The sequence below is a fragment of the Gorilla gorilla genome, chromosome 22 (assembly GCF_029281585.2).
Source record: "Gorilla gorilla gorilla isolate KB3781 chromosome 22, NHGRI_mGorGor1-v2.1_pri, whole genome shotgun sequence".
Taxonomy (NCBI): domain Eukaryota; kingdom Metazoa; phylum Chordata; class Mammalia; order Primates; family Hominidae; genus Gorilla; species Gorilla gorilla.
Window position 1 is genome coordinate 6896700 of NC_073246.2, and position 71436 is coordinate 6968135.

The window sequence follows — 71436 nt, forward strand, 5'->3', positions numbered from 1 at the left end:
CCATGGAGCCAGGACTGATCCAGCAGTCTGCTGCATGCTGGAGGGCAGGATCCCTCTGGGGTTGCCTTTCCCTGCTCTGTGCACTCCTCCGCTGCGGGCAAATTGAGGACAGGAAGTGGACCGCACCCACTTCTCTCCCAGGACTCGGGCAATGTTCAACACAGGGGGTCTTCAAAAGGTTCATAGAAAATGCACATGCTGAAGAAACTATGCATGGATTTCCACTGGTTTGCACTCAAATAAACTTGTCTTAACTTCTTATCACCTTTCTGAACTAGATCTAGTTTGAGGCACTGAGAAGGATGAGACATCCACTGAAAAGGACTCCTATCAGAGCAACATGAATTCCACGAAAATTGCAGCAAGAGCAAACATCAAATTTCTGGTGAAGCTTGTGTGGAAGAATGAAGAAATCATTGATGTTTTCAGAAAAGCTTATAAGGACACTACCCCAAAGAAATGAACTCTCTACGAATGTATAGCTTGTTTCAAGAAGAGGTGAGAAGATGTGGAAGATGAATCCTGCAGTGGCTGTGAAAACCACTGTGCCCAGATCAGCTGCAGTTACGACGAGAGCTATCAGTGGAAATTTTAAACAGGAGGGATCACGATCCTGACGCATCCCTCTGACAGATTATAACCGGAAGTTGGAACATGGCTTTACCAATATGATCTCGAGGGCAAGGCATCATCAAAGCGGTGGCTACCAAGAGGTGGCAGTGGTCCAGTCAAAGGAAAAGGAGGCCAGTCAGGAGCCAACATCATGGCATCAGTGTTTTGGGACACTCAAGGCATTTTGCTTGCTGACTTTCTGAAGGGCCAAACATCTGCTTTTTAGGAGAGTGTTCTGAGAAGCTTAGAAAAAGCTTTGGTAGAAACATGCTGGGAAAGTCTCACCAGATCCTTGTTCACCACCTAAGTGCTCTGCTCATTCCTCTCATCAAACAAGGGCAGTTATGTCAGTTTCAATGGGCAGTCCTCAGGAATTCACCTTACGGGCTGCTTTCATTCCTTCTAGACTCTTTTTCTTTCCTAATGATAAAAAGTCTCCTTGCCTTGCTTGGAAAGATGAGAGAAAGTCTCCTTGCCTTGCTTGGACAGATGAGAGATGAGGTCCTCCTCTTCTCTCCCGGGACAGAATGGTCAGACTTGAGTTTCCTTTCTCCTCACTCTTCTCCTCCTTGAGGGAGGTGCTGTGCCGGACAGACCTACTCCCGTGTCTAGACACGGGTAGACTCGTTTAAGATCCTCACAGGCAATCCTCCATGGGGTCAAAGGGGAAGGACTTATTTCTTCAGGGCTCAGTAGTCCACATCCTTACGCGCACCTTCACCAGCCGAGGGCGGGGTAGCGGTGGGTGAAAGGGCGTGGCTCAGAGCCCGCTTCTTCCGCTCGGGCGTATCCTGGGAGGAACCCTTGTCCAGTGAGCAGGTCTTCGTCTCCACCAAATTCCCTAGGGGGACATTTCTGGCAGCCCTTCTTGTTCAGCAGCTTACGGGGGTCAGGTGGACCTCTGCTGGTCACCAGCCTGAAGCCCTTTCTCCATTTCAGCTACTTTTGCAGTTGCCTAGGTGACTTTTGAACCTCATTACCCAGAACAGCAAACGGACGAGGGGTGAGAAGAGTGCCGTCTGGGTTTGCAGCATAGTGCTGCCTTATAGGAGTTGTGCAGTCTTCGGTTGTGTGAGACCTCACCTGGCTGATTTGTGGGAATGCCTCCACAAATTCGCTAAATTCAGTAGCTTTTGCCTTCCAAGATTCATTTACACAATGTTGAATGCTTTAAATGAATGAGCATGAAGAGTGCTGGGCTGGAAAGTGATGATATGGGTGGTAGGGACTCCTCGGAGTAGAGGAGTAGAGTTTTACTATTATAACTAGGAGGCAAACAAAAAGGCGCTGAACGTGATCCATAATAAAAGAAGCACACACTCACAAAGCTCCGTACCAACTACATTAAAATGGAAATCATGATATTTGGAAATACAACTTAATTGGAAATCATTAAGTAATCTCATCAAACATTTCTCAGTGGGTGGCAGGGCTATGGCGGGAAAACGGCAATGGTTCTGGCACCTACTTAACTTGATTCCATGAAATTCACCCAACAGGCCTCCAGAGAAGATATTACTGCTTTGATATTACAAAGGGAAAAGCAGCTATGGCGTCTCTAAAAAGCACAACGTTCTAGGACTGGAATGACTTTAAATCCACACATAAATTTCTGAGTGTTTTTTGCCATAAGGTACTTTCCACCTTACTGTAAAGCACATCCTAAAATTGTCTGCAATGCAAATGGATTATGTGCATCCAACAGGAAACAGCACAGGTTGAGAAGCTGTTACTTCATAGCTCATTGCGACCCCTAGTGAAAAGTGTGGGGTCTCATCACTTTTGCCCCCACCTTTTGCCTGTTGGTTTCTCCACACCGTCAGGAGGATTTGACCAACTCCCTGTGGCTCAGGTTCGCTTATGCAGCCTGGTGGGGAAACCAGTGGGTATTGAAGACCTGCCTCTGGTGTGCCAGGAAGTTGTGCCTGCCGGCCACTCTGACTTGCGATCTTCCGCCTCAGTGTATGGCATCCTACAGCTGGGTAATTAACATTGCCAGCATGATAAGAAGGTCCCTTCATCACTATTGCCACTAGTCCTTCCGACTCCTGTGCCCGGTTTCTTCTTTATTGGAACCCAAGAACGAGCAAACATAGTATTTTCAAACATCTCTCCCCCTTCGCTGGTAACACCAATACTCCACCATCCTAATTCCCTCAGAAGCATTCAGTCTCTCCATCCTGAGGTGGTGAAATCCCTCTAGGCATTTATAAGTATACCTGGACATAAGAAATACAAGATACCATTGTATTAACTAAATATAGTGTTGCTAAGTTCGTACTTTTCCTTGGTTGATTTTATTTTATAAATAGGTATCAGTGGCATTTTTCAAAATGCGGTAGGCACAGAGAGTATATATGATGGAATTACATCCTCCTTCCCTGCACTCAGCAACCGAGATCTTCCCCCTACGGGCACTCAAAGGTTTCATTGTCTGAAATATCAGCCTAAACGTAGTTTATGTTTAGTAAGCAACAACTGTAAATAGTCCCACATCCAAACGGAGTGGATTTAGGTTTCACTTTTCCAAGGAAAATCCATCAAAGAATTTTTCCACATACTTTAAAACCATCCCACGTATAGAATCCATTATTATTGATGGGGACAGGCCCGAGGGGCAGAGGCGGGGATTCCGGGGGACTGGGAGTGGGGGGTTGGGGTTACTCTTGGCTTTTTGCCCTCTCCTGCCGCCGGCTGCTCCAGTTTCTTTCGCTCTGCGGCGCGGTGGACAGGGTGAGCTCTCGGGACTGATGGCGGTTTTGGAAGAGGCCTGGGGCTAAGGACAGGCCAGGGCGGCGGGAGAGGCGGACCGCTGGCGTGGCTGGATCTGGGCGCGCTGTCGGACCTTCCACATCACCAGCTGCAGGCAGGCGTTTGCGTCCTCGCTGGAGTTGTGGCCGTCCTGGCTGTCCTGGATGATCTGTCCCAGGTAGTCGGCCGCGAGATTCCTGAGGGAGCGCTTGTAGGGGAAACCCAGGTAGTGCGGGAAGAGCACGGCCGTGTCCACCACGGTGCTGTGGATGAGCTTCAGGGCCAGCAGATCGCTCTCCAGGCTGTGCCCGATGAGGATGGTTTGGGCGCTGAAAAAGCTCAGCAGGATGGCTTGGACTTGGGGCAAGGTGATGCTCGTCTTGGCGACGTCGGCCTCGGTGACTCCGGAAAACCTGGTGTTGTAGTCCACGATCTCGTTGTCGGGCTTGACGAAGGTGTCGTACACCACTCGCATGTCAGCGTCCACCACGGTGACGCGGGTCAGCTCTAGGCCATGCGTGGTGTAGCACATCTCACAGTCCAAGGCGTAGATTCCTGGATAAGCGTCTCTGGACAACTCTTTCTTGAAGGTCTCCACGAAGCCATCGAGGCTCTCCTTGCGGCCGTCCCGCACGTGCTGCTTTGCCACCTGGCAGCCCACAGAGCCAGGAGCAGCTGCACAGCAGGTGTACTGGCTAACCCGGCCTCCAGCCACCTGGCTCGAGCGGACCCGCCCCCAGTGATAATAACACAACTGGTCGCGTACACAGCGGCCCGAGGAGGACACCAGGTACTCGGTGCCACAACGGCAGCAGACCCTGCAGGAGGAGTCGCCGGGCCCCTTCCCCTGGCCAGTGAAGAGGACGGCGCCTCCGGGCCGCTCGGGGTGCGGGAAGGGGTAGCCGTTCTCCTTGAGCTGGTCCTGGGTGAGCAGGAACTCCTGGAGGCGGCCGTACAGGGCGGCCCTGCTGAGGCCGGGCATGGAGCTGGGGGTCAGGCCCTTGAGTCTCTTGAGGGTGTTCAGGACCACGTTCAGGTACCTGTTCTTGTTGGGGCTGCAGTCGTAGGCCACCTTCTCCTCGTTCAGCGCCTTCTCCTCGGCCTCCTGCTTGGAGGCGCAGAACTTGAGACACTCTTCGGTGAACAGTTGGAGATAGCCTCGGCGGATGACGGTGGGGACTTGGCACCCAGACCTTCGGAGGATAATGGGTTTCTTCAAACTCGGTAAGGATGGACCACGGACGATTCGCTTAGAGCTGATGGTGGTGGTGGTCTTGCATGCCATCCCTGACCTGTTGCGCGTCTTCCCTGGCTGTCTGCCGACCTTGGAGCCACTGGAGCGTTGGCTGCTGCTGGCCACCCGGGTTCTCTTGGCATCTGCGTAACCTGTGACCAAGCAAGGGCTGGAAGAGTGGGCGATCGTCTTCCTCTTCCTGGGGGCTGCGATGCGGACTCCCGAGGGCCTCTCTGTCAGCCTCGGGGCGCCTGGCAAGCAGCAGGCCGATCCCCTCTGTGCAGGGAAGTAGCACGACTCCGTCACCATCTTGGGCCACGCTGGGGGCACCGCCGGACCCCTGTTCTGGAGCTCGGCCTGGATGTCCACAAATGCTGAGGCCTGGTTGTGCATCTGGGGCACCCGGAGCCCGAAGCTCTGGGCAGGCTGATGAGAGGGCAGTGGGAATTCTGGAGCCTCCAGGGCCGCCTCCTCGGCCACCTTCTTAGCTTCTGGGTACCCAGGTGGGAACCAGCAGGGAGCTGTGGCTCGCAACATCTTGCTGCCTTCGGGAGCACCGGCCTGGCTCTGCTCCGCTCCCAGCTGGCGGCTTGCCTCCAGGGCCGCCTCCTCGGCCACCTTCTTAGCTTCTGGGTATCCAGGTGGGAACCAGCAGGGAGCTGTGGCTCGCAACATCTTGCTGCCTTCGGGAGCACCGGCCTGGCTCTGCTCCTCTCCCAACTGGCGGCTTCAATGAGTGCCGCGGCCGCCACGCGTCGCCTTTATAGACGCACAGGGCAGAGTGGGTGGGACTTCTCCTTGATAGGTTGCTGCTTCAATCCAATCACACTGAGCCTCATCTTCCACCAGACTCCAGCTTGGGAATGCCCCAGGGGGTGCGCTAGCGGAATCAACTGGAACTCCTGGTTGCTAACCTTGGAGCTAGGTTGCTTTTCCTGAGTTAATTAACTGTCCCTGCAGGGCCGTCCTATAATGGCTACTGGAATTGGGCTACCTAGAATTAAATGAGGGTTCAGGGAGGTTGGTCAACTTGCTTGGGCCCACACAGCACCCCATGGAGCCAGGACTGATCCAGCAGTCTGCTGCATGCTGGAGGGCAGGATCCCTCTGGGGTTGCCTTTCCCTGCTCTGTGCACTCCTCCGCTGCGGGCAAATTGAGGACAGGAAGTGGACCGCACCCACTTCTCTCCCAGGACTCGGGCAATGTTCAACACAGGGGGTCTTCAAAAGGTTCATAGAAAATGCACATGCTGAAGAAACTATGCATGGATTTCCACTGGTTTGCACTCAAATAAACTTGTCTTAACTTCTTATCACCTTTCTGAACTAGATCTAGTTTGAGGCACTGAGAAGGATGAGACATCCACTGAAAAGGACTCCTATCAGAGCAACATGAATTCCACGAAAATTGCAGCAAGAGCAAACATCAAATTTCTGGTGAAGCTTGTGTGGAAGAATGAAGAAATCATTGATGTTTTCAGAAAAGCTTATAAGGACACTACCCCAAAGAAATGAACTCTCTACGAATGTATAGCTTGTTTCAAGAAGAGGTGAGAAGATGTGGAAGATGAATCCTGCAGTGGCTGTGAAAACCACTGTGCCCAGATCAGCTGCAGTTACGACGAGAGCTATCAGTGGAAATTTTAAACAGGAGGGATCACGATCCTGACGCATCCCTCTGACAGATTATAACCGGAAGTTGGAACATGGCTTTACCAATATGATCTCGAGGGCAAGGCATCATCAAAGCGGTGGCTACCAAGAGGTGGCAGTGGTCCAGTCAAAGGAAAAGGAGGCCAGTCAGGAGCCAACATCATGGCATCAGTGTTTTGGGACACTCAAGGCATTTTGCTTGCTGACTTTCTGAAGGGCCAAACATCTGCTTTTTAGGAGAGTGTTCTGAGAAGCTTAGAAAAAGCTTTGGTAGAAACATGCTGGGAAAGTCTCACCAGATCCTTGTTCACCACCTAAGTGCTCTGCTCATTCCTCTCATCAAACAAGGGCAGTTATGTCAGTTTCAATGGGCAGTCCTCAGGAATTCACCTTACGGGCTGCTTTCATTCCTTCTAGACTCTTTTTCTTTCCTAATGATAAAAAGTCTCCTTGCCTTGCTTGGAAAGATGAGAGAAAGTCTCCTTGCCTTGCTTGGACAGATGAGAGATGAGGTCCTCCTCTTCTCTCCCGGGACAGAATGGTCAGACTTGAGTTTCCTTTCTCCTCACTCTTCTCCTCCTTGAGGGAGGTGCTGTGCCGGACAGACCTACTCCCGTGTCTAGACACGGGTAGACTCGTTTAAGATCCTCACAGGCAATCCTCCATGGGGTCAAAGGGGAAGGACTTATTTCTTCAGGGCTCAGTAGTCCACATCCTTACGCGCACCTTCACCAGCCGAGGGCGGGGTAGCGGTGGGTGAAAGGGCGTGGCTCAGAGCCCGCTTCTTCCGCTCGGGCGTATCCTGGGAGGAACCCTTGTCCAGTGAGCAGGTCTTCGTCTCCACCAAATTCCCTAGGGGGACATTTCTGGCAGCCCTTCTTGTTCAGCAGCTTACGGGGGTCAGGTGGACCTCTGCTGGTCACCAGCCTGAAGCCCTTTCTCCATTTCAGCTACTTTTGCAGTTGCCTAGGTGACTTTTGAACCTCATTACCCAGAACAGCAAACGGACGAGGGGTGAGAAGAGTGCCGTCTGGGTTTGCAGCATAGTGCTGCCTTATAGGAGTTGTGCAGTCTTCGGTTGTGTGAGACCTCACCTGGCTGATTTGTGGGAATGCCTCCACAAATTCGCTAAATTCAGTAGCTTTTGCCTTCCAAGATTCATTTACACAATGTTGAATGCTTTAAATGAATGAGCATGAAGAGTGCTGGGCTGGAAAGTGATGATATGGGTGGTAGGGACTCCTCGGAGTAGAGGAGTAGAGTTTTACTATTATAACTAGGAGGCAAACAAAAAGGCGCTGAACGTGATCCATAATAAAAGAAGCACACACTCACAAAGCTCCGTACCAACTACATTAAAATGGAAATCATGATATTTGGAAATACAACTTAATTGGAAATCATTAAGTAATCTCATCAAACATTTCTCAGTGGGTGGCAGGGCTATGGCGGGAAAACGGCAATGGTTCTGGCACCTACTTAACTTGATTCCATGAAATTCACCCAACAGGCCTCCAGAGAAGATATTACTGCTTTGATATTACAAAGGGAAAAGCAGCTATGGCGTCTCTAAAAAGCACAACGTTCTAGGACTGGAATGACTTTAAATCCACACATAAATTTCTGAGTGTTTTTTGCCATAAGGTACTTTCCACCTTACTGTAAAGCACATCCTAAAATTGTCTGCAATGCAAATGGATTATGTGCATCCAACAGGAAACAGCACAGGTTGAGAAGCTGTTACTTCATAGCTCATTGCGACCCCTAGTGAAAAGTGTGGGGTCTCATCACTTTTGCCCCCACCTTTTGCCTGTTGGTTTCTCCACACCGTCAGGAGGATTTGACCAACTCCCTGTGGCTCAGGTTCGCTTATGCAGCCTGGTGGGGAAACCAGTGGGTATTGAAGACCTGCCTCTGGTGTGCCAGGAAGTTGTGCCTGCCGGCCACTCTGACTTGCGATCTTCCGCCTCAGTGTATGGCATCCTACAGCTGGGTAATTAACATTGCCAGCATGATAAGAAGGTCCCTTCATCACTATTGCCACTAGTCCTTCCGACTCCTGTGCCCGGTTTCTTCTTTATTGGAACCCAAGAACGAGCAAACATAGTATTTTCAAACATCTCTCCCCCTTCACTGGTAACACCAATACTCCACCATCCTAATTCCCTCAGAAGCATTCAGTCTCTCCATCCTGAGGTGGTGAAATCCCTCTAGGCATTTATAAGTATACCTGGACATAAGAAATACAAGATACCATTGTATTAACTAAATATAGTGTTGCTAAGTTCGTACTTTTCCTTGGTTGATTTTATTTTATAAATAGGTATCAGTGGCATTTTTCAAAATGCGGTAGGCACAGAGAGTATATATGATGGAATTACATCCTCCTTCCCTGCACTCAGCAACCGAGATCTTCCCCCTACGGGCACTCAAAGGTTTCATTGTCTGAAATATCAGCCTAAACGTAGTTTATGTTTAGTAAGCAACAACTGTAAATAGTCCCACATCCAAACGGAGTGGATTTAGGTTTCACTTTTCCAAGGAAAATCCATCAAAGAATTTTTCCACATACTTTAAAACCATCCCACGTATAGAATCCATTATTATTGATGGGGACAGGCCCGAGGGGCAGAGGCGGGGATTCCGGGGGACTGGGAGTGGGGGGTTGGGGTTACTCTTGGCTTTTTGCCCTCTCCTGCCGCCGGCTGCTCCAGTTTCTTTCGCTCTGCGGCGCGGTGGACAGGGTGAGCTCTCGGGACTGATGGCGGTTTTGGAAGAGGCCTGGGGCTAAGGACAGGCCAGGGCGGCGGGAGAGGCGGACCGCTGGCGTGGCTGGATCTGGGCGCGCTGTCGGACCTTCCACATCACCAGCTGCAGGCAGGCGTTTGCGTCCTCGCTGGAGTTGTGGCCGTCCTGGCTGTCCTGGATGATCTGTCCCAGGTAGTCGGCCGCGAGATTCCTGAGGGAGCGCTTGTAGGGGAAACCCAGGTAGTGCGGGAAGAGCACGGCCGTGTCCACCACGGTGCTGTGGATGAGCTTCAGGGCCAGCAGATCGCTCTCCAGGCTGTGCCCGATGAGGATGGTTTGGGCGCTGAAAAAGCTCAGCAGGATGGCTTGGACTTGGGGCAAGGTGATGCTCGTCTTGGCGACGTCGGCCTCGGTGACTCCGGAAAACCTGGTGTTGTAGTCCACGATCTCGTTGTCGGGCTTGACGAAGGTGTCGTACACCACTCGCATGTCAGCGTCCACCACGGTGACGCGGGTCAGCTCTAGGCCATGCGTGGTGTAGCACATCTCACAGTCCAAGGCGTAGATTCCTGGATAAGCGTCTCTGGACAACTCTTTCTTGAAGGTCTCCACGAAGCCATCGAGGCTCTCCTTGCGGCCGTCCCGCACGTGCTGCTTTGCCACCTGGCAGCCCACAGAGCCAGGAGCAGCTGCACAGCAGGTGTACTGGCTAACCCGGCCTCCAGCCACCTGGCTCGAGCGGACCCGCCCCCAGTGATAATAACACAACTGGTCGCGTACACAGCGGCCCGAGGAGGACACCAGGTACTCGGTGCCACAACGGCAGCAGACCCTGCAGGAGGAGTCGCCGGGCCCCTTCCCCTGGCCAGTGAAGAGGACGGCGCCTCCGGGCCGCTCGGGGTGCGGGAAGGGGTAGCCGTTCTCCTTGAGCTGGTCCTGGGTGAGCAGGAACTCCTGGAGGCGGCCGTACAGGGCGGCCCTGCTGAGGCCGGGCATGGAGCTGGGGGTCAGGCCCTTGAGTCTCTTGAGGGTGTTCAGGACCACGTTCAGGTACCTGTTCTTGTTGGGGCTGCAGTCGTAGGCCACCTTCTCCTCGTTCAGCGCCTTCTCCTCGGCCTCCTGCTTGGAGGCGCAGAACTTGAGACACTCTTCGGTGAACAGTTGGAGATAGCCTCGGCGGATGACGGTGGGGACTTGGCACCCAGACCTTCGGAGGATAATGGGTTTCTTCAAACTCGGTAAGGATGGACCACGGACGATTCGCTTAGAGCTGATGGTGGTGGTGGTCTTGCATGCCATCCCTGACCTGTTGCGCGTCTTCCCTGGCTGTCTGCCGACCTTGGAGCCACTGGAGCGTTGGCTGCTGCTGGCCACCCGGGTTCTCTTGGCATCTGCGTAACCTGTGACCAAGCAAGGGCTGGAAGAGTGGGCGATCGTCTTCCTCTTCCTGGGGGCTGCGATGCGGACTCCCGAGGGCCTCTCTGTCAGCCTCGGGGCGCCTGGCAAGCAGCAGGCCGATCCCCTCTGTGCAGGGAAGTAGCACGACTCCGTCACCATCTTGGGCCACGCTGGGGGCACCGCCGGACCCCTGTTCTGGAGCTCGGCCTGGATGTCCACAAATGCTGAGGCCTGGTTGTGCATCTGGGGCACCCGGAGCCCGAAGCTCTGGGCAGGCTGATGAGAGGGCAGTGGGAATTCTGGAGCCTCCAGGGCCGCCTCCTCAGCCACCTTCTTAGCTTCTGGGTACCCAGGTGGGAACCAGCAGGGAGCTGTGGCTCGCAACATCTTGCTGCCTTCGGGAGCACCGGCCTGGCTCTGCTCCGCTCCCAGCTGGCGGCTTGCCTCCAGGGCCGCCTCCTCGGCCACCTTCTTAGCTTCTGGGTATCCAGGTGGGAACCAGCAGGGAGCTGTGGCTCGCAACATCTTGCTGCCTTCGGGAGCACCGGCCTGGCTCTGCTCCTCTCCCAACTGGCGGCTTCAATGAGTGCCGCCGCCGCCACGCGTCGCCTTTATAGACGCACAGGGCAGAGTGGGTGGGACTTCTCCTTGATAGGTTGCTGCTTCAATCCAATCACACTGAGCCTCATCTTCCACCAGACTCCAGCTTGGGAATGCCCCAGGGGGTGCGCTAGCGGAATCAACTGGAACTCCTGGTTGCTAACCTTGGAGCTAGGTTGCTTTTCCTGAGTTAATTAACTGTCCCTGCAGGGCCGTCCTATAATGGCTACTGGAATTGGGCTACCTAGGATTAAATGAGGGTTCAGGGAGGTTGGTCAACTTGCTTGGGCCCACACAGCACCCCATGGAGCCAGGACTGATCCAGCAGTCTGCTGCATGCTGGAGGGCAGGATCCCTCTGGGGTTGCCTTTCCCTGCTCTGTGCACTCCTCCGCTGCGGGCAAATTGAGGACAGGAAGTGGACCGCACCCACTTCTCTCCCAGGACTCGGGCAATGTTCAACACAGGGGGTCTTCAAAAGGTTCATAGAAAATGCACATGCTGAAGAAACTATGCATGGATTTCCACTGGTTTGCACTCAAATAAACTTGTCTTAACTTCTTATCACCTTTCTGAACTAGATCTAGTTTGAGGCACTGAGAAGGATGAGACATCCACTGAAAAGGACTCCTATCAGAGCAACATGAATTCCACGAAAATTGCAGCAAGAGCAAACATCAAATTTCTGGTGAAGCTTGTGTGGAAGAATGAAGAAATCATTGATGTTTTCAGAAAAGCTTATAAGGACACTACCCCAAAGAAATGAACTCTCTACGAATGTATAGCTTGTTTCAAGAAGAGGTGAGAAGATGTGGAAGATGAATCCTGCAGTGGCTGTGAAAACCACTGTGCCCAGATCAGCTGCAGTTACGACGAGAGCTATCAGTGGAAATTTTAAACAGGAGGGATCACGATCCTGACGCATCCCTCTGACAGATTATAACCGGAAGTTGGAACATGGCTTTACCAATATGATCTCGAGGGCAAGGCATCATCAAAGCGGTGGCTACCAAGAGGTGGCAGTGGTCCAGTCAAAGGAAAAGGAGGCCAGTCAGGAGCCAACATCATGGCATCAGTGTTTTGGGACACTCAAGGCATTTTCTTGCTGACTTTCTGAAGGGCCAAACATCTGCTTTTTAGGAGAGTGTTCTGAGAAGCTTAGAAAAAGCTTTGGTAGAAACATGCTGGGAAAGTCTCACCAGATCCTTGTTCACCACCTAAGTGCTCTGCTCATTCCTCTCATCAAACAAGGGCAGTTATGTCAGTTTCAATGGGCAGTCCTCAGGAATTCACCTTACGGGCTGCTTTCATTCCTTCTAGACTCTTTTTCTTTCCTAATGATAAAAAGTCTCCTTGCCTTGCTTGGAAAGATGAGAGAAAGTCTCCTTGCCTTGCTTGGACAGATGAGAGATGAGGTCCTCCTCTTCTCTCCCGGGACAGAATGGTCAGACTTGAGTTTCCTTTCTCCTCACTCTTCTCCTCCTTGAGGGAGGTGCTGTGCCGGACAGACCTACTCCCGTGTCTAGACACGGGTAGACTCGTTTAAGATCCTCACAGGCAATCCTCCATGGGGTCAAAGGGGAAGGACTTATTTCTTCAGGGCTCAGTAGTCCACATCCTTACGCGCACCTTCACCAGCCGAGGGCGGGGTAGCGGTGGGTGAAAGGGCGTGGCTCAGAGCCCGCTTCTTCCGCTCGGGCGTATCCTGGGAGGAACCCTTGTCCAGTGAGCAGGTCTTCGTCTCCACCAAATTCCCTAGGGGGACATTTCTGGCAGCCCTTCTTGTTCAGCAGCTTACGGGGGTCAGGTGGACCTCTGCTGGTCACCAGCCTGAAGCCCTTTCTCCATTTCAGCTACTTTTGCAGTTGCCTAGGTGACTTTTGAACCTCATTACCCAGAACAGCAAACGGACGAGGGGTGAGAAGAGTGCCGTCTGGGTTTGCAGCATAGTGCTGCCTTATAGGAGTTGTGCAGTCTTCGGTTGTGTGAGACCTCACCTGGCTGATTTGTGGGAATGCCTCCACAAATTCGCTAAATTCAGTAGCTTTTGCCTTCCAAGATTCATTTACACAATGTTGAATGCTTTAAATGAATGAGCATGAAGAGTGCTGGGCTGGAAAGTGATGATATGGGTGGTAGGGACTCCTCGGAGTAGAGGAGTAGAGTTTTACTATTATAACTAGGAGGCAAACAAAAAGGCGCTGAACGTGATCCATAATAAAAGAAGCACACACTCACAAAGCTCCGTACCAACTACATTAAAATGGAAATCATGATATTTGGAAATACAACTTAATTGGAAATCATTAAGTAATCTCATCAAACATTTCTCAGTGGGTGGCAGGGCTATGGCGGGAAAACGGCAATGGTTCTGGCACCTACTTAACTTGATTCCATGAAATTCACCCAACAGGCCTCCAGAGAAGATATTACTGCTTTGATATTACAAAGGGAAAAGCAGCTATGGCGTCTCTAAAAAGCACAACGTTCTAGGACTGGAATGACTTTAAATCCACACATAAATTTCTGAGTGTTTTTTGCCATAAGGTACTTTCCACCTTACTGTAAAGCACATCCTAAAATTGTCTGCAATGCAAATGGATTATGTGCATCCAACAGGAAACAGCACAGGTTGAGAAGCTGTTACTTCATAGCTCATTGCGACCCCTAGTGAAAAGTGTGGGGTCTCATCACTTTTGCCCCCACCTTTTGCCTGTTGGTTTCTCCACACCGTCAGGAGGATTTGACCAACTCCCTGTGGCTCAGGTTCGCTTATGCAGCCTGGTGGGGAAACCAGTGGGTATTGAAGACCTGCCTCTGGTGTGCCAGGAAGTTGTGCCTGCCGGCCACTCTGACTTGCGATCTTCCGCCTCAGTGTATGGCATCCTACAGCTGGGTAATTAACATTGCCAGCATGATAAGAAGGTCCCTTCATCACTATTGCCACTAGTCCTTCCGACTCCTGTGCCCGGTTTCTTCTTTATTGGAACCCAAGAACGAGCAAACATAGTATTTTCAAACATCTCTCCCCCTTCACTGGTAACACCAATACTCCACCATCCTAATTCCCTCAGAAGCATTCAGTCTCTCCATCCTGAGGTGGTGAAATCCCTCTAGGCATTTATAAGTATACCTGGACATAAGAAATACAAGATACCATTGTATTAACTAAATATAGTGTTGCTAAGTTCGTACTTTTCCTTGGTTGATTTTATTTTATAAATAGGTATCAGTGGCATTTTTCAAAATGCGGTAGGCACAGAGAGTATATATGATGGAATTACATCCTCCTTCCCTGCACTCAGCAACCGAGATCTTCCCCCTACGGGCACTCAAAGGTTTCATTGTCTGAAATATCAGCCTAAACGTAGTTTATGTTTAGTAAGCAACAACTGTAAATAGTCCCACATCCAAACGGAGTGGATTTAGGTTTCACTTTTCCAAGGAAAATCCATCAAAGAATTTTTCCACATACTTTAAAACCATCCCACGTATAGAATCCATTATTATTGATGGGGACAGGCCCGAGGGGCAGAGGCGGGGATTCCGGGGGACTGGGAGTGGGGGGTTGGGGTTACTCTTGGCTTTTTGCCCTCTCCTGCCGCCGGCTGCTCCAGTTTCTTTCGCTCTGCGGCGCGGTGGACAGGGTGAGCTCTCGGGACTGATGGCGGTTTTGGAAGAGGCCTGGGGCTAAGGACAGGCCAGGGCGGCGGGAGAGGCGGACCGCTGGCGTGGCTGGATCTGGGCGCGCTGTCGGACCTTCCACATCACCAGCTGCAGGCAGGCGTTTGCGTCCTCGCTGGAGTTGTGGCCGTCCTGGCTGTCCTGGATGATCTGTCCCAGGTAGTCGGCCGCGAGATTCCTGAGGGAGCGCTTGTAGGGGAAACCCAGGTAGTGCGGGAAGAGCACGGCCGTGTCCACCACGGTGCTGTGGATGAGCTTCAGGGCCAGCAGATCGCTCTCCAGGCTGTGCCCGATGAGGATGGTTTGGGCGCTGAAAAAGCTCAGCAGGATGGCTTGGACTTGGGGCAAGGTGATGCTCGTCTTGGCGACGTCGGCCTCGGTGACTCCGGAAAACCTGGTGTTGTAGTCCACGATCTCGTTGTCGGGCTTGACGAAGGTGTCGTACACCACTCGCATGTCAGCGTCCACCACGGTGACGCGGGTCAGCTCTAGGCCATGCGTGGTGTAGCACATCTCACAGTCCAAGGCGTAGATTCCTGGATAAGCGTCTCTGGACAACTCTTTCTTGAAGGTCTCCACGAAGCCATCGAGGCTCTCCTTGCGGCCGTCCCGCACGTGCTGCTTTGCCACCTGGCAGCCCACAGAGCCAGGAGCAGCTGCACAGCAGGTGTACTGGCTAACCCGGCCTCCAGCCACCTGGCTCGAGCGGACCCGCCCCCAGTGATAATAACACAACTGGTCACGTACACAGCGGCCCGAGGAGGACACCAGGTACTCGGTGCCACAACGGCAGCAGACCCTGCAGGAGGAGTCGCCGGGCCCCTTCCCCTGGCCAGTGAAGAGGACGGCGCCTCCGGGCCGCTCGGGGTGCGGGAAGGGGTAGCCGTTCTCCTTGAGCTGGTCCTGGGTGAGCAGGAACTCCTGGAGGCGGCCGTACAGGGCGGCCCTGCTGAGGCCGGGCATGGAGCTGGGGGTCAGGCCCTTGAGTCTCTTGAGGGTGTTCAGGACCACGTTCAGGTACCTGTTCTTGTTGGGGCTGCAGTCGTAGGCCACCTTCTCCTCGTTCAGCGCCTTCTCCTCGGCCTCCTGCTTGGAGGCGCAGAACTTGAGACACTCTTCGGTGAACAGTTGGAGATAGCCTCGGCGGATGACGGTGGGGACTTGGCACCCAGACCTTCGGAGGATAATGGGTTTCTTCAAACTCGGTAAGGATGGACCACGGACGATTCGCTTAGAGCTGATGGTGGTGGTGGTCTTGCATGCCATCCCTGACCTGTTGCGCGTCTTCCCTGGCTGTCTGCCGACCTTGGAGCCACTGGAGCGTTGGCTGCTGCTGGCCACCCGGGTTCTCTTGGCATCTGCGTAACCTGTGACCAAGCAAGGGCTGGAAGAGTGGGCGATCATCTTCCTCTTCCTGGGGGCTGCGATGCGGACTCCCGAGGGCCTCTCTGTCAGCCTCGGGGCGCCTGGCAAGCAGCAGGCCGATCCCCTCTGTGCAGGGAAGTAGCACGACTCCGTCACCATCTTGGGCCACGCTGGGGGCACCGCCGGACCCCTGTTCTGGAGCTCGGCCTGGATGTCCACAAATGCTGAGGCCTGGTTGTGCATCTGGGGCACCCGGAGCCCGAAGCTCTGGGCAGGCTGATGAGAGGGCAGTGGGAATTCTGGAGCCTCCAGGGCCGCCTCCTCGGCCACCTTCTTAGCTTCTGGGTACCCAGGTGGGAACCAGCAGGGAGCTGTGGCTCGCAACATCTTGCTGCCTTCGGGAGCACCGGCCTGGCTCTGCTCCGCTCCCAGCTGGCGGCTTGCCTCCAGGGCCGCCTCCTCGGCCACCTTCTTAGCTTCTGGGTATCCAGGTGGGAACCAGCAGGGAGCTGTGGCTCGCAACATCTTGCTGCCTTCGGGAGCACCGGCCTGGCTCTGCTCCTCTCCCAACTGGCGGCTTCAATGAGTGCCGCGGCCGCCACGCGTCGCCTTTATAGACGCACAGGGCAGAGTGGGTGGGACTTCTCCTTGATAGGTTGCTGCTTCAATCCAATCACACTGAGCCTCATCTTCCACCAGACTCCAGCTTGGGAATGCCCCAGGGGGTGCGCTAGCGGAATCAACTGGAACTCCTGGTTGCTAACCTTGGAGCTAGGTTGCTTTTCCTGAGTTAATTAACTGTCCCTGCAGGGCCGTCCTATAATGGCTACTGGAATTGGGCTACCTAGAATTAAATGAGGGTTCAGGGAGGTTGGTCAACTTGCTTGGGCCCACACAGCACCCCATGGAGCCAGGACTGATCCAGCAGTCTGCTGCATGCTGGAGGGCAGGATCCCTCTGGGGTTGCCTTTCCCTGCTCTGTGCACTCCTCCGCTGCGGGCAAATTGAGGACAGGAAGTGGACCGCACCCACTTCTCTCCCAGGACTCGGGCAATGTTCAACACAGGGGGTCTTCAAAAGGTTCATAGAAAATGCACATGCTGAAGAAACTATGCATGGATTTCCACTGGTTTGCACTCAAATAAACTTGTCTTAACTTCTTATCACCTTTCTGAACTAGATCTAGTTTGAGGCACTGAGAAGGATGAGACATCCACTGAAAAGGACTCCTATCAGAGCAACATGAATTCCACGAAAATTGCAGCAAGAGCAAACATCAAATTTCTGGTGAAGCTTGTGTGGAAGAATGAAGAAATCATTGATGTTTTCAGAAAAGCTTATAAGGACACTACCCCAAAGAAATGAACTCTCTACGAATGTATAGCTTGTTTCAAGAAGAGGTGAGAAGATGTGGAAGATGAATCCTGCAGTGGCTGTGAAAACCACTGTGCCCAGATCAGCTGCAGTTACGACGAGAGCTATCAGTGGAAATTTTAAACAGGAGGGATCACGATCCTGACGCATCCCTCTGACAGATTATAACCGGAAGTTGGAACATGGCTTTACCAATATGATCTCGAGGGCAAGGCATCATCAAAGCGGTGGCTACCAAGAGGTGGCAGTGGTCCAGTCAAAGGAAAAGGAGGCCAGTCAGGAGCCAACATCATGGCATCAGTGTTTTGGGACACTCAAGGCATTTTGCTTGCTGACTTTCTGAAGGGCCAAACATCTGCTTTTTAGGAGAGTGTTCTGAGAAGCTTAGAAAAAGCTTTGGTAGAAACATGCTGGGAAAGTCTCACCAGATCCTTGTTCACCACCTAAGTGCTCTGCTCATTCCTCTCATCAAACAAGGGCAGTTATGTCAGTTTCAATGGGCAGTCCTCAGGAATTCACCTTACGGGCTGCTTTCATTCCTTCTAGACTCTTTTTCTTTCCTAATGATAAAAAGTCTCCTTGCCTTGCTTGGAAAGATGAGAGAAAGTCTCCTTGCCTTGCTTGGACAGATGAGAGATGAGGTCCTCCTCTTCTCTCCCGGGACAGAATGGTCAGACTTGAGTTTCCTTTCTCCTCACTCTTCTCCTCCTTGAGGGAGGTGCTGTGCCGGACAGACCTACTCCCGTGTCTAGACACGGGTAGACTCGTTTAAGATCCTCACAGGCAATCCTCCATGGGGTCAAAGGGGAAGGACTTATTTCTTCAGGGCTCAGTAGTCCACATCCTTACGCGCACCTTCACCAGCCGAGGGCGGGGTAGCGGTGGGTGAAAGGGCGTGGCTCAGAGCCCGCTTCTTCCGCTCGGGCGTATCCTGGGAGGAACCCTTGTCCAGTGAGCAGGTCTTCGTCTCCACCAAATTCCCTAGGGGGACATTTCTGGCAGCCCTTCTTGTTCAGCAGCTTACGGGGGTCAGGTGGACCTCTGCTGGTCACCAGCCTGAAGCCCTTTCTCCATTTCAGCTACTTTTGCAGTTGCCTAGGTGACTTTTGAACCTCATTACCCAGAACAGCAAACGGACGAGGGGTGAGAAGAGTGCCGTCTGGGTTTGCAGCATAGTGCTGCCTTATAGGAGTTGTGCAGTCTTCGGTTGTGTGAGACCTCACCTGGCTGATTTGTGGGAATGCCTCCACAAATTCGCTAAATTCAGTAGCTTTTGCCTTCCAAGATTCATTTACACAATGTTGAATGCTTTAAATGAATGAGCATGAAGAGTGCTGGGCTGGAAAGTGATGATATGGGTGGTAGGGACTCCTCGGAGTAGAGGAGTAGAGTTTTACTATTATAACTAGGAGGCAAACAAAAAGGCGCTGAACGTGATCCATAATAAAAGAAGCACACACTCACAAAGCTCCGTACCAACTACATTAAAATGGAAATCATGATATTTGGAAATACAACTTAATTGGAAATCATTAAGTAATCTCATCAAACATTTCTCAGTGGGTGGCAGGGCTATGGCGGGAAAACGGCAATGGTTCTGGCACCTACTTAACTTGATTCCATGAAATTCACCCAACAGGCCTCCAGAGAAGATATTACTGCTTTGATATTACAAAGGGAAAAGCAGCTATGGCGTCTCTAAAAAGCACAACGTTCTAGGACTGGAATGACTTTAAATCCACACATAAATTTCTGAGTGTTTTTTGCCATAAGGTACTTTCCACCTTACTGTAAAGCACATCCTAAAATTGTCTGCAATGCAAATGGATTATGTGCATCCAACAGGAAACAGCACAGGTTGAGAAGCTGTTACTTCATAGCTCATTGCGACCCCTAGTGAAAAGTGTGGGGTCTCATCACTTTTGCCCCCACCTTTTGCCTGTTGGTTTCTCCACACCGTCAGGAGGATTTGACCAACTCCCTGTGGCTCAGGTTCGCTTATGCAGCCTGGTGGGGAAACCAGTGGGTATTGAAGACCTGCCTCTGGTGTGCCAGGAAGTTGTGCCTGCCGGCCACTCTGACTTGCGATCTTCCGCCTCAGTGTATGGCATCCTACAGCTGGGTAATTAACATTGCCAGCATGATAAGAAGGTCCCTTCATCACTATTGCCACTAGTCCTTCCGACTCCTGTGCCCGGTTTCTTCTTTATTGGAACCCAAGAACGAGCAAACATAGTATTTTCAAACATCTCTCCCCCTTCACTGGTAACACCAATACTCCACCATCCTAATTCCCTCAGAAGCATTCAGTCTCTCCATCCTGAGGTGGTGAAATCCCTCTAGGCATTTATAAGTATACCTGGACATAAGAAATACAAGATACCATTGTATTAACTAAATATAGTGTTGCTAAGTTCGTACTTTTCCTTGGTTGATTTTATTTTATAAATAGGTATCAGTGGCATTTTTCAAAATGCGGTAGGCACAGAGAGTATATATGATGGAATTACATCCTCCTTCCCTGCACTCAGCAACCGAGATCTTCCCCCTACGGGCACTCAAAGGTTTCATTGTCTGAAATATCAGCCTAAACGTAGTTTATGTTTAGTAAGCAACAACTGTAAATAGTCCCACATCCAAACGGAGTGGATTTAGGTTTCACTTTTCCAAGGAAAATCCATCAAAGAATTTTTCCACATACTTTAAAACCATCCCACGTATAGAATCCATTATTATTGATGGGGACAGGCCCGAGGGGCAGAGGCGGGGATTCCGGGGGACTGGGAGTGGGGGGTTGGGGTTACTCTTGGCTTTTTGCCCTCTCCTGCCGCCGGCTGCTCCAGTTTCTTTCGCTCTGCGGCGCGGTGGACAGGGTGAGCTCTCGGGACTGATGGCGGTTTTGGAAGAGGCCTGGGGCTAAGGACAGGCCAGGGCGGCGGGAGAGGCGGACCGCTGGCGTGGCTGGATCTGGGCGCGCTGTCGGACCTTCCACATCACCAGCTGCAGGCAGGCGTTTGCGTCCTCGCTGGAGTTGTGGCCGTCCTGGCTGTCCTGGATGATCTGTCCCAGGTAGTCGGCCGCGAGATTCCTGAGGGAGCGCTTGTAGGGGAAACCCAGGTAGTGCGGGAAGAGCACGGCCGTGTCCACCACGGTGCTGTGGATGAGCTTCAGGGCCAGCAGATCGCTCTCCAGGCTGTGCCCGATGAGGATGGTTTGGGCGCTGAAAAAGCTCAGCAGGATGGCTTGGACTTGGGGCAAGGTGATGCTCGTCTTGGCGACGTCGGCCTCGGTGACTCCGGAAAACCTGGTGTTGTAGTCCACGATCTCGTTGTCGGGCTTGACGAAGGTGTCGTACACCACTCGCATGTCAGCGTCCACCACGGTGACGCGGGTCAGCTCTAGGCCATGCGTGGTGTAGCACATCTCACAGTCCAAGGCGTAGATTCCTGGATAAGCGTCTCTGGACAACTCTTTCTTGAAGGTCTCCACGAAGCCATCGAGGCTCTCCTTGCGGCCGTCCCGCACGTGCTGCTTTGCCACCTGGCAGCCCACAGAGCCAGGAGCAGCTGCACAGCAGGTGTACTGGCTAACCCGGCCTCCAGCCACCTGGCTCGAGCGGACCCGCCCCCAGTGATAATAACACAACTGGTCGCGTACACAGCGGCCCGAGGAGGACACCAGGTACTCGGTGCCACAACGGCAGCAGACCCTGCAGGAGGAGTCGCCGGGCCCCTTCCCCTGGCCAGTGAAGAGGACGGCGCCTCCGGGCCGCTCGGGGTGCGGGAAGGGGTAGCCGTTCTCCTTGAGCTGGTCCTGGGTGAGCAGGAACTCCTGGAGGCGGCCGTACAGGGCGGCCCTGCTGAGGCCGGGCATGGAGCTGGGGGTCAGGCCCTTGAGTCTCTTGAGGGTGTTCAGGACCACGTTCAGGTACCTGTTCTTGTTGGGGCTGCAGTCGTAGGCCACCTTCTCCTCGTTCAGCGCCTTCTCCTCGGCCTCCTGCTTGGAGGCGCAGAACTTGAGACACTCTTCGGTGAACAGTTGGAGATAGCCTCGGCGGATGACGGTGGGGACTTGGCACCCAGACCTTCGGAGGATAATGGGTTTCTTCAAACTCGGTAAGGATGGACCACGGACGATTCGCTTAGAGCTGATGGTGGTGGTGGTCTTGCATGCCATCCCTGACCTGTTGCGCGTCTTCCCTGGCTGTCTGCCGACCTTGGAGCCACTGGAGCGTTGGCTGCTGCTGGCCACCCGGGTTCTCTTGGCATCTGCGTAACCTGTGACCAAGCAAGGGCTGGAAGAGTGGGCGATCGTCTTCCTCTTCCTGGGGGCTGCGATGCGGACTCCCGAGGGCCTCTCTGTCAGCCTCGGGGCGCCTGGCAAGCAGCAGGCCGATCCCCTCTGTGCAGGGAAGTAGCACGACTCCGTCACCATCTTGGGCCACGCTGGGGGCACCGCCGGACCCCTGTTCTGGAGCTCGGCCTGGATGTCCACAAATGCTGAGGCCTGGTTGTGCATCTGGGGCACCCGGAGCCCGAAGCTCTGGGCAGGCTGATGAGAGGGCAGTGGGAATTCTGGAGCCTCCAGGGCCGCCTCCTCGGCCACCTTCTTAGCTTCTGGGTACCCAGGTGGGAACCAGCAGGGAGCTGTGGCTCGCAACATCTTGCTGCCTTCGGGAGCACCGGCCTGGCTCTGCTCCGCTCCCAGCTGGCGGCTTGCCTCCAGGGCCGCCTCCTCGGCCACCTTCTTAGCTTCTGGGTATCCAGGTGGGAACCAGCAGGGAGCTGTGGCTCGCAACATCTTGCTGCCTTCGGGAGCACCGGCCTGGCTCTGCTCCTCTCCCAACTGGCGGCTTCAATGAGTGCCGCGGCCGCCACGCGTCGCCTTTATAGACGCACAGGGCAGAGTGGGTGGGACTTCTCCTTGATAGGTTGCTGCTTCAATCCAATCACACTGAGCCTCATCTTCCACCAGACTCCAGCTTGGGAATGCCCCAGGGGGTGCGCTAGCGGAATCAACTGGAACTCCTGGTTGCTAACCTTGGAGCTAGGTTGCTTTTCCTGAGTTAATTAGCTGTCCCTGCAGGGCCGTCCTATAATGGCTACTGGAATTGGGCTACCTAGGATTAAATGAGGGTTCAGGGAGGTTGGTCAACTTGCTTGGGCCCACACAGCACCCCATGGAGCCAGGACTGATCCAGCAGTCTGCTGCATGCTGGAGGGCAGGATCCCTCTGGGGTTGCCTTTCCCTGCTCTGTGCACTCCTCCGCTGCGGGCAAATTGAGGACAGGAAGTGGACCGCACCCACTTCTCTCCCAGGACTCGGGCAATGTTCAACACAGGGGGTCTTCAAAAGGTTCATAGAAAATGCACATGCTGAAGAAACTATGCATGGATTTCCACTGGTTTGCACTCAAATAAACTTGTCTTAACTTCTTATCACCTTTCTGAACTAGATCTAGTTTGAGGCACTGAGAAGGATGAGACATCCACTGAAAAGGACTCCTATCAGAGCAACATGAATTCCACGAAAATTGCAGCAAGAGCAAACATCAAATTTCTGGTGAAGCTTGTGTGGAAGAATGAAGAAATCATTGATGTTTTCAGAAAAGCTTATAAGGACACTACCCCAAAGAAATGAACTCTCTACGAATGTATAGCTTGTTTCAAGAAGAGGTGAGAAGATGTGGAAGATGAATCCTGCAGTGGCTGTGAAAACCACTGTGCCCAGATCAGCTGCAGTTACGACGAGAGCTATCAGTGGAAATTTTAAACAGGAGGGATCACGATCCTGACGCATCCCTCTGACAGACTATAACCGGAAGTTGGAACATGGCTTTACCAATATGATCTCGAGGGCAAGGCATCATCAAAGCGGTGGCTACCAAGAGGTGGCAGTGGTCCAGTCAAAGGAAAAGGAGGCCAGTCAGGAGCCAACATCATGGCATCAGTGTTTTGGGACACTCAAGGCATTTTGCTTGCTGACTTTCTGAAGGGCCAAACATCTGCTTTTTAGGAGAGTGTTCTGAGAAGCTTAGAAAAAGCTTTGGTAGAAACATGCTGGGAAAGTCTCACCAGATCCTTGTTCACCACCTAAGTGCTCTGCTCATTCCTCTCATCAAACAAGGGCAGTTATGTCAGTTTCAATGGGCAGTCCTCAGGAATTCACCTTACGGGCTGCTTTCATTCCTTCTAGACTCTTTTTCTTTCCTAATGATAAAAAGTCTCCTTGCCTTGCTTGGAAAGATGAGAGAAAGTCTCCTTGCCTTGCTTGGACAGATGAGAGATGAGGTCCTCCTCTTCTCTCCCGGGACAGAATGGTCAGACTTGAGTTTCCTTTCTCCTCACTCTTCTCCTCCTTGAGGGAGGTGCTGTGCCGGACAGACCTACTCCCGTGTCTAGACACGGGTAGACTCGTTTAAGATCCTCACAGGCAATCCTCCATGGGGTCAAAGGGGAAGGACTTATTTCTTCAGGGCTCAGTAGTCCACATCCTTACGCGCACCTTCACCAGCCGAGGGCGGGGTAGCGGTGGGTGAAAGGGCGTGGCTCAGAGCCCGCTTCTTCCGCTCGGGCGTATCCTGGGAGGAACCCTTGTCCAGTGAGCAGGTCTTCGTCTCCACCAAATTCCCTAGGGGGACATTTCTGGCAGCCCTTCTTGTTCAGCAGCTTACGGGGGTCAGGTGGACCTCTGCTGGTCACCAGCCTGAAGCCCTTTCTCCATTTCAGCTACTTTTGCAGTTGCCTAGGTGACTTTTGAACCTCATTACCCAGAACAGCAAACGGACGAGGGGTGAGAAGAGTGCCGTCTGGGTTTGCAGCATAGTGCTGCCTTATAGGAGTTGTGCAGTCTTCGGTTGTGTGAGACCTCACCTGGCTGATTTGTGGGAATGCCTCCACAAATTCGCTAAATTCAGTAGCTTTTGCCTTCCAAGATTCATTTACACAATGTTGAATGCTTTAAATGAATGAGCATGAAGAGTGCTGGGCTGGAAAGTGATGATATGGGTGGTAGGGACTCCTCGGAGTAGAGGAGTAGAGTTTTACTATTATAACTAGGAGGCAAACAAAAAGGCGCTGAACGTGATCCATAATAAAAGAAGCACACACTCACAAAGCTCCGTACCAACTACATTAAAATGGAAATCATGATATTTGGAAATACAACTTAATTGGAAATCATTAAGTAATCTCATCAAACATTTCTCAGTGGGTGGCAGGGCTATGGCGGGAAAACGGCAATGGTTCTGGCACCTACTTAACTTGATTCCATGAAATTCACCCAACAGGCCTCCAGAGAAGATATTACTGCTTTGATATTACAAAGGGAAAAGCAGCTATGGCGTCTCTAAAAAGCACAACGTTCTAGGACTGGAATGACTTTAAATCCACACATAAATTTCTGAGTGTTTTTTGCCATAAGGTACTTTCCACCTTACTGTAAAGCACATCCTAAAATTGTCTGCAATGCAAATGGATTATGTGCATCCAACAGGAAACAGCACAGGTTGAGAAGCTGTTACTTCATAGCTCATTGCGACCCCTAGTGAAAAGTGTGGGGTCTCATCACTTTTGCCCCCACCTTTTGCCTGTTGGTTTCTCCACACCGTCAGGAGGATTTGACCAACTCCCTGTGGCTCAGGTTCGCTTATGCAGCCTGGTGGGGAAACCAGTGGGTATTGAAGACCTGCCTCTGGTGTGCCAGGAAGTTGTGCCTGCCGGCCACTCTGACTTGCGATCTTCCGCCTCAGTGTATGGCATCCTACAGCTGGGTAATTAACATTGCCAGCATGATAAGAAGGTCCCTTCATCACTATTGCCACTAGTCCTTCCGACTCCTGTGCCCGGTTTCTTCTTTATTGGAACCCAAGAACGAGCAAACATAGTATTTTCAAACATCTCTCCCCCTTCACTGGTAACACCAATACTCCACCATCCTAATTCCCTCAGAAGCATTCAGTCTCTCCATCCTGAGGTGGTGAAATCCCTCTAGGCATTTATAAGTATACCTGGACATAAGAAATACAAGATACCATTGTATTAACTAAATATAGTGTTGCTAAGTTCGTACTTTTCCTTGGTTGATTTTATTTTATAAATAGGTATCAGTGGCATTTTTCAAAATGCGGTAGGCACAGAGAGTATATATGATGGAATTACATCCTCCTTCCCTGCACTCAGCAACCGAGATCTTCCCCCTACGGGCACTCAAAGGTTTCATTGTCTGAAATATCAGCCTAAACGTAGTTTATGTTTAGTAAGCAACAACTGTAAATAGTCCCACATCCAAACGGAGTGGATTTAGGTTTCACTTTTCCAAGGAAAATCCATCAAAGAATTTTTCCACATACTTTAAAACCATCCCACGTATAGAATCCATTATTATTGATGGGGACAGGCCCGAGGGGCAGAGGCGGGGATTCCGGGGGACTGGGAGTGGGGGGTTGGGGTTACTCTTGGCTTTTTGCCCTCTCCTGCCGCCGGCTGCTCCAGTTTCTTTCGCTCTGCGGCGCGGTGGACAGGGTGAGCTCTCGGGACTGATGGCGGTTTTGGAAGAGGCCTGGGGCTAAGGACAGGCCAGGGCGGCGGGAGAGGCGGACCGCTGGCGTGGCTGGATCTGGGCGCGCTGTCGGACCTTCCACATCACCAGCTGCAGGCAGGCGTTTGCGTCCTCGCTGGAGTTGTGGCCGTCCTGGCTGTCCTGGATGATCTGTCCCAGGTAGTCGGCCGCGAGATTCCTGAGGGAGCGCTTGTAGGGGAAACCCAGGTAGTGCGGGAAGAGCACGGCCGTGTCCACCACGGTGCTGTGGATGAGCTTCAGGGCCAGCAGATCGCTCTCCAGGCTGTGCCCGATGAGGATGGTTTGGGCGCTGAAAAAGCTCAGCAGGATGGCTTGGACTTGGGGCAAGGTGATGCTCGTCTTGGCGACGTCGGCCTCGGTGACTCCGGAAAACCTGGTGTTGTAGTCCACGATCTCGTTGTCGGGCTTGACGAAGGTGTCGTACACCACTCGCATGTCAGCGTCCACCACGGTGACGCGGGTCAGCTCTAGGCCATGCGTGGTGTAGCACATCTCACAGTCCAAGGCGTAGATTCCTGGATAAGCGTCTCTGGACAACTCTTTCTTGAAGGTCTCCACGAAGCCATCGAGGCTCTCCTTGCGGCCGTCCCGCACGTGCTGCTTTGCCACCTGGCAGCCCACAGAGCCAGGAGCAGCTGCACAGCAGGTGTACTGGCTAACCCGGCCTCCAGCCACCTGGCTCGAGCGGACCCGCCCCCAGTGATAATAACACAACTGGTCGCGTACACAGCGGCCCGAGGAGGACACCAGGTACTCGGTGCCACAACGGCAGCAGACCCTGCAGGAGGAGTCGCCGGGCCCCTTCCCCTGGCCAGTGAAGAGGACGGCGCCTCCGGGCCGCTCGGGGTGCGGGAAGGGGTAGCCGTTCTCCTTGAGCTGGTCCTGGGTGAGCAGGAACTCCTGGAGGCGGCCGTACAGGGCGGCCCTGCTGAGGCCGGGCATGGAGCTGGGGGTCAGGCCCTTGAGTCTCTTGAGGGTGTTCAGGACCACGTTCAGGTACCTGTTCTTGTTGGGGCTGCAGTCGTAGGCCACCTTCTCCTCGTTCAGCGCCTTCTCCTCGGCCTCCTGCTTGGAGGCGCAGAACTTGAGACACTCTTCGGTGAACAGTTGGAGATAGCCTCGGCGGATGACGGTGGGGACTTGGCACCCAGACCTTCGGAGGATAATGGGTTTCTTCAAACTCGGTAAGGATGGACCACGGACGATTCGCTTAGAGCTGATGGTGGTGGTGGTCTTGCATGCCATCCCTGACCTGTTGCGCGTCTTCCCTGGCTGTCTGCCGACCTTGGAGCCACTGGAGCGTTGGCTGCTGCTGGCCACCCGGGTTCTCTTGGCATCTGCGTAACCTGTGACCAAGCAAGGGCTGGAAGAGTGGGCGATCGTCTTCCTCTTCCTGGGGGCTGCGATGCGGACCCCCGAGGGCCTCTCTGTCAGCCTCGGGGCGCCTGGCAAGCAGCAGGCCGATCCCCTCTGTGCAGGGAAGTAGCACGACTCCGTCACCATCTTGGGCCACGCTGGGGGCACCGCCGGACCCCTGTTCTGGAGCTCGGCCTGGATGTCCACAAATGCTGAGGCCTGGTTGTGCATCTGGGGCACCCGGAGCCCGAAGCTCTGGGCAGGCTGATGAGAGGGCAGTGGGAATTCTGGAGCCTCCAGGGCCGCCTCCTCGGCCACCTTCTTAGCTTCTGGGTACCCAGGTGGGAACCAGCAGGGAGCTGTGGCTCGCAACATCTTGCTGCCTTCGGGAGCACCGGCCTGGCTCTGCTCCGCTCCCAGCTGGCGGCTTGCCTCCAGGGCCGCCTCCTCGGCCACCTTCTTAGCTTCTGGGTATCCAGGTGGGAACCAGCAGGGAGCTGTGGCTCGCAACATCTTGCTGCCTTCGGGAGCACCGGCCTGGCTCTGCTCCTCTCCCAACTGGCGGCTTCAATGAGTGCCGCCGCCGCCACGCGTCGCCTTTATAGACGCACAGGGCAGAGTGGGTGGGACTTCTCCTTGATAGGTTGCTGCTTCAATCCAATCACACTGAGCCTCATCTTCCACCAGACTCCAGCTTGGGAATGCCCCAGGGGGTGCGCTAGCGGAATCAACTGGAACTCCTGGTTGCTAACCTTGGAGCTAGGTTGCTTTTCCTGAGTTAATTAGCTGTCCCTGCAGGGCCGTCCTATAATGGCTACTGGAATTGGGCTACCTAGGATTAAATGAGGGTTCAGGGAGGTTGGTCAACTTGCTTGGGCCCACACAGCACCCCATGGAGCCAGGACTGATCCAGCAGTCTGCTGCATGCTGGAGGGCAGGATCCCTCTGGGGTTGCCTTTCCCTGCTCTGTGCACTCCTCCGCTGCGGGCAAATTGAGGACAGGAAGTGGACCGCACCCACTTCTCTCCCAGGACTCGGGCAATGTTCAACACAGGGGGTCTTCAAAAGGTTCATAGAAAATGCACATGCTGAAGAAACTATGCATGGATTTCCACTGGTTTGCACTCAAATAAACTTGTCTTAACTTCTTATCACCTTTCTGAACTAGATCTAGTTTGAGGCACTGAGAAGGATGAGACATCCACTGAAAAGGACTCCTATCAGAGCAACATGAATTCCACGAAAATTGCAGCAAGAGCAAACATCAAATTTCTGGTGAAGCTTGTGTGGAAGAATGAAGAAATCATTGATGTTTTCAGAAAAGCTTATAAGGACACTACCCCAAAGAAATGAACTCTCTACGAATGTATAGCTTGTTTCAAGAAGAGGTGAGAAGATGTGGAAGATGAATCCTGCAGTGGCTGTGAAAACCACTGTGCCCAGATCAGCTGCAGTTACGACGAGAGCTATCAGTGGAAATTTTAAACAGGAGGGATCACGATCCTGACGCATCCCTCTGACAGATTATAACCGGAAGTTGGAACATGGCTTTACCAATATGATCTCGAGGGCAAGGCATCATCAAAGCGGTGGCTACCAAGAGGTGGCAGTGGTCCAGTCAAAGGAAAAGGAGGCCAGTCAGGAGCCAACATCATGGCATCAGTGTTTTGGGACACTCAAGGCATTTTGCTTGCTGACTTTCTGAAGGGCCAAACATCTGCTTTTTAGGAGAGTGTTCTGAGAAGCTTAGAAAAAGCTTTGGTAGAAACATGCTGGGAAAGTCTCACCAGATCCTTGTTCACCACCTAAGTGCTCTGCTCATTCCTCTCATCAAACAAGGGCAGTTATGTCAGTTTCAATGGGCAGTCCTCAGGAATTCACCTTACGGGCTGCTTTCATTCCTTCTAGACTCTTTTTCTTTCCTAATGATAAAAAGTCTCCTTGCCTTGCTTGGAAAGATGAGAGAAAGTCTCCTTGCCTTGCTTGGACAGATGAGAGATGAGGTCCTCCTCTTCTCTCCCGGGACAGAATGGTCAGACTTGAGTTTCCTTTCTCCTCACTCTTCTCCTCCTTGAGGGAGGTGCTGTGCCGGACAGACCTACTCCCGTGTCTAGACACAGGTAGACTCGTTTAAGATCCTCACAGGCAATCCTCCATGGGGTCAAAGGGGAAGGACTTATTTCTTCAGGGCTCAGTAGTCCACATCCTTACGCGCACCTTCACCAGCCGAGGGCGGGGTAGCGGTGGGTGAAAGGGCGTGGCTCAGAGCCCGCTTCTTCCGCTCGGGCGTATCCTGGGAGGAACCCTTGTCCAGTGAGCAGGTCTTCGTCTCCACCAAATTCCCTAGGGGGACATTTCTGGCAGCCCTTCTTGTTCAGCAGCTTACGGGGGTCAGGTGGACCTCTGCTGGTCACCAGCCTGAAGCCCTTTCTCCATTTCAGCTACTTTTGCAGTTGCCTAGGTGACTTTTGAACCTCATTACCCAGAACAGCAAACGGACGAGGGGTGAGAAGAGTGCCGTCTGGGTTTGCAGCATAGTGCTGCCTTATAGGAGTTGTGCAGTCTTCGGTTGTGTGAGACCTCACCTGGCTGATTTGTGGGAATGCCTCCACAAATTCGCTAAATTCAGTAGCTTTTGCCTTCCAAGATTCATTTACACAATGTTGAATGCTTTAAATGAATGAGCATGAAGAGTGCTGGGCTGGAAAGTGATGATATGGGTGGTAGGGACTCCTCGGAGTAGAGGAGTAGAGTTTTACTATTATAACTAGGAGGCAAACAAAAAGGCGCTGAACGTGATCCATAATAAAAGAAGCACACACTCACAAAGCTCCGTACCAACTACATTAAAATGGAAATCATGATATTTGGAAATACAACTTAATTGGAAATCATTAAGTAATCTCATCAAACATTTCTCAGTGGGTGGCAGGGCTATGGCGGGAAAACGGCAATGGTTCTGGCACCTACTTAACTTGATTCCATGAAATTCACCCAACAGGCCTCCAGAGAAGATATTACTGCTTTGATATTACAAAGGGAAAAGCAGCTATGGCGTCTCTAAAAAGCACAACGTTCTAGGACTGGAATGACTTTAAATCCACACATAAATTTCTGAGTGTTTTTTGCCATAAGGTACTTTCCACCTTACTGTAAAGCACATCCTAAAATTGTCTGCAATGCAAATGGATTATGTGCATCCAACAGGAAACAGCACAGGTTGAGAAGCTGTTACTTCATAGCTCATTGCGACCCCTAGTGAAAAGTGTGGGGTCTCATCACTTTTGCCCCCACCTTTTGCCTGTTGGTTTCTCCACACCGTCAGGAGGATTTGACCAACTCCCTGTGGCTCAGGTTCGCTTATGCAGCCTGGTGGGGAAACCAGTGGGTATTGAAGACCTGCCTCTGGTGTGCCAGGAAGTTGTGCCTGCCGGCCACTCTGACTTGCGATCTTCCGCCTCAGTGTATGGCATCCTACAGCTGGGTAATTAACATTGCCAGCATGATAAGAAGGTCCCTTCATCACTATTGCCACTAGTCCTTCCGACTCCTGTGCCCGGTTTCTTCTTTATTGGAACCCAAGAACGAGCAAACATAGTATTTTCAAACATCTCTCCCCCTTCACTGGTAACACCAATACTCCACCATCCTAATTCCCTCAGAAGCATTCAGTCTCTCCATCCTGAGGTGGTGAAATCCCTCTAGGCATTTATAAGTATACCTGGACATAAGAAATACAAGATACCATTGTATTAACTAAATATAGTGTTGCTAAGTTCGTACTTTTCCTTGGTTGATTTTATTTTATAAATAGGTATCAGTGGCATTTTTCAAAATGCGGTAGGCACAGAGAGTATATATGATGGAATTACATCCTCCTTCCCTGCACTCAGCAACCGAGATCTTCCCCCTACGGGCACTCAAAGGTTTCATTGTCTGAAATATCAGCCTAAACGTAGTTTATGTTTAGTAAGCAACAACTGTAAATAGTCCCACATCCAAACGGAGTGGATTTAGGTTTCACTTTTCCAAGGAAAATCCATCAAAGAATTTTTCCACATACTTTAAAACCATCCCACGTATAGAATCCATTATTATTGATGGGGACAGGCCCGAGGGGCAGAGGCGGGGATTCCGGGGGACTGGGAGTGGGGGGTTGGGGTTACTCTTGGCTTTTTGCCCTCTCCTGCCGCCGGCTGCTCCAGTTTCTTTCGCTCTGCGGCGCGGTGGACAGGGTGAGCTCTCGGGACTGATGGCGGTTTTGGAAGAGGCCTGGGGCTAAGGACAGGCCAGGGCGGCGGGAGAGGCGGACCGCTGGCGTGGCTGGATCTGGGCGCGCTGTCGGACCTTCCACATCACCAGCTGCAGGCAGGCGTTTGCGTCCTCGCTGGAGTTGTGGCCGTCCTGGCTGTCCTGGATGATCTGTCCCAGGTAGTCGGCCGCGAGATTCCTGAGGGAGCGCTTGTAGGGGAAACCCAGGTAGTGCGGGAAGAGCACGGCCGTGTCCACCACGGTGCTGTGGATGAGCTTCAGGGCCAGCAGATCGCTCTCCAGGCTGTGCCCGATGAGGATGGTTTGGGCGCTGAAAAAGCTCAGCAGGATGGCTTGGACTTGGGGCAAGGTGATGCTCGTCTTGGCGACGTCGGCCTCGGTGACTCCGGAAAACCTGGTGTTGTAGTCCACGATCTCGTTGTCGGGCTTGACGAAGGTGTCGTACACCACTCGCATGTCAGCGTCCACCACGGTGACGCGGGTCAGCTCTAGGCCATGCGTGGTGTAGCACATCTCACAGTCCAAGGCGTAGATTCCTGGATAAGCGTCTCTGGACAACTCTTTCTTGAAGGTCTCCACGAAGCCATCGAGGCTCTCCTTGCGGCCGTCCCGCACGTGCTGCTTTGCCACCTGGCAGCCCACAGAGCCAGGAGCAGCTGCACAGCAGGTGTACTGGCTAACCCGGCCTCCAGCCACCTGGCTCGAGCGGACCCGCCCCCAGTGATAATAACACAACTGGTCGCGTACACAGCGGCCCGAGGAGGACACCAGGTACTCGGTGCCACAACGGCAGCAGACCCTGCAGGAGGAGTCGCCGGGCCCCTTCCCCTGGCCAGTGAAGAGGACGGCGCCTCCGGGCCGCTCGGGGTGCGGGAAGGGGTAGCCGTTCTCCTTGAGCTGGTCCTGGGTGAGCAGGAACTCCTGGAGGCGGCCGTACAGGGCGGCCCTGCTGAGGCCGGGCATGGAGCTGGGGGTCAGGCCCTTGAGTCTCTTGAGGGTGTTCAGGACCACGTTCAGGTACCTGTTCTTGTTGGGGCTGCAGTCGTAGGCCACCTTCTCCTCGTTCAGCGCCTTCTCCTCGGCCTCCTGCTTGGAGGCGCAGAACTTGAGACACTCTTCGGTGAACAGTTGGAGATAGCCTCGGCGGATGACGGTGGGGACTTGGCACCCAGACCTTCGGAGGATAATGGGTTTCTTCAAACTCGGTAAGGATGGACCACGGACGATTCGCTTAGAGCTGATGGTGGTGGTGGTCTTGCATGCCATCCCTGACCTGTTGCGCGTCTTCCCTGGCTGTCTGCCGACCTTGGAGCCACTGGAGCGTTGGCTGCTGCTGGCCACCCGGGTTCTCTTGGCATCTGCGTAACCTGTGACCAAGCAAGGGCTGGAAGAGTGGGCGATCGTCTTCCTCTTCCTGGGGGCTGCGATGCGGACCCCCGAGGGCCTCTCTGTCAGCCTCGGGGCGCCTGGCAAGCAGCAGGCCGATCCCCTCTGTGCAGGGAAGTAGCACGACTCCGTCACCATCTTGGGCCACGCTGGGGGCACCGCCGGACCCCTGTTCTGGAGCTCGGCCTGGATGTCCACAAATGCTGAGGCCTGGTTGTGCATCTGGGGCACCCGGAGCCCGAAGCTCTGGGCAGGCTGATGAGAGGGCAGTGGGAATTCTGGAGCCTCCAGGGCCGCCTCCTCAGCCACCTTCTTAGCTTCTGGGTACCCAGGTGGGAACCAGCAGGGAGCTGTGGCTCGCAACATCTTGCTGCCTTCGGGAGCACCGGCCTGGCTCTGCTCCGCTCCCAGCTGGCGGCTTGCCTCCAGGGCCGCCTCCTCGGCCACCTTCTTAGCTTCTGGGTATCCAGGTGGGAACCAGCAGGGAGCTGTGGCTCGCAACATCTTGCTGCCTTCGGGAGCACCGGCCTGGCTCTGCTCCTCTCCCAACTGGCGGCTTCAATGAGTGCCGCCGCCGCCACGCGTCGCCTTTATAGACGCACAGGGCAGAGTGGGTGGGACTTCTCCTTGATAGGTTGCTGCTTCAATCCAATCACACTGAGCCTCATCTTCCACCAGACTCCAGCTTGGGAATGCCCCAGGGGGTGCGCTAGCGGAATCAACTGGAACTCCTGGTTGCTAACCTTGGAGCTAGGTTGCTTTTCCTGAGTTAATTAGCTGTCCCTGCAGGGCCGTCCTATAATGGCTACTGGAATTGGGCTACCTAGGATTAAATGAGGGTTCAGGGAGGTTGGTCAACTTGCTTGGGCCCACACAGCACCCCATGGAGCCAGGACTGATCCAGCAGTCTGCTGCATGCTGGAGGGCAGGATCCCTCTGGGGTTGCCTTTCCCTGCTCTGTGCACTCCTCCGCTGCGGGCAAATTGAGGACAGGAAGTGGACCGCACCCACTTCTCTCCCAGGACTCGGGCAATGTTCAACACAGGGGGTCTTCAAAAGGTTCATAGAAAATGCACATGCTGAAGAAACTATGCATGGATTTCCACTGGTTTGCACTCAAATAAACTTGTCTTAACTTCTTATCACCTTTCTGAACTAGATCTAGTTTGAGGCACTGAGAAGGATGAGACATCCACTGAAAAGGACTCCTATCAGAGCAACATGAATTCCACGAAAATTGCAGCAAGAGCAAACATCAAATTTCTGGTGAAGCTTGTGTGGAAGAATGAAGAAATCATTGATGTTTTCAGAAAAGCTTATAAGGACACTACCCCAAAGAAATGAACTCTCTACGAATGTATAGCTTGTTTCAAGAAGAGGTGAGAAGATGTGGAAGATGAATCCTGCAGTGGCTGTGAAAACCACTGTGCCCAGATCAGCTGCAGTTACGACGAGAGCTATCAGTGGAAATTTTAAACAGGAGGGATCACGATCCTGACGCATCCCTCTGACAGATTATAACCGGAAGTTGGAACATGGCTTTACCAATATGATCTCGAGGGCAAGGCATCATCAAAGCGGTGGCTACCAAGAGGTGGCAGTGGTCCAGTCAAAGGAAAAGGAGGCCAGTCAGGAGCCAACATCATGGCATCAGTGTTTTGGGACACTCAAGGCATTTTGCTTGCTGACTTTCTGAAGGGCCAAACATCTGCTTTTTAGGAGAGTGTTCTGAGAAGCTTAGAAAAAGCTTTGGTAGAAACATGCTGGGAAAGTCTCACCAGATCCTTGTTCACCACCTAAGTGCTCTGCTCATTCCTCTCATCAAACAAGGGCAGTTATGTCAGTTTCAATGGGCAGTCCTCAGGAATTCACCTTACGGGCTGCTTTCATTCCTTCTAGACTCTTTTTCTTTCCTAATGATAAAAAGTCTCCTTGCCTTGCTTGGAAAGATGAGAGAAAGTCTCCTTGCCTTGCTTGGACAGATGAGAGATGAGGTCCTCCTCTTCTCTCCCGGGACAGAATGGTCAGACTTGAGTTTCCTTTCTCCTCACTCTTCTCCTCCTTGAGGGAGGTGCTGTGCCGGACAGACCTACTCCCGTGTCTAGACACGGGTAGACTCGTTTAAGATCCTCACAGGCAATCCTCCATGGGGTCAAAGGGGAAGGACTTATTTCTTCAGGGCTCAGTAGTCCACATCCTTACGCGCACCTTCACCAGCCGAGGGCGGGGTAGCGGTGGGTGAAAGGGCGTGGCTCAGAGCCCGCTTCTTCCGCTCGGGCGTATCCTGGGAGGAACCCTTGTCCAGTGAGCAGGTCTTCGTCTCCACCAAATTCCCTAGGGGGACATTTCTGGCAGCCCTTCTTGTTCAGCAGCTTACGGGGGTCAGGTGGACCTCTGCTGGTCACCAGCCTGAAGCCCTTTCTCCATTTCAGCTACTTTTGCAGTTGCCTAGGTGACTTTTGAACCTCATTACCCAGAACAGCAAACGGACGAGGGGTGAGAAGAGTGCCGTCTGGGTTTGCAGCATAGTGCTGCCTTATAGGAGTTGTGCAGTCTTCGGTTGTGTGAGACCTCACCTGGCTGATTTGTGGGAATGCCTCCACAAATTCGCTAAATTCAGTAGCTTTTGCCTTCCAAGATTCATTTACACAATGTTGAATGCTTTAAATGAATGAGCATGAAGAGTGCTGGGCTGGAAAGTGATGATATGGGTGGTAGGGACTCCTCGGAGTAGAGGAGTAGAGTTTTACTATTATAACTAGGAGGCAAACAAAAAGGCGCTGAACGTGATCCATAATAAAAGAAGCACACACTCACAAAGCTCCGTACCAACTACATTAAAATGGAAATCATGATATTTGGAAATACAACTTAATTGGAAATCATTAAGTAATCTCATCAAACATTTCTCAGTGGGTGGCAGGGCTATGGCGGGAAAACGGCAATGGTTCTGGCACCTACTTAACTTGATTCCATGAAATTCACCCAACAGGCCTCCAGAGAAGATATTACTGCTTTGATATTACAAAGGGAAAAGCAGCTATGGCGTCTCTAAAAAGCACAACGTTCTAGGACTGGAATGACTTTAAATCCACACATAAATTTCTGAGTGTTTTTTGCCATAAGGTACTTTCCACCTTACTGTAAAGCACATCCTAAAATTGTCTGCAATGCAAATGGATTATGTGCATCCAACAGGAAACAGCACAGGTTGAGAAGCTGTTACTTCATAGCTCATTGCGACCCCTAGTGAAAAGTGTGGGGTCTCATCACTTTTGCCCCCACCTTTTGCCTGTTGGTTTCTCCACACCGTCAGGAGGATTTGACCAACTCCCTGTGGCTCAGGTTCGCTTATGCAGCCTGGTGGGGAAACCAGTGGGTATTGAAGACCTGCCTCTGGTGTGCCAGGAAGTTGTGCCTGCCGGCCACTCTGACTTGCGATCTTCCGCCTCAGTGTATGGCATCCTACAGCTGGGTAATTAACATTGCCAGCATGATAAGAAGGTCCCTTCATCACTATTGCCACTAGTCCTTCCGACTCCTGTGCCCGGTTTCTTCTTTATTGGAACCCAAGAACGAGCAAACATAGTATTTTCAAACATCTCTCCCCCTTCACTGGTAACACCAATACTCCACCATCCTAATTCCCTCAGAAGCATTCAGTCTCTCCATCCTGAGGTGGTGAAATCCCTCTAGGCATTTATAAGTATACCTGGACATAAGAAATACAAGATACCATTGTATTAACTAAATATAGTGTTGCTAAGTTCGTACTTTTCCTTGGTTGATTTTATTTTATAAATAGGTATCAGTGGCATTTTTCAAAATGCGGTAGGCACAGAGAGTATATATGATGGAATTACATCCTCCTTCCCTGCACTCAGCAACCGAGATCTTCCCCCTACGGGCACTCAAAGGTTTCATTGTCTGAAATATCAGCCTAAACGTAGTTTATGTTTAGTAAGCAACAACTGTAAATAGTCCCACATCCAAACGGAGTGGATTTAGGTTTCACTTTTCCAAGGAAAATCCATCAAAGAATTTTTCCACATACTTTAAAACCATCCCACGTATAGAATCCATTATTATTGATGGGGACAGGCCCGAGGGGCAGAGGCGGGGATTCCGGGGGACTGGGAGTGGGGGGTTGGGGTTACTCTTGGCTTTTTGCCCTCTCCTGCCGCCGGCTGCTCCAGTTTCTTTCGCTCTGCGGCGCGGTGGACAGGGTGAGCTCTCGGGACTGATGGCGGTTTTGGAAGAGGCCTGGGGCTAAGGACAGGCCAGGGCGGCGGGAGAGGCGGACCGCTGGCGTGGCTGGATCTGGGCGCGCTGTCGGACCTTCCACATCACCAGCTGCAGGCAGGCGTTTGCGTCCTCGCTGGAGTTGTGGCCGTCCTGGCTGTCCTGGATGATCTGTCCCAGGTAGTCGGCCGCGAGATTCCTGAGGGAGCGCTTGTAGGGGAAACCCAGGTAGTGCGGGAAGAGCACGGCCGTGTCCACCACGGTGCTGTGGATGAGCTTCAGGGCCAGCAGATCGCTCTCCAGGCTGTGCCCGATGAGGATGGTTTGGGCGCTGAAAAAGCTCAGCAGGATGGCTTGGACTTGGGGCAAGGTGATGCTCGTCTTGGCGACGTCGGCCTCGGTGACTCCGGAAAACCTGGTGTTGTAGTCCACGATCTCGTTGTCGGGCTTGACGAAGGTGTCGTACACCACTCGCATGTCAGCGTCCACCACGGTGACGCGGGTCAGCTCTAGGCCATGCGTGGTGTAGCACATCTCACAGTCCAAGGCGTAGATTCCTGGATAAGCGTCTCTGGACAACTCTTTCTTGAAGGTCTCCACGAAGCCATCGAGGCTCTCCTTGCGGCCGTCCCGCACGTGCTGCTTTGCCACCTGGCAGCCCACAGAGCCAGGAGCAGCTGCACAGCAGGTGTACTGGCTAACCCGGCCTCCAGCCACCTGGCTCGAGCGGACCCGCCCCCAGTGATAATAACACAACTGGTCGCGTACACAGCGGCCCGAGGAGGACACCAGGTACTCGGTGCCACAACGGCAGCAGACCCTGCAGGAGGAGTCGCCGGGCCCCTTCCCCTGGCCAGTGAAGAGGACGGCGCCTCCGGGCCGCTCGGGGTGCGGGAAGGGGTAGCCGTTCTCCTTGAGCTGGTCCTGGGTGAGCAGGAACTCCTGGAGGCGGCCGTACAGGGCGGCCCTGCTGAGGCCGGGCATGGAGCTGGGGGTCAGGCCCTTGAGTCTCTTGAGGGTGTTCAGGACCACGTTCAGGTACCTGTTCTTGTTGGGGCTGCAGTCGTAGGCCACCTTCTCCTCGTTCAGCGCCTTCTCCTCGGCCTCCTGCTTGGAGGCGCAGAACTTGAGACACTCTTCGGTGAACAGTTGGAGATAGCCTCGGCGGATGACGGTGGGGACTTGGCACCCAGACCTTCGGAGGATAATGGGTTTCTTCAAACTCGGTAAGGATGGACCACGGACGATTCGCTTAGAGCTGATGGTGGTGGTGGTCTTGCATGCCATCCCTGACCTGTTGCGCGTCTTCCCTGGCTGTCTGCCGACCTTGGAGCCACTGGAGCGTTGGCTGCTGCTGGCCACCCGGGTTCTCTTGGCATCTGCGTAACCTGTGACCAAGCAAGGGCTGGAAGAGTGGGCGATCGTCTTCCTCTTCCTGGGGGCTGCGATGCGGACTCCCGAGGGCCTCTCTGTCAGCCTCGGGGCGCCTGGCAAGCAGCAGGCCGATCCCCTCTGTGCAGGGAAGTAGCACGACTCCGTCACCATCTTGGGCCACGCTGGGGGCACCGCCGGACCCCTGTTCTGGAGCTCGGCCTGGATGTCCACAAATGCTGAGGCCTGGTTGTGCATCTGGGGCACCCGGAGCCCGAAGCTCTGGGCAGGCTGATGAGAGGGCAGTGGGAATTCTGGAGCCTCCAGGGCCGCCTCCTCGGCCACCTTCTTAGCTTCTGGGTACCCAGGTGGGAACCAGCAGGGAGCTGTGGCTCGCAACATCTTGCTGCCTTCGGGAGCACCGGCCTGGCTCTGCTCCGCTCCCAGCTGGCGGCTTGCCTCCAGGGCCGCCTCCTCGGCCACCTTCTTAGCTTCTGGGTATCCAGGTGGGAACCAGCAGGGAGCTGTGGCTCGCAACATCTTGCTGCCTTCGGGAGCACCGGCCTGGCTCTGCTCCTCTCCCAACTGGCGGCTTCAATGAGTGCCGCCGCCGCCACGCGTCGCCTTTATAGACGCACAGGGCAGAGTGGGTGGGACTTCTCCTTGATAGGTTGCTGCTTCAATCCAATCACACTGAGCCTCATCTTCCACCAGACTCCAGCTTGGGAATGCCCCAGGGGGTGCGCTAGCGGAATCAACTGGAACTCCTGGTTGCTAACCTTGGAGCTAGGTTGCTTTTCCTGAGTTAATTAGCTGTCCCTGCAGGGCCGTCCTATAATGGCTACTGGAATTGGGCTACCTAGGATTAAATGAGGGTTCAGGGAGGTTGGTCAACTTGCTTGGGCCCACACAGCACCCCATGGAGCCAGGACTGATCCAGCAGTCTGCTGCATGCTGGAGGGCAGGATCCCTCTGGGGTTGCCTTTCCCTGCTCTGTGCACTCCTCCGCTGCGGGCAAATTGAGGACAGGAAGTGGACCGCACCCACTTCTCTCCCAGGACTCGGGCAATGTTCAACACAGGGGGTCTTCAAAAGGTTCATAGAAAATGCACATGCTGAAGAAACTATGCATGGATTTCCACTGGTTTGCACTCAAATAAACTTGTCTTAACTTCTTATCACCTTTCTGAACTAGATCTAGTTTGAGGCACTGAGAAGGATGAGACATCCACTGAAAAGGACTCCTATCAGAGCAACATGAATTCCACGAAAATTGCAGCAAGAGCAAACATCAAATTTCTGGTGAAGCTTGTGTGGAAGAATGAAGAAATCATTGATGTTTTCAGAAAAGCTTATAAGGACACTACCCCAAAGAAATGAACTCTCTACGAATGTATAGCTTGTTTCAAGAAGAGGTGAGAAGATGTGGAAGATGAATCCTGCAGTGGCTGTGAAAACCACTGTGCCCAGATCAGCTGCAGTTACGACGAGAGCTATCAGTGGAAATTTTAAACAGGAGGGATCACGATCCTGACGCATCCCTCCGACAGACTATAACCGGAAGTTGGAACATGGCTTTACCAATATGATCTCGAGGGCAAGGCATCATCAAAGCGGTGGCTACCAAGAGGTGGCAGTGGTCCAGTCAAAGGAAAAGGAGGCCAGTCAGGAGCCAACATCATGGCATCAGTGTTTTGGGACACTCAAGGCATTTTGCTTGCTGACTTTCTGAAGGGCCAAACATCTGCTTTTTAGGAGAGTGTTCTGAGAAGCTTAGAAAAAGCTTTGGTAGAAACATGCTGGGAAAGTCTCACCAGATCCTTGTTCACCACCTAAGTGCTCTGCTCATTCCTCTCATCAAACAAGGGCAGTTATGTCAGTTTCAATGGGCAGTCCTCAGGAATTCACCTTACGGGCTGCTTTCATTCCTTCTAGACTCTTTTTCTTTCCTAATGATAAAAAGTCTCCTTGCCTTGCTTGGAAAGATGAGAGAAAGTCTCCTTGCCTTGCTTGGACAGATGAGAGATGAGGTCCTCCTCTTCTCTCCCGGGACAGAATGGTCAGACTTGAGTTTCCTTTCTCCTCACTCTTCTCCTCCTTGAGGGAGGTGCTGTGCCGGACAGACCTACTCCCGTGTCTAGACACGGGTAGACTCGTTTAAGATCCTCACAGGCAATCCTCCATGGGGTCAAAGGGGAAGGACTTATTTCTTCAGGGCTCAGTAGTCCACATCCTTACGCGCACCTTCACCAGCCGAGGGCGGGGTAGCGGTGGGTGAAAGGGCGTGGCTCAGAGCCCGCTTCTTCCGCTCGGGCGTATCCTGGGAGGAACCCTTGTCCAGTGAGCAGGTCTTCGTCTCCACCAAATTCCCTAGGGGGACATTTCTGGCAGCCCTTCTTGTTCAGCAGCTTACGGGGGTCAGGTGGACCTCTGCTGGTCACCAGCCTGAAGCCCTTTCTCCATTTCAGCTACTTTTGCAGTTGCCTAGGTGACTTTTGAACCTCATTACCCAGAACAGCAAACGGACGAGGGGTGAGAAGAGTGCCGTCTGGGTTTGCAGCATAGTGCTGCCTTATAGGAGTTGTGCAGTCTTCGGTTGTGTGAGACCTCACCTGGCTGATTTGTGGGAATGCCTCCACAAATTCGCTAAATTCAGTAGCTTTTGCCTTCCAAGATTCATTTACACAATGTTGAATGCTTTAAATGAATGAGCATGAAGAGTGCTGGGCTGGAAAGTGATGATATGGGTGGTAGGGACTCCTCGGAGTAGAGGAGTAGAGTTTTACTATTATAACTAGGAGGCAAACAAAAAGGCGCTGAACGTGATCCATAATAAAAGAAGCACACACTCACAAAGCTCCGTACCAACTACATTAAAATGGAAATCATGATATTTGGAAATACAACTTAATTGGAAATCATTAAGTAATCTCATCAAACATTTCTCAGTGGGTGGCAGGGCTATGGCGGGAAAACGGCAATGGTTCTGGCACCTACTTAACTTGATTCCATGAAATTCACCCAACAGGCCTCCAGAGAAGATATTACTGCTTTGATATTACAAAGGGAAAAGCAGCTATGGCGTCTCTAAAAAGCACAACGTTCTAGGACTGGAATGACTTTAAATCCACACATAAATTTCTGAGTGTTTTTTGCCATAAGGTACTTTCCACCTTACTGTAAAGCACATCCTAAAATTGTCTGCAATGCAAATGGATTATGTGCATCCAACAGGAAACAGCACAGGTTGAGAAGCTGTTACTTCATAGCTCATTGCGACCCCTAGTGAAAAGTGTGGGGTCTCATCACTTTTGCCCCCACCTTTTGCCTGTTGGTTTCTCCACACCGTCAGGAGGATTTGACCAACTCCCTGTGGCTCAGGTTCGCTTATGCAGCCTGGTGGGGAAACCAGTGGGTATTGAAGACCTGCCTCTGGTGTGCCAGGAAGTTGTGCCTGCCGGCCACTCTGACTTGCGATCTTCCGCCTCAGTGTATGGCATCCTACAGCTGGGTAATTAACATTGCCAGCATGATAAGAAGGTCCCTTCATCACTATTGCCACTAGTCCTTCCGACTCCTGTGCCCGGTTTCTTCTTTATTGGAACCCAAGAACGAGCAAACATAGTATTTTCAAACATCTCTCCCCCTTCACTGGTAACACCAATACTCCACCATCCTAATTCCCTCAGAAGCATTCAGTCTCTCCATCCTGAGGTGGTGAAATCCCTCTAGGCATTTATAAGTATACCTGGACATAAGAAATACAAGATACCATTGTATTAACTAAATATAGTGTTGCTAAGTTCGTACTTTTCCTTGGTTGATTTTATTTTATAAATAGGTATCAGTGGCATTTTTCAAAATGCGGTAGGCACAGAGAGTATATATGATGGAATTACATCCTCCTTCCCTGCACTCAGCAACCGAGATCTTCCCCCTACGGGCACTCAAAGGTTTCATTGTCTGAAATATCAGCCTAAACGTAGTTTATGTTTAGTAAGCAACAACTGTAAATAGTCCCACATCCAAACGGAGTGGATTTAGGTTTCACTTTTCCAAGGAAAATCCATCAAAGAATTTTTCCACATACTTTAAAACCATCCCACGTATAGAATCCATTATTATTGATGGGGACAGGCCCGAGGGGCAGAGGCGGGGATTCCGGGGGACTGGGAGTGGGGGGTTGGGGTTACTCTTGGCTTTTTGCCCTCTCCTGCCGCCGGCTGCTCCAGTTTCTTTCGCTCTGCGGCGCGGTGGACAGGGTGAGCTCTCGGGACTGATGGCGGTTTTGGAAGAGGCCTGGGGCTAAGGACAGGCCAGGGCGGCGGGAGAGGCGGACCGCTGGCGTGGCTGGATCTGGGCGCGCTGTCGGACCTTCCACATCACCAGCTGCAGGCAGGCGTTTGCGTCCTCGCTGGAGTTGTGGCCGTCCTGGCTGTCCTGGATGATCTGTCCCAGGTAGTCGGCCGCGAGATTCCTGAGGGAGCGCTTGTAGGGGAAACCCAGGTAGTGCGGGAAGAGCACGGCCGTGTCCACCACGGTGCTGTGGATGAGCTTCAGGGCCAGCAGATCGCTCTCCAGGCTGTGCCCGATGAGGATGGTTTGGGCGCTGAAAAAGCTCAGCAGGATGGCTTGGACTTGGGGCAAGGTGATGCTCGTCTTGGCGACGTCGGCCTCGGTGACTCCGGAAAACCTGGTGTTGTAGTCCACGATCTCGTTGTCGGGCTTGACGAAGGTGTCGTACACCACTCGCATGTCAGCGTCCACCACGGTGACGCGGGTCAGCTCTAGGCCATGCGTGGTGTAGCACATCTCACAGTCCAAGGCGTAGATTCCTGGATAAGCGTCTCTGGACAACTCTTTCTTGAAGGTCTCCACGAAGCCATCGAGGCTCTCCTTGCGGCCGTCCCGCACGTGCTGCTTTGCCACCTGGCAGCCCACAGAGCCAGGAGCAGCTGCACAGCAGGTGTACTGGCTAACCCGGCCTCCAGCCACCTGGCTCGAGCGGACCCGCCCCCAGTGATAATAACACAACTGGTCGCGTACACAGCGGCCCGAGGAGGACACCAGGTACTCGGTGCCACAACAGCAGCAGACCCTGCAGGAGGAGTCGCCGGGCCCCTTCCCCTGGCCAGTGAAGAGGACAGCGCCTCCGGGCCGCTCGGGGTGCGGGAAGGGGTAGCCGTTCTCCTTGAGCTGGTCCTGGGTGAGCAGGAACTCCTGGAGGCGGCCGTACAGGGCGGCCCTGCTGAGGCCGGGCATGGAGCTGGGGGTCAGGCCCTTGAGTCTCTTGAGGGTGTTCAGGACCACGTTCAGGTACCTGTTCTTGTTGGGGCTGCAGTCGTAGGCCACCTTCTCCTCGTTCAGCGCCTTCTCCTCGGCCTCCTGCTTGGAGGCGCAGAACTTGAGACACTCTTCGGTGAACAGTTGGAGATAGCCTCGGCGGATGACGGTGGGGACTTGGCACCCAGACCTTCGGAGGATAATGGGTTTCTTCAAACTCGGTAAGGATGGACCACGGACGATTCGCTTAGAGCTGATGGTGGTGGTGGTCTTGCATGCCATCCCTGACCTGTTGCACGTCTTCCCTGGCTGTCTGCCGACCTTGGAGCCACTGGAGCGTTGGCTGCTGCTGGCCACCCGGGTTCTCTTGGCATCTGCGTAACCTGTGACCAAGCAAGGGCTGGAAGAGTGGGCGATCGTCTTCCTCTTCCTGGGGGCTGCGATGCGGACTCCCGAGGGCCTCTCTGTCAGCCTCGGGGCGCCTGGCAAGCAGCAGGCCGATCCCCTCTGTGCAGGGAAGTAGCACGACTCCGTCACCATCTTGGGCCACGCTGGGGGCACCGCCGGACCCCTGTTCTGGAGCTCGGCCTGGATGTCCACAAATGCTGAGGCCTGGTTGTGCATCTGGGGCACCCGGAGCCCGAAGCTCTGGGCAGGCTGATGAGAGGGCAGTGGGAATTCTGGAGCCTCCAGGGCCGCCTCCTCGGCCACCTTCTTAGCTTCTGGGTACCCAGGTGGGAACCAGCAGGGAGCTGTGGCTCGCAACATCTTGCTGCCTTCGGGAGCACCGGCCTGGCTCTGCTCCGCTCCCAGCTGGCGGCTTGCCTCCAGGGCCGCCTCCTCGGCCACCTTCTTAGCTTCTGGGTATCCAGGTGGGAACCAGCAGGGAGCTGTGGCTCGCAACATCTTGCTGCCTTCGGGAGCACCGGCCTGGCTCTGCTCCTCTCCCAACTGGCGGCTTCAATGAGTGCCGCCGCCGCCACGCGTCGCCTTTATAGACGCACAGGGCAGAGTGGGTGGGACTTCTCCTTGATAGGTTGCTGCTTCAATCCAATCACACTGAGCCTCATCTTCCACCAGACTCCAGCTTGGGAATGCCCCAGGGGGTGCGCTAGCGGAATCAACTGGAACTCCTGGTTGCTAACCTTGGAGCTAGGTTGCTTTTCCTGAGTTAATTAACTGTCCCTGCAGGGCCGTCCTATAATGGCTACTGGAATTGGGCTACCTAGGATTAAATGAGGGTTCAGGGAGGTTGGTCAACTTGCTTGGGCCCACACAGCACCCCATGGAGCCAGGACTGATCCAGCAGTCTGCTGCATGCTGGAGGGCAGGATCCCTCTGGGGTTGCCTTTCCCTGCTCTGTGCACTCCTCCGCTGCGGGCAAATTGAGGACAGGAAGTGGACCGCACCCACTTCTCTCCCAGGACTCGGGCAATGTTCAACACAGGGGGTCTTCAAAAGGTTCATAGAAAATGCACATGCTGAAGAAACTATGCATGGATTTCCACTGGTTTGCACTCAAATAAACTTGTCTTAACTTCTTATCACCTTCTGAACTAGATCTAGTTTGAGGCACTGAGAAGGATGAGACATCCACTGAAAAGGACTCCTATCAGAGCAACATGAATTCCACGAAAATTGCAGCAAGAGCAAACATCAAATTTCTGGTGAAGCTTGTGTGGAAGAATGAAGAAATCATTGATGTTTTCAGAAAAGCTTATAAGGACACTACCCCAAAGAAATGAACTCTCTACGAATGTATAGCTTGTTTCAAGAAGAGGTGAGAAGATGTGGAAGATGAATCCTGCAGTGGCTGTGAAAACCACTGTGCCCAGATCAGCTGCAGTTACGACGAGAGCTATCAGTGGAAATTTTAAACAGGAGGGATCACGATCCTGACGCATCCCTCCGACAGACTATAACCGGAAGTTGGAACATGGCTTTACCAATATGATCTCGAGGGCAAGGCATCATCAAAGCGGTGGCTACCAAGAGGTGGCAGTGGTCCAGTCAAAGGAAAAGGAGGCCAGTCAGGAGCCAACATCATGGCATCAGTGTTTTGGGACACTCAAGGCATTTTGCTTGCTGACTTTCTGAAGGGCCAAACATCTGCTTTTTAGGAGAGTGTTCTGAGAAGCTTAGAAAAAGCTTTGGTAGAAACATGCTGGGAAAGTCTCACCAGATCCTTGTTCACCACCTAAGTGCTCTGCTCATTCCTCTCATCAAACAAGGGCAGTTATGTCAGTTTCAATGGGCAGTCCTCAGGAATTCACCTTACGGGCTGCTTTCATTCCTTCTAGACTCTTTTTCTTTCCTAATGATAAAAAGTCTCCTTGCCTTGCTTGGAAAGATGAGAGAAAGTCTCCTTGCCTTGCTTGGACAGATGAGAGATGAGGTCCTCCTCTTCTCTCCCGGGACAGAATGGTCAGACTTGAGTTTCCTTTCTCCTCACTCTTCTCCTCCTTGAGGGAGGTGCTGTGCCGGACAGACCTACTCCCGTGTCTAGACACGGGTAGACTCGTTTAAGATCCTCACAGGCAATCCTCCATGGGGTCAAAGGGGAAGGACTTATTTCTTCAGGGCTCAGTAGTCCACATCCTTACGCGCACCTTCACCAGCCGAGGGCGGGGTAGCGGTGGGTGAAAGGGCGTGGCTCAGAGCCCGCTTCTTCCGCTCGGGCGTATCCTGGGAGGAACCCTTGTCCAGTGAGCAGGTCTTCGTCTCCACCAAATTCCCTAGGGGGACATTTCTGGCAGCCCTTCTTGTTCAGCAGCTTACGGGGGTCAGGTGGACCTCTGCTGGTCACCAGCCTGAAGCCCTTTCTCCATTTCAGCTACTTTTGCAGTTGCCTAGGTGACTTTTGAACCTCATTACCCAGAACAGCAAACGGACGAGGGGTGAGAAGAGTGCCGTCTGGGTTTGCAGCATAGTGCTGCCTTATAGGAGTTGTGCAGTCTTCGGTTGTGTGAGACCTCACCTGGCTGATTTGTGGGAATGCCTCCACAAATTCGCTAAATGCAGTAGCTTTTGCCTTCCAAGATTCATTTACACAATGTTGAATGCTTTAAATGAATGAGCATGAAGAGTGCTGGGCTGGAAAGTGATGATATGGGTGGTAGGGACTCCTCGGAGTAGAGGAGTAGAGTTTTACTATTATAACTAGGAGGCAAACAAAAAGGCGCTGAACGTGATCCATAATAAAAGAAGCACACACTCACAAAGCTCCGTACCAACTACATTAAAATGGAAATCATGATATTTGGAAATACAACTTAATTGGAAATCATTAAGTAATCTCATCAAACATTTCTCAGTGGGTGGCAGGGCTATGGCGGGAAAACGGCAATGGTTCTGGCACCTACTTAACTTGATTCCATGAAATTCACCCAACAGGCCTCCAGAGAAGATATTACTGCTTTGATATTACAAAGGGAAAAGCAGCTATGGCGTCTCTAAAAAGCACAACGTTCTAGGACTGGAATGACTTTAAATCCACACATAAATTTCTGAGTGTTTTTTGCCATAAGGTACTTTCCACCTTACTGTAAAGCACATCCTAAAATTGTCTGCAATGCAAATGGATTATGTGCATCCAACAGGAAACAGCACAGGTTGAGAAGCTGTTACTTCATAGCTCATTGCGACCCCTAGTGAAAAGTGTGGGGTCTCATCACTTTTGCCCCCACCTTTTGCCTGTTGGTTTCTCCACACCGTCAGGAGGATTTGACCAACTCCCTGTGGCTCAGGTTCGCTTATGCAGCCTGGTGGGGAAACCAGTGGGTATTGAAGACCTGCCTCTGGTGTGCCAGGAAGTTGTGCCTGCCGGCCACTCTGACTTGCGATCTTCCGCCTCAGTGTATGGCATCCTACAGCTGGGTAATTAACATTGCCAGCATGATAAGAAGGTCCCTTCATCACTATTGCCACTAGTCCTTCCGACTCCTGTGCCCGGTTTCTTCTTTATTGGAACCCAAGAACGAGCAAACATAGTATTTTCAAACATCTCTCCCCCTTCACTGGTAACACCAATACTCCACCATCCTAATTCCCTCAGAAGCATTCAGTCTCTCCATCCTGAGGTGGTGAAATCCCTCTAGGCATTTATAAGTATACCTGGACATAAGAAATACAAGATACCATTGTATTAACTAAATATAGTGTTGCTAAGTTCGTACTTTTCCTTGGTTGATTTTATTTTATAAATAGGTATCAGTGGCATTTTTCAAAATGCGGTAGGCACAGAGAGTATATATGATGGAATTACATCCTCCTTCCCTGCACTCAGCAACCGAGATCTTCCCCCTACGGGCACTCAAAGGTTTCATTGTCTGAAATATCAGCCTAAACGTAGTTTATGTTTAGTAAGCAACAACTGTAAATAGTCCCACATCCAAACGGAGTGGATTTAGGTTTCACTTTTCCAAGGAAAATCCATCAAAGAATTTTTCCACATACTTTAAAACCATCCCACGTATAGAATCCATTATTATTGATGGGGACAGGCCCGAGGGGCAGAGGCGGGGATTCCGGGGGACTGGGAGTGGGGGGTTGGGGTTACTCTTGGCTTTTTGCCCTCTCCTGCCGCCGGCTGCTCCAGTTTCTTTCGCTCTGCGGCGCGGTGGACAGGGTGAGCTCTCGGGACTGATGGCGGTTTTGGAAGAGGCCTGGGGCTAAGGACAGGCCAGGGCGGCGGGAGAGGCGGACCGCTGGCGTGGCTGGATCTGGGCGCGCTGTCGGACCTTCCACATCACCAGCTGCAGGCAGGCGTTTGCGTCCTCGCTGGAGTTGTGGCCGTCCTGGCTGTCCTGGATGATCTGTCCCAGGTAGTCGGCCGCGAGATTCCTGAGGGAGCGCTTGTAGGGGAAACCCAGGTAGTGCGGGAAGAGCACGGCCGTGTCCACCACGGTGCTGTGGATGAGCTTCAGGGCCAGCAGATCGCTCTCCAGGCTGTGCCCGATGAGGATGGTTTGGGCGCTGAAAAAGCTCAGCAGGATGGCTTGGACTTGGGGCAAGGTGATGCTCGTCTTGGCGACGTCGGCCTCGGTGACTCCGGAAAACCTGGTGTTGTAGTCCACGATCTCGTTGTCGGGCTTGACGAAGGTGTCGTACACCACTCGCATGTCAGCGTCCACCACGGTGACGCGGGTCAGCTCTAGGCCATGCGTGGTGTAGCACATCTCACAGTCCAAGGCGTAGATTCCTGGATAAGCGTCTCTGGACAACTCTTTCTTGAAGGTCTCCACGAAGCCATCGAGGCTCTCCTTGCGGCCGTCCCGCACGTGCTGCTTTGCCACCTGGCAGCCCACAGAGCCAGGAGCAGCTGCACAGCAGGTGTACTGGCTAACCCGGCCTCCAGCCACCTGGCTCGAGCGGACCCGCCCCCAGTGATAATAACACAACTGGTCGCGTACACAGCGGCCCGAGGAGGACACCAGGTACTCGGTGCCACAACGGCAGCAGACCCTGCAGGAGGAGTCGCCGGGCCCCTTCCCCTGGCCAGTGAAGAGGACGGCGCCTCCGGGCCGCTCGGGGTGCGGGAAGGGGTAGCCGTTCTCCTTGAGCTGGTCCTGGGTGAGCAGGAACTCCTGGAGGCGGCCGTACAGGGCGGCCCTGCTGAGGCCGGGCATGGAGCTGGGGGTCAGGCCCTTGAGTCTCTTGAGGGTGTTCAGGACCACGTTCAGGTACCTGTTCTTGTTGGGGCTGCAGTCGTAGGCCACCTTCTCCTCGTTCAGCGCCTTCTCCTCGGCCTCCTGCTTGGAGGCGCAGAACTTGAGACACTCTTCGGTGAACAGTTGGAGATAGCCTCGGCGGATGACGGTGGGGACTTGGCACCCAGACCTTCGGAGGATAATGGGTTTCTTCAAACTCGGTAAGGATGGACCACGGACGATTCGCTTAGAGCTGATGGTGGTGGTGGTCTTGCATGCCATCCCTGACCTGTTGCGCGTCTTCCCTGGCTGTCTGCCGACCTTGGAGCCACTGGAGCGTTGGCTGCTGCTGGCCACCCGGGTTCTCTTGGCATCTGCGTAACCTGTGACCAAGCAAGGGCTGGAAGAGTGGGCGATCGTCTTCCTCTTCCTGGGGGCTGCGATGCGGACTCCCGAGGGCCTCTCTGTCAGCCTCGGGGCGCCTGGCAAGCAGCAGGCCGATCCCCTCTGTGCAGGGAAGTAGCACGACTCCGTCACCATCTTGGGCCACGCTGGGGGCACCGCCGGACCCCTGTTCTGGAGCTCGGCCTGGATGTCCACAAATGCTGAGGCCTGGTTGTGCATCTGGGGCACCCGGAGCCCGAAGCTCTGGGCAGGCTGATGAGAGGGCAGTGGGAATTCTGGAGCCTCCAGGGCCGCCTCCTCGGCCACCTTCTTAGCTTCTGGGTACCCAGGTGGGAACCAGCAGGGAGCTGTGGCTCGCAACATCTTGCTGCCTTCGGGAGCACCGGCCTGGCTCTGCTCCGCTCCCAGCTGGCGGCTTGCCTCCAGGGCCGCCTCCTCGGCCACCTTCTTAGCTTCTGGGTATCCAGGTGGGAACCAGCAGGGAGCTGTGGCTCGCAACATCTTGCTGCCTTCGGGAGCACCGGCCTGGCTCTGCTCCTCTCCCAACTGGCGGCTTCAATGAGTGCCGCCGCCGCCACGCGTCGCCTTTATAGACGCACAGGGCAGAGTGGGTGGGACTTCTCCTTGATAGGTTGCTGCTTCAATCCAATCACACTGAGCCTCATCTTCCACCAGACTCCAGCTTGGGAATGCCCCAGGGGGTGCGCTAGCGGAATCAACTGGAACTCCTGGTTGCTAACCTTGGAGCTAGGTTGCTTTTCCTGAGTTAATTAACTGTCCCTGCAGGGCCGTCCTATAATGGCTACTGGAATTGGGCTACCTAGGATTAAATGAGGGTTCAGGGAGGTTGGTCAACTTGCTTGGGCCCACACAGCACCCCATGGAGCCAGGACTGATCCAGCAGTCTGCTGCATGCTGGAGGGCAGGATCCCTCTGGGGTTGCCTTTCCCTGCTCTGTGCACTCCTCCGCTGCGGGCAAATTGAGGACAGGAAGTGGACCGCACCCACTTCTCTCCCAGGACTCGGGCAATGTTCAACACAGGGGGTCTTCAAAAGGTTCATAGAAAATGCACATGCTGAAGAAACTATGCATGGATTTCCACTGGTTTGCACTCAAATAAACTTGTCTTAACTTCTTATCACCTTTCTGAACTAGATCTAGTTTGAGGCACTGAGAAGGATGAGACATCCACTGAAAAGGACTCCTATCAGAGCAACATGAATTCCACGAAAATTGCAGCAAGAGCAAACATCAAATTTCTGGTGAAGCTTGTGTGGAAGAATGAAGAAATCATTGATGTTTTCAGAAAAGCTTATAAGGACACTACCCCAAAGAAATGAACTCTCTACGAATGTATAGCTTGTTTCAAGAAGAGGTGAGAAGATGTGGAAGATGAATCCTGCAGTGGCTGTGAAAACCACTGTGCCCAGATCAGCTGCAGTTACGACGAGAGCTATCAGTGGAAATTTTAAACAGGAGGGATCACGATCCTGACGCATCCCTCTGACAGATTATAACCGGAAGTTGGAACATGGCTTTACCAATATGATCTCGAGGGCAAGGCATCATCAAAGCGGTGGCTACCAAGAGGTGGCAGTGGTCCAGTCAAAGGAAAAGGAGGCCAGTCAGGAGCCAACATCATGGCATCAGTGTTTTGGGACACTCAAGGCATTTTCTTGCTGACTTTCTGAAGGGCCAAACATCTGCTTTTTAGGAGAGTGTTCTGAGAAGCTTAGAAAAAGCTTTGGTAGAAACATGCTGGGAAAGTCTCACCAGATCCTTGTTCACCACCTAAGTGCTCTGCTCATTCCTCTCATCAAACAAGGGCAGTTATGTCAGTTTCAATGGGCAGTCCTCAGGAATTCACCTTACGGGCTGCTTTCATTCCTTCTAGACTCTTTTTCTTTCCTAATGATAAAAAGTCTCCTTGCCTTGCTTGGAAAGATGAGAGAAAGTCTCCTTGCCTTGCTTGGACAGATGAGAGATGAGGTCCTCCTCTTCTCTCCCGGGACAGAATGGTCAGACTTGAGTTTCCTTTCTCCTCACTCTTCTCCTCCTTGAGGGAGGTGCTGTGCCGGACAGACCTACTCCCGTGTCTAGACACGGGTAGACTCGTTTAAGATCCTCACAGGCAATCCTCCATGGGGTCAAAGGGGAAGGACTTATTTCTTCAGGGCTCAGTAGTCCACATCCTTACGCGCACCTTCACCAGCCGAGGGCGGGGTAGCGGTGGGTGAAAGGGCGTGGCTCAGAGCCCGCTTCTTCCGCTCGGGCGTATCCTGGGAGGAACCCTTGTCCAGTGAGCAGGTCTTCGTCTCCACCAAATTCCCTAGGGGGACATTTCTGGCAGCCCTTCTTGTTCAGCAGCTTACGGGGGTCAGGTGGACCTCTGCTGGTCACCAGCCTGAAGCCCTTTCTCCATTTCAGCTACTTTTGCAGTTGCCTAGGTGACTTTTGAACCTCATTACCCAGAACAGCAAACGGACGAGGGGTGAGAAGAGTGCCGTCTGGGTTTGCAGCATAGTGCTGCCTTATAGGAGTTGTGCAGTCTTCGGTTGTGTGAGACCTCACCTGGCTGATTTGTGGGAATGCCTCCACAAATTCGCTAAATTCAGTAGCTTTTGCCTTCCAAGATTCATTTACACAATGTTGAATGCTTTAAATGAATGAGCATGAAGAGTGCTGGGCTGGAAAGTGATGATATGGGTGGTAGGGACTCCTCGGAGTAGAGGAGTAGAGTTTTACTATTATAACTAGGAGGCAAACAAAAAGGCGCTGAACGTGATCCATAATAAAAGAAGCACACACTCACAAAGCTCCGTACCAACTACATTAAAATGGAAATCATGATATTTGGAAATACAACTTAATTGGAAATCATTAAGTAATCTCATCAAACATTTCTCAGTGGGTGGCAGGGCTATGGCGGGAAAACGGCAATGGTTCTGGCACCTACTTAACTTGATTCCATGAAATTCACCCAACAGGCCTCCAGAGAAGATATTACTGCTTTGATATTACAAAGGGAAAAGCAGCTATGGCGTCTCTAAAAAGCACAACGTTCTAGGACTGGAATGACTTTAAATCCACACATAAATTTCTGAGTGTTTTTTGCCATAAGGTACTTTCCACCTTACTGTAAAGCACATCCTAAAATTGTCTGCAATGCAAATGGATTATGTGCATCCAACAGGAAACAGCACAGGTTGAGAAGCTGTTACTTCATAGCTCATTGCGACCCCTAGTGAAAAGTGTGGGGTCTCATCACTTTTGCCCCCACCTTTTGCCTGTTGGTTTCTCCACACCGTCAGGAGGATTTGACCAACTCCCTGTGGCTCAGGTTCGCTTATGCAGCCTGGTGGGGAAACCAGTGGGTATTGAAGACCTGCCTCTGGTGTGCCAGGAAGTTGTGCCTGCCGGCCACTCTGACTTGCGATCTTCCGCCTCAGTGTATGGCATCCTACAGCTGGGTAATTAACATTGCCAGCATGATAAGAAGGTCCCTTCATCACTATTGCCACTAGTCCTTCCGACTCCTGTGCCCGGTTTCTTCTTTATTGGAACCCAAGAACGAGCAAACATAGTATTTTCAAACATCTCTCCCCCTTCACTGGTAACACCAATACTCCACCATCCTAATTCCCTCAGAAGCATTCAGTCTCTCCATCCTGAGGTGGTGAAATCCCTCTAGGCATTTATAAGTATACCTGGACATAAGAAATACAAGATACCATTGTATTAACTAAATATAGTGTTGCTAAGTTCGTACTTTTCCTTGGTTGATTTTATTTTATAAATAGGTATCAGTGGCATTTTTCAAAATGCGGTAGGCACAGAGAGTATATATGATGGAATTACATCCTCCTTCCCTGCACTCAGCAACCGAGATCTTCCCCCTACGGGCACTCAAAGGTTTCATTGTCTGAAATATCAGCCTAAACGTAGTTTATGTTTAGTAAGCAACAACTGTAAATAGTCCCACATCCAAACGGAGTGGATTTAGGTTTCACTTTTCCAAGGAAAATCCATCAAAGAATTTTTCCACATACTTTAAAACCATCCCACGTATAGAATCCATTATTATTGATGGGGACAGGCCCGAGGGGCAGAGGCGGGGATTCCGGGGGACTGGGAGTGGGGGGTTGGGGTTACTCTTGGCTTTTTGCCCTCTCCTGCCGCCGGCTGCTCCAGTTTCTTTCGCTCTGCGGCGCGGTGGACAGGGTGAGCTCTCGGGACTGATGGCGGTTTTGGAAGAGGCCTGGGGCTAAGGACAGGCCAGGGCGGCGGGAGAGGCGGACCGCTGGCGTGGCTGGATCTGGGCGCGCTGTCGGACCTTCCACATCACCAGCTGCAGGCAGGCGTTTGCGTCCTCGCTGGAGTTGTGGCCGTCCTGGCTGTCCTGGATGATCTGTCCCAGGTAGTCGGCCGCGAGATTCCTGAGGGAGCGCTTGTAGGGGAAACCCAGGTAGTGCGGGAAGAGCACGGCCGTGTCCACCACGGTGCTGTGGATGAGCTTCAGGGCCAGCAGATCGCTCTCCAGGCTGTGCCCGATGAGGATGGTTTGGGCGCTGAAAAAGCTCAGCAGGATGGCTTGGACTTGGGGCAAGGTGATGCTCGTCTTGGCGACGTCGGCCTCGGTGACTCCGGAAAACCTGGTGTTGTAGTCCACGATCTCGTTGTCGGGCTTGACAAAGGTGTCGTACACCACTCGCATGTCAGCGTCCACCACGGTGACGCGGGTCAGCTCTAGGCCATGCGTGGTGTAGCACATCTCACAGTCCAAGGCGTAGATTCCTGGATAAGCGTCTCTGGACAACTCTTTCTTGAAGGTCTCCACGAAGCCATCGAGGCTCTCCTTGCGGCCGTCCCGCACGTGCTGCTTTGCCACCTGGCAGCCCACAGAGCCAGGAGCAGCTGCACAGCAGGTGTACTGGCTAACCCGGCCTCCAGCCACCTGGCTCGAGCGGACCCGCCCCCAGTGATAATAACACAACTGGTCGCGTACACAGCGGCCCGAGGAGGACACCAGGTACTCGGTGCCACAACGGCAGCAGACCCTGCAGGAGGAGTCACCGGGCCCCTTCCCCTGGCCAGTGAAGAGGACGGCGCCTCCGGGCCGCTCGGGGTGCGGGAAGGGGTAGCCGTTCTCCTTGAGCTGGTCCTGGGTGAGCAGGAACTCCTGGAGGCGGCCGTACAGGGCGGCCCTGCTGAGGCCGGGCATGGAGCTGGGGGTCAGGCCCTTGAGTCTCTTGAGGGTGTTCAGGACCACGTTCAGGTACCTGTTCTTGTTGGGGCTGCAGTCGTAGGCCACCTTCTCCTCGTTCAGCGCCTTCTCCTCGGCCTCCTGCTTGGAGGCGCAGAACTTGAGACACTCTTCGGTGAACAGTTGGAGATAGCCTCGGCGGATGACGGTGGGGACTTGGCACCCAGACCTTCGGAGGATAATGGGTTTCTTCAAACTCGGTAAGGATGGACCATGGACGATTCGCTTAGAGCTGATGGTGGTGGTGGTCTTGCATGCCATCCCTGACCTGTTGCGCGTCTTCCCTGGCTGTCTGCCGACCTTGGAGCCACTGGAGCGTTGGCTGCTGCTGGCCACCCGGGTTCTCTTGGCATCTGCGTAACCTGTGACCAAGCAAGGGCTGGAAGAGTGGGCGATCGTCTTCCTCTTCCTGGGGGCTGCGATGCGGACTCCCGAGGGCCTCTCTGTCAGCCTCGGGGCGCCTGGCAAGCAGCAGGCCGATCCCCTCTGTGCAGGGAAGTAGCACGACTCCGTCACCATCTTGGGCCACGCTGGGGGCACCGCCGGACCCCTGTTCTGGAGCTCGGCCTGGATGTCCACAAATGCTGAGGCCTGGTTGTGCATCTGGGGCACCCGGAGCCCGAAGCTCTGGGCAGGCTGATGAGAGGGCAGTGGGAATTCTGGAGCCTCCAGGGCCGCCTCCTCGGCCACCTTCTTAGCTTCTGGGTACCCAGGTGGGAACCAGCAGGGAGCTGTGGCTCGCAACATCTTGCTGCCTTCGGGAGCACCGGCCTGGCTCTGCTCCGCTCCCAGCTGGCGGCTTGCCTCCAGGGCCGCCTCCTCGGCCACCTTCTTAGCTTCTGGGTATCCAGGTGGGAACCAGCAGGGAGCTGTGGCTCGCAACATCTTGCTGCCTTCGGGAGCACCGGCCTGGCTCTGCTCCTCTCCCAACTGGCGGCTTCAATGAGTGCCGCGGCCGCCACGCGTCGCCTTTATAGACGCACAGGGCAGAGTGGGTGGGACTTCTCCTTGATAGGTTGCTGCTTCAATCCAATCACACTGAGCCTCATCTTCCACCAGACTCCAGCTTGGGAATGCCCCAGGGGGTGCGCTAGCGGAATCAACTGGAACTCCTGGTTGCTAACCTTGGAGCTAGGTTGCTTTTCCTGAGTTAATTAACTGTCCCTGCAGGGCCGTCCTATAATGGCTACTGGAATTGGGCTACCTAGAATTAAATGAGGGTTCAGGGAGGTTGGTCAACTTGCTTGGGCCCACACAGCACCCCATGGAGCCAGGACTGATCCAGCAGTCTGCTGCATGCTGGAGGGCAGGATCCCTCTGGGGTTGCCTTTCCCTGCTCTGTGCACTCCTCCGCTGCGGGCAAATTGAGGACAGGAAGTGGACCGCACCCACTTCTCTCCCAGGACTCGGGCAATGTTCAACACAGGGGGTCTTCAAAAGGTTCATAGAAAATGCACATGCTGAAGAAACTATGCATGGATTTCCACTGGTTTGCACTCAAATAAACTTGTCTTAACTTCTTATCACCTTTCTGAACTAGATCTAGTTTGAGGCACTGAGAAGGATGAGACATCCACTGAAAAGGACTCCTATCAGAGCAACATGAATTCCACGAAAATTGCAGCAAGAGCAAACATCAAATTTCTGGTGAAGCTTGTGTGGAAGAATGAAGAAATCATTGATGTTTTCAGAAAAGCTTATAAGGACACTACCCCAAAGAAATGAACTCTCTACGAATGTATAGCTTGTTTCAAGAAGAGGTGAGAAGATGTGGAAGATGAATCCTGCAGTGGCTGTGAAAACCACTGTGCCCAGATCAGCTGCAGTTACGACGAGAGCTATCAGTGGAAATTTTAAACAGGAGGGATCACGATCCTGACGCATCCCTCTGACAGATTATAACCGGAAGTTGGAACATGGCTTTACCAATATGATCTCGAGGGCAAGGCATCATCAAAGCGGTGGCTACCAAGAGGTGGCAGTGGTCCAGTCAAAGGAAAAGGAGGCCAGTCAGGAGCCAACATCATGGCATCAGTGTTTTGGGACACTCAAGGCATTTTGCTTGCTGACTTTCTGAAGGGCCAAACATCTGCTTTTTAGGAGAGTGTTCTGAGAAGCTTAGAAAAAGCTTTGGTAGAAACATGCTGGGAAAGTCTCACCAGATCCTTGTTCACCACCTAAGTGCTCTGCTCATTCCTCTCATCAAACAAGGGCAGTTATGTCAGTTTCAATGGGCAGTCCTCAGGAATTCACCTTACGGGCTGCTTTCATTCCTTCTAGACTCTTTTTCTTTCCTAATGATAAAAAGTCTCCTTGCCTTGCTTGGAAAGATGAGAGAAAGTCTCCTTGCCTTGCTTGGACAGATGAGAGATGAGGTCCTCCTCTTCTCTCCCGGGACAGAATGGTCAGACTTGAGTTTCCTTTCTCCTCACTCTTCTCCTCCTTGAGGGAGGTGCTGTGCCGGACAGACCTACTCCCGTGTCTAGACACGGGTAGACTCGTTTAAGATCCTCACAGGCAATCCTCCATGGGGTCAAAGGGGAAGGACTTATTTCTTCAGGGCTCAGTAGTCCACATCCTTACGCGCACCTTCACCAGCCGAGGGCGGGGTAGCGGTGGGTGAAAGGGCGTGGCTCAGAGCCCGCTTCTTCCGCTCGGGCGTATCCTGGGAGGAACCCTTGTCCAGTGAGCAGGTCTTCGTCTCCACCAAATTCCCTAGGGGGACATTTCTGGCAGCCCTTCTTGTTCAGCAGCTTACGGGGGTCAGGTGGACCTCTGCTGGTCACCAGCCTGAAGCCCTTTCTCCATTTCAGCTACTTTTGCAGTTGCCTAGGTGACTTTTGAACCTCATTACCCAGAACAGCAAACGGACGAGGGGTGAGAAGAGTGCCGTCTGGGTTTGCAGCATAGTGCTGCCTTATAGGAGTTGTGCAGTCTTCGGTTGTGTGAGACCTCACCTGGCTGATTTGTGGGAATGCCTCCACAAATTCGCTAAATTCAGTAGCTTTTGCCTTCCAAGATTCATTTACACAATGTTGAATGCTTTAAATGAATGAGCATGAAGAGTGCTGGGCTGGAAAGTGATGATATGGGTGGTAGGGACTCCTCGGAGTAGAGGAGTAGAGTTTTACTATTATAACTAGGAGGCAAACAAAAAGGCGCTGAACGTGATCCATAATAAAAGAAGCACACACTCACAAAGCTCCGTACCAACTACATTAAAATGGAAATCATGATATTTGGAAATACAACTTAATTGGAAATCATTAAGTAATCTCATCAAACATTTCTCAGTGGGTGGCAGGGCTATGGCGGGAAAACGGCAATGGTTCTGGCACCTACTTAACTTGATTCCATGAAATTCACCCAACAGGCCTCCAGAGAAGATATTACTGCTTTGATATTACAAAGGGAAAAGCAGCTATGGCGTCTCTAAAAAGCACAACGTTCTAGGACTGGAATGACTTTAAATCCACACATAAATTTCTGAGTGTTTTTTGCCATAAGGTACTTTCCACCTTACTGTAAAGCACATCCTAAAATTGTCTGCAATGCAAATGGATTATGTGCATCCAACAGGAAACAGCACAGGTTGAGAAGCTGTTACTTCATAGCTCATTGCGACCCCTAGTGAAAAGTGTGGGGTCTCATCACTTTTGCCCCCACCTTTTGCCTGTTGGTTTCTCCACACCGTCAGGAGGATTTGACCAACTCCCTGTGGCTCAGGTTCGCTTATGCAGCCTGGTGGGGAAACCAGTGGGTATTGAAGACCTGCCTCTGGTGTGCCAGGAAGTTGTGCCTGCCGGCCACTCTGACTTGCGATCTTCCGCCTCAGTGTATGGCATCCTACAGCTGGGTAATTAACATTGCCAGCATGATAAGAAGGTCCCTTCATCACTATTGCCACTAGTCCTTCCGACTCCTGTGCCCGGTTTCTTCTTTATTGGAACCCAAGAACGAGCAAACATAGTATTTTCAAACATCTCTCCCCCTTCACTGGTAACACCAATACTCCACCATCCTAATTCCCTCAGAAGCATTCAGTCTCTCCATCCTGAGGTGGTGAAATCCCTCTAGGCATTTATAAGTATACCTGGACATAAGAAATACAAGATACCATTGTATTAACTAAATATAGTGTTGCTAAGTTCGTACTTTTCCTTGGTTGATTTTATTTTATAAATAGGTATCAGTGGCATTTTTCAAAATGCGGTAGGCACAGAGAGTATATATGATGGAATTACATCCTCCTTCCCTGCACTCAGCAACCGAGATCTTCCCCCTACGGGCACTCAAAGGTTTCATTGTCTGAAATATCAGCCTAAACGTAGTTTATGTTTAGTAAGCAACAACTGTAAATAGTCCCACATCCAAACGGAGTGGATTTAGGTTTCACTTTTCCAAGGAAAATCCATCAAAGAATTTTTCCACATACTTTAAAACCATCCCACGTATAGAATCCATTATTATTGATGGGGACAGGCCCGAGGGGCAGAGGCGGGGATTCCGGGGGACTGGGAGTGGGGGGTTGGGGTTACTCTTGGCTTTTTGCCCTCTCCTGCCGCCGGCTGCTCCAGTTTCTTTCGCTCTGCGGCGCGGTGGACAGGGTGAGCTCTCGGGACTGATGGCGGTTTTGGAAGAGGCCTGGGGCTAAGGACAGGCCAGGGCGGCGGGAGAGGCGGACCGCTGGCGTGGCTGGATCTGGGCGCGCTGTCGGACCTTCCACATCACCAGCTGCAGGCAGGCGTTTGCGTCCTCGCTGGAGTTGTGGCCGTCCTGGCTGTCCTGGATGATCTGTCCCAGGTAGTCGGCCGCGAGATTCCTGAGGGAGCGCTTGTAGGGGAAACCCAGGTAGTGCGGGAAGAGCACGGCCGTGTCCACCACGGTGCTGTGGATGAGCTTCAGGGCCAGCAGATCGCTCTCCAGGCTGTGCCCGATGAGGATGGTTTGGGCGCTGAAAAAGCTCAGCAGGATGGCTTGGACTTGGGGCAAGGTGATGCTCGTCTTGGCGACGTCGGCCTCGGTGACTCCGGAAAACCTGGTGTTGTAGTCCACGATCTCGTTGTCGGGCTTGACGAAGGTGTCGTACACCACTCGCATGTCAGCGTCCACCACGGTGACGCGGGTCAGCTCTAGGCCATGCGTGGTGTAGCACATCTCACAGTCCAAGGCGTAGATTCCTGGATAAGCGTCTCTGGACAACTCTTTCTTGAAGGTCTCCACGAAGCCATCGAGGCTCTCCTTGCGGCCGTCCCGCACGTGCTGCTTTGCCACCTGGCAGCCCACAGAGCCAGGAGCAGCTGCACAGCAGGTGTACTGGCTAACCCGGCCTCCAGCCACCTGGCTCGAGCGGACCCGCCCCCAGTGATAATAACACAACTGGTCGCGTACACAGCGGCCCGAGGAGGACACCAGGTACTCGGTGCCACAACGGCAGCAGACCCTGCAGGAGGAGTCGCCGGGCCCCTTCCCCTGGCCAGTGAAGAGGACGGCGCCTCCGGGCCGCTCGGGGTGCGGGAAGGGGTAGCCGTTCTCCTTGAGCTGGTCCTGGGTGAGCAGGAACTCCTGGAGGCGGCCGTACAGGGCGGCCCTGCTGAGGCCGGGCATGGAGCTGGGGGTCAGGCCCTTGAGTCTCTTGAGGGTGTTCAGGACCACGTTCAGGTACCTGTTCTTGTTGGGGCTGCAGTCGTAGGCCACCTTCTCCTCGTTCAGCGCCTTCTCCTCGGCCTCCTGCTTGGAGGCGCAGAACTTGAGACACTCTTCGGTGAACAGTTGGAGATAGCCTCGGCGGATGACGGTGGGGACTTGGCACCCAGACCTTCGGAGGATAATGGGTTTCTTCAAACTCGGTAAGGATGGACCACGGACGATTCGCTTAGAGCTGATGGTGGTGGTGGTCTTGCATGCCATCCCTGACCTGTTGCGCGTCTTCCCTGGCTGTCTGCCGACCTTGGAGCCACTGGAGCGTTGGCTGCTGCTGGCCACCCGGGTTCTCTTGGCATCTGCGTAACCTGTGACCAAGCAAGGGCTGGAAGAGTGGGCGATCGTCTTCCTCTTCCTGGGGGCTGCGATGCGGACTCCCGAGGGCCTCTCTGTCAGCCTCGGGGCGCCTGGCAAGCAGCAGGCCGATCCCCTCTGTGCAGGGAAGTAGCACGACTCCGTCACCATCTTGGGCCACGCTGGGGGCACCGCCGGACCCCTGTTCTGGAGCTCGGCCTGGATGTCCACAAATGCTGAGGCCTGGTTGTGCATCTGGGGCACCCGGAGCCCGAAGCTCTGGGCAGGCTGATGAGAGGGCAGTGGGAATTCTGGAGCCTCCAGGGCCGCCTCCTCAGCCACCTTCTTAGCTTCTGGGTACCCAGGTGGGAACCAGCAGGGAGCTGTGGCTCGCAACATCTTGCTGCCTTCGGGAGCACCGGCCTGGCTCTGCTCCGCTCCCAGCTGGCGGCTTGCCTCCAGGGCCGCCTCCTCGGCCACCTTCTTAGCTTCTGGGTATCCAGGTGGGAACCAGCAGGGAGCTGTGGCTCGCAACATCTTGCTGCCTTCGGGAGCACCGGCCTGGCTCTGCTCCTCTCCCAACTGGCGGCTTCAATGAGTGCCGCCGCCGCCACGCGTCGCCTTTATAGACGCACAGGGCAGAGTGGGTGGGACTTCTCCTTGATAGGTTGCTGCTTCAATCCAATCACACTGAGCCTCATCTTCCACCAGACTCCAGCTTGGGAATGCCCCAGGGGGTGCGCTAGCGGAATCAACTGGAACTCCTGGTTGCTAACCTTGGAGCTAGGTTGCTTTTCCTGAGTTAATTAGCTGTCCCTGCAGGGCCGTCCTATAATGGCTACTGGAATTGGGCTACCTAGGATTAAATGAGGGTTCAGGGAGGTTGGTCAACTTGCTTGGGCCCACACAGCACCCCATGGAGCCAGGACTGATCCAGCAGTCTGCTGCATGCTGGAGGGCAGGATCCCTCTGGGGTTGCCTTTCCCTGCTCTGTGCACTCCTCCGCTGCGGGCAAATTGAGGACAGGAAGTGGACCGCACCCACTTCTCTCCCAGGACTCGGGCAATGTTCAACACAGGGGGTCTTCAAAAGGTTCATAGAAAATGCACATGCTGAAGAAACTATGCATGGATTTCCACTGGTTTGCACTCAAATAAACTTGTCTTAACTTCTTATCACCTTTCTGAACTAGATCTAGTTTGAGGCACTGAGAAGGATGAGACATCCACTGAAAAGGACTCCTATCAGAGCAACATGAATTCCACGAAAATTGCAGCAAGAGCAAACATCAAATTTCTGGTGAAGCTTGTGTGGAAGAATGAAGAAATCATTGATGTTTTCAGAAAAGCTTATAAGGACACTACCCCAAAGAAATGAACTCTCTACGAATGTATAGCTTGTTTCAAGAAGAGGTGAGAAGATGTGGAAGATGAATCCTGCAGTGGCTGTGAAAACCACTGTGCCCAGATCAGCTGCAGTTACGACGAGAGCTATCAGTGGAAATTTTAAACAGGAGGGATCACGATCCTGACGCATCCCTCTGACAGATTATAACCGGAAGTTGGAACATGGCTTTACCAATATGATCTCGAGGGCAAGGCATCATCAAAGCGGTGGCTACCAAGAGGTGGCAGTGGTCCAGTCAAAGGAAAAGGAGGCCAGTCAGGAGCCAACATCATGGCATCAGTGTTTTGGGACACTCAAGGCATTTTCTTGCTGACTTTCTGAAGGGCCAAACATCTGCTTTTTAGGAGAGTGTTCTGAGAAGCTTAGAAAAAGCTTTGGTAGAAACATGCTGGGAAAGTCTCACCAGATCCTTGTTCACCACCTAAGTGCTCTGCTCATTCCTCTCATCAAACAAGGGCAGTTATGTCAGTTTCAATGGGCAGTCCTCAGGAATTCACCTTACGGGCTGCTTTCATTCCTTCTAGACTCTTTTTCTTTCCTAATGATAAAAAGTCTCCTTGCCTTGCTTGGAAAGATGAGAGAAAGTCTCCTTGCCTTGCTTGGACAGATGAGAGATGAGGTCCTCCTCTTCTCTCCCGGGACAGAATGGTCAGACTTGAGTTTCCTTTCTCCTCACTCTTCTCCTCCTTGAGGGAGGTGCTGTGCCGGACAGACCTACTCCCGTGTCTAGACACGGGTAGACTCGTTTAAGATCCTCACAGGCAATCCTCCATGGGGTCAAAGGGGAAGGACTTATTTCTTCAGGGCTCAGTAGTCCACATCCTTACGCGCACCTTCACCAGCCGAGGGCGGGGTAGCGGTGGGTGAAAGGGCGTGGCTCAGAGCCCGCTTCTTCCGCTCGGGCGTATCCTGGGAGGAACCCTTGTCCAGTGAGCAGGTCTTCGTCTCCACCAAATTCCCTAGGGGGACATTTCTGGCAGCCCTTCTTGTTCAGCAGCTTACGGGGGTCAGGTGGACCTCTGCTGGTCACCAGCCTGAAGCCCTTTCTCCATTTCAGCTACTTTTGCAGTTGCCTAGGTGACTTTTGAACCTCATTACCCAGAACAGCAAACGGACGAGGGGTGAGAAGAGTGCCGTCTGGGTTTGCAGCATAGTGCTGCCTTATAGGAGTTGTGCAGTCTTCGGTTGTGTGAGACCTCACCTGGCTGATTTGTGGGAATGCCTCCACAAATTCGCTAAATTCAGTAGCTTTTGCCTTCCAAGATTCATTTACACAATGTTGAATGCTTTAAATGAATGAGCATGAAGAGTGCTGGGCTGGAAAGTGATGATATGGGTGGTAGGGACTCCTCGGAGTAGAGGAGTAGAGTTTTACTATTATAACTAGGAGGCAAACAAAAAGGCGCTGAACGTGATCCATAATAAAAGAAGCACACACTCACAAAGCTCCGTACCAACTACATTAAAATGGAAATCATGATATTTGGAAATACAACTTAATTGGAAATCATTAAGTAATCTCATCAAACATTTCTCAGTGGGTGGCAGGGCTATGGCGGGAAAACGGCAATGGTTCTGGCACCTACTTAACTTGATTCCATGAAATTCACCCAACAGGCCTCCAGAGAAGATATTACTGCTTTGATATTACAAAGGGAAAAGCAGCTATGGCGTCTCTAAAAAGCACAACGTTCTAGGACTGGAATGACTTTAAATCCACACATAAATTTCTGAGTGTTTTTTGCCATAAGGTACTTTCCACCTTACTGTAAAGCACATCCTAAAATTGTCTGCAATGCAAATGGATTATGTGCATCCAACAGGAAACAGCACAGGTTGAGAAGCTGTTACTTCATAGCTCATTGCGACCCCTAGTGAAAAGTGTGGGGTCTCATCACTTTTGCCCCCACCTTTTGCCTGTTGGTTTCTCCACACCGTCAGGAGGATTTGACCAACTCCCTGTGGCTCAGGTTCGCTTATGCAGCCTGGTGGGGAAACCAGTGGGTATTGAAGACCTGCCTCTGGTGTGCCAGGAAGTTGTGCCTGCCGGCCACTCTGACTTGCGATCTTCCGCCTCAGTGTATGGCATCCTACAGCTGGGTAATTAACATTGCCAGCATGATAAGAAGGTCCCTTCATCACTATTGCCACTAGTCCTTCCGACTCCTGTGCCCGGTTTCTTCTTTATTGGAACCCAAGAACGAGCAAACATAGTATTTTCAAACATCTCTCCCCCTTCACTGGTAACACCAATACTCCACCATCCTAATTCCCTCAGAAGCATTCAGTCTCTCCATCCTGAGGTGGTGAAATCCCTCTAGGCATTTATAAGTATACCTGGACATAAGAAATACAAGATACCATTGTATTAACTAAATATAGTGTTGCTAAGTTCGTACTTTTCCTTGGTTGATTTTATTTTATAAATAGGTATCAGTGGCATTTTTCAAAATGCGGTAGGCACAGAGAGTATATATGATGGAATTACATCCTCCTTCCCTGCACTCAGCAACCGAGATCTTCCCCCTACGGGCACTCAAAGGTTTCATTGTCTGAAATATCAGCCTAAACGTAGTTTATGTTTAGTAAGCAACAACTGTAAATAGTCCCACATCCAAACGGAGTGGATTTAGGTTTCACTTTTCCAAGGAAAATCCATCAAAGAATTTTTCCACATACTTTAAAACCATCCCACGTATAGAATCCATTATTATTGATGGGGACAGGCCCGAGGGGCAGAGGCGGGGATTCCGGGGGACTGGGAGTGGGGGGTTGGGGTTACTCTTGGCTTTTTGCCCTCTCCTGCCGCCGGCTGCTCCAGTTTCTTTCGCTCTGCGGCGCGGTGGACAGGGTGAGCTCTCGGGACTGATGGCGGTTTTGGAAGAGGCCTGGGGCTAAGGACAGGCCAGGGCGGCGGGAGAGGCGGACCGCTGGCGTGGCTGGATCTGGGCGCGCTGTCGGACCTTCCACATCACCAGCTGCAGGCAGGCGTTTGCGTCCTCGCTGGAGTTGTGGCCGTCCTGGCTGTCCTGGATGATCTGTCCCAGGTAGTCGGCCGCGAGATTCCTGAGGGAGCGCTTGTAGGGGAAACCCAGGTAGTGCGGGAAGAGCACGGCCGTGTCCACCACGGTGCTGTGGATGAGCTTCAGGGCCAGCAGATCGCTCTCCAGGCTGTGCCCGATGAGGATGGTTTGGGCGCTGAAAAAGCTCAGCAGGATGGCTTGGACTTGGGGCAAGGTGATGCTCGTCTTGGCGACGTCGGCCTCGGTGACTCCGGAAAACCTGGTGTTGTAGTCCACGATCTCGTTGTCGGGCTTGACGAAGGTGTCGTACACCACTCGCATGTCAGCGTCCACCACGGTGACGCGGGTCAGCTCTAGGCCATGCGTGGTGTAGCACATCTCACAGTCCAAGGCGTAGATTCCTGGATAAGCGTCTCTGGACAACTCTTTCTTGAAGGTCTCCACGAAGCCATCGAGGCTCTCCTTGCGGCCGTCCCGCACGTGCTGCTTTGCCACCTGGCAGCCCACAGAGCCAGGAGCAGCTGCACAGCAGGTGTACTGGCTAACCCGGCCTCCAGCCACCTGGCTCGAGCGGACCCGCCCCCAGTGATAATAACACAACTGGTCGCGTACACAGCGGCCCGAGGAGGACACCAGGTACTCGGTGCCACAACGGCAGCAGACCCTGCAGGAGGAGTCGCCGGGCCCCTTCCCCTGGCCAGTGAAGAGGACGGCGCCTCCGGGCCGCTCGGGGTGCGGGAAGGGGTAGCCGTTCTCCTTGAGCTGGTCCTGGGTGAGCAGGAACTCCTGGAGGCGGCCGTACAGGGCGGCCCTGCTGAGGCCGGGCATGGAGCTGGGGGTCAGGCCCTTGAGTCTCTTGAGGGTGTTCAGGACCACGTTCAGGTACCTGTTCTTGTTGGGGCTGCAGTCGTAGGCCACCTTCTCCTCGTTCAGCGCCTTCTCCTCGGCCTCCTGCTTGGAGGCGCAGAACTTGAGACACTCTTCGGTGAACAGTTGGAGATAGCCTCGGCGGATGACGGTGGGGACTTGGCACCCAGACCTTCGGAGGATAATGGGTTTCTTCAAACTCGGTAAGGATGGACCACGGACGATTCGCTTAGAGCTGATGGTGGTGGTGGTCTTGCATGCCATCCCTGACCTGTTGCGCGTCTTCCCTGGCTGTCTGCCGACCTTGGAGCCACTGGAGCGTTGGCTGCTGCTGGCCACCCGGGTTCTCTTGGCATCTGCGTAACCTGTGACCAAGCAAGGGCTGGAAGAGTGGGCGATCGTCTTCCTCTTCCTGGGGGCTGCGATGCGGACTCCCGAGGGCCTCTCTGTCAGCCTCGGGGCGCCTGGCAAGCAGCAGGCCGATCCCCTCTGTGCAGGGAAGTAGCACGACTCCGTCACCATCTTGGGCCACGCTGGGGGCACCGCCGGACCCCTGTTCTGGAGCTCGGCCTGGATGTCCACAAATGCTGAGGCCTGGTTGTGCATCTGGGGCACCCGGAGCCCGAAGCTCTGGGCAGGCTGATGAGAGGGCAGTGGGAATTCTGGAGCCTCCAGGGCCGCCTCCTCGGCCACCTTCTTAGCTTCTGGGTACCCAGGTGGGAACCAGCAGGGAGCTGTGGCTCGCAACATCTTGCTGCCTTCGGGAGCACCGGCCTGGCTCTGCTCCGCTCCCAGCTGGCGGCTTGCCTCCAGGGCCGCCTCCTCGGCCACCTTCTTAGCTTCTGGGTATCCAGGTGGGAACCAGCAGGGAGCTGTGGCTCGCAACATCTTGCTGCCTTCGGGAGCACCGGCCTGGCTCTGCTCCTCTCCCAACTGGCGGCTTCAATGAGTGCCGCGGCCGCCACGCGTCGCCTTTATAGACGCACAGGGCAGAGTGGGTGGGACTTCTCCTTGATAGGTTGCTGCTTCAATCCAATCACACTGAGCCTCATCTTCCACCAGACTCCAGCTTGGGAATGCCCCAGGGGGTGCGCTAGCGGAATCAACTGGAACTCCTGGTTGCTAACCTTGGAGCTAGGTTGCTTTTCCTGAGTTAATTAACTGTCCCTGCAGGGCCGTCCTATAATGGCTACTGGAATTGGGCTACCTAGAATTAAATGAGGGTTCAGGGAGGTTGGTCAACTTGCTTGGGCCCACACAGCACCCCATGGAGCCAGGACTGATCCAGCAGTCTGCTGCATGCTGGAGGGCAGGATCCCTCTGGGGTTGCCTTTCCCTGCTCTGTGCACTCCTCCGCTGCGGGCAAATTGAGGACAGGAAGTGGACCGCACCCACTTCTCTCCCAGGACTCGGGCAATGTTCAACACAGGGGGTCTTCAAAAGGTTCATAGAAAATGCACATGCTGAAGAAACTATGCATGGATTTCCACTGGTTTGCACTCAAATAAACTTGTCTTAACTTCTTATCACCTTTCTGAACTAGATCTAGTTTGAGGCACTGAGAAGGATGAGACATCCACTGAAAAGGACTCCTATCAGAGCAACATGAATTCCACGAAAATTGCAGCAAGAGCAAACATCAAATTTCTGGTGAAGCTTGTGTGGAAGAATGAAGAAATCATTGATGTTTTCAGAAAAGCTTATAAGGACACTACCCCAAAGAAATGAACTCTCTACGAATGTATAGCTTGTTTCAAGAAGAGGTGAGAAGATGTGGAAGATGAATCCTGCAGTGGCTGTGAAAACCACTGTGCCCAGATCAGCTGCAGTTACGACGAGAGCTATCAGTGGAAATTTTAAACAGGAGGGATCACGATCCTGACGCATCCCTCTGACAGATTATAACCGGAAGTTGGAACATGGCTTTACCAATATGATCTCGAGGGCAAGGCATCATCAAAGCGGTGGCTACCAAGAGGTGGCAGTGGTCCAGTCAAAGGAAAAGGAGGCCAGTCAGGAGCCAACATCATGGCATCAGTGTTTTGGGACACTCAAGGCATTTTGCTTGCTGACTTTCTGAAGGGCCAAACATCTGCTTTTTAGGAGAGTGTTCTGAGAAGCTTAGAAAAAGCTTTGGTAGAAACATGCTGGGAAAGTCTCACCAGATCCTTGTTCACCACCTAAGTGCTCTGCTCATTCCTCTCATCAAACAAGGGCAGTTATGTCAGTTTCAATGGGCAGTCCTCAGGAATTCACCTTACGGGCTGCTTTCATTCCTTCTAGACTCTTTTTCTTTCCTAATGATAAAAAGTCTCCTTGCCTTGCTTGGAAAGATGAGAGAAAGTCTCCTTGCCTTGCTTGGACAGATGAGAGATGAGGTCCTCCTCTTCTCTCCCGGGACAGAATGGTCAGACTTGAGTTTCCTTTCTCCTCACTCTTCTCCTCCTTGAGGGAGGTGCTGTGCCGGACAGACCTACTCCCGTGTCTAGACACGGGTAGACTCGTTTAAGATCCTCACAGGCAATCCTCCATGGGGTCAAAGGGGAAGGACTTATTTCTTCAGGGCTCAGTAGTCCACATCCTTACGCGCACCTTCACCAGCCGAGGGCGGGGTAGCGGTGGGTGAAAGGGCGTGGCTCAGAGCCCGCTTCTTCCGCTCGGGCGTATCCTGGGAGGAACCCTTGTCCAGTGAGCAGGTCTTCGTCTCCACCAAATTCCCTAGGGGGACATTTCTGGCAGCCCTTCTTGTTCAGCAGCTTACGGGGGTCAGGTGGACCTCTGCTGGTCACCAGCCTGAAGCCCTTTCTCCATTTCAGCTACTTTTGCAGTTGCCTAGGTGACTTTTGAACCTCATTACCCAGAACAGCAAACGGACGAGGGGTGAGAAGAGTGCCGTCTGGGTTTGCAGCATAGTGCTGCCTTATAGGAGTTGTGCAGTCTTCGGTTGTGTGAGACCTCACCTGGCTGATTTGTGGGAATGCCTCCACAAATTCGCTAAATTCAGTAGCTTTTGCCTTCCAAGATTCATTTACACAATGTTGAATGCTTTAAATGAATGAGCATGAAGAGTGCTGGGCTGGAAAGTGATGATATGGGTGGTAGGGACTCCTCGGAGTAGAGGAGTAGAGTTTTACTATTATAACTAGGAGGCAAACAAAAAGGCGCTGAACGTGATCCATAATAAAAGAAGCACACACTCACAAAGCTCCGTACCAACTACATTAAAATGGAAATCATGATATTTGGAAATACAACTTAATTGGAAATCATTAAGTAATCTCATCAAACATTTCTCAGTGGGTGGCAGGGCTATGGCGGGAAAACGGCAATGGTTCTGGCACCTACTTAACTTGATTCCATGAAATTCACCCAACAGGCCTCCAGAGAAGATATTACTGCTTTGATATTACAAAGGGAAAAGCAGCTATGGCGTCTCTAAAAAGCACAACGTTCTAGGACTGGAATGACTTTAAATCCACACATAAATTTCTGAGTGTTTTTTGCCATAAGGTACTTTCCACCTTACTGTAAAGCACATCCTAAAATTGTCTGCAATGCAAATGGATTATGTGCATCCAACAGGAAACAGCACAGGTTGAGAAGCTGTTACTTCATAGCTCATTGCGACCCCTAGTGAAAAGTGTGGGGTCTCATCACTTTTGCCCCCACCTTTTGCCTGTTGGTTTCTCCACACCGTCAGGAGGATTTGACCAACTCCCTGTGGCTCAGGTTCGCTTATGCAGCCTGGTGGGGAAACCAGTGGGTATTGAAGACCTGCCTCTGGTGTGCCAGGAAGTTGTGCCTGCCGGCCACTCTGACTTGCGATCTTCCGCCTCAGTGTATGGCATCCTACAGCTGGGTAATTAACATTGCCAGCATGATAAGAAGGTCCCTTCATCACTATTGCCACTAGTCCTTCCGACTCCTGTGCCCGGTTTCTTCTTTATTGGAACCCAAGAACGAGCAAACATAGTATTTTCAAACATCTCTCCCCCTTCACTGGTAACACCAATACTCCACCATCCTAATTCCCTCAGAAGCATTCAGTCTCTCCATCCTGAGGTGGTGAAATCCCTCTAGGCATTTATAAGTATACCTGGACATAAGAAATACAAGATACCATTGTATTAACTAAATATAGTGTTGCTAAGTTCGTACTTTTCCTTGGTTGATTTTATTTTATAAATAGGTATCAGTGGCATTTTTCAAAATGCGGTAGGCACAGAGAGTATATATGATGGAATTACATCCTCCTTCCCTGCACTCAGCAACCGAGATCTTCCCCCTACGGGCACTCAAAGGTTTCATTGTCTGAAATATCAGCCTAAACGTAGTTTATGTTTAGTAAGCAACAACTGTAAATAGTCCCACATCCAAACGGAGTGGATTTAGGTTTCACTTTTCCAAGGAAAATCCATCAAAGAATTTTTCCACATACTTTAAAACCATCCCACGTATAGAATCCATTATTATTGATGGGGACAGGCCCGAGGGGCAGAGGCGGGGATTCCGGGGGACTGGGAGTGGGGGGTTGGGGTTACTCTTGGCTTTTTGCCCTCTCCTGCCGCCGGCTGCTCCAGTTTCTTTCGCTCTGCGGCGCGGTGGACAGGGTGAGCTCTCGGGACTGATGGCGGTTTTGGAAGAGGCCTGGGGCTAAGGACAGGCCAGGGCGGCGGGAGAGGCGGACCGCTGGCGTGGCTGGATCTGGGCGCGCTGTCGGACCTTCCACATCACCAGCTGCAGGCAGGCGTTTGCGTCCTCGCTGGAGTTGTGGCCGTCCTGGCTGTCCTGGATGATCTGTCCCAGGTAGTCGGCCGCGAGATTCCTGAGGGAGCGCTTGTAGGGGAAACCCAGGTAGTGCGGGAAGAGCACGGCCGTGTCCACCACGGTGCTGTGGATGAGCTTCAGGGCCAGCAG